Below are 70660 nucleotides of genomic sequence, written 5' to 3'. Positions count from 1 at the left end.
CGCTACGTCGGGACGTGCGTTGGGCGCTACGTCGGGATTTAGCTTACTTTCAGCTCTATGTCGGGACGTGCGTTGGGCTCTCTATGTCGGGACGTGCGGTGGGCTCTACGTTGGGACGTGCGTTGGGCTCTACGTCAGGACGTGCGTTGGGCTCTACGTCGGGACGTGCGTTGGGCTCTACGTCAGGACCTGCGTTGGGCTCTACGTCGGGATTTAGCTTACTTTCAGGTCTACGTCGGGACATGCGTTGGCCTCTACGTCGGGACGTGCGTTGGCCTCTACGTCGGGATTTAGCTTACTTTCAGCTCTACGTCGGGACGTGCGTTGGCCTCTACGTCGGGACGTGCATTGGGCTCTACGTCGGGATTTAGCTTACTTTCAGCTCTACGTCGGGACGAGCGTTGGCCTCTACGTCGGGACGTGCGTTGGCCTCTACGTCGGTATTTAGCTTACTTTCAGCTCTACGTCGGGACGTGCGTTGGCCTCTACGTCGGGACGTGCGTTGGCCTCTACGTCGGGATTTAGCCTACTTTCAGCTCTACGTCGGGACGTGTGTTGGGCTCTACGTCGGGATTTAGCTTACTTTTAGCTCTACGTCGGGACGTGCGTTGGGCTCTACGTCGGGACGTGCGTTGGGCTCTACGTCGGGACGTGCGTTGGGCTCTACGTCTGTAGTTAGCTAACTTTCAGCTCTACGTCGGAACGTGCGTTGGGCTCTACGTCGGGACGTGCGTTGGGCTCTACGTCGGGATTTAGCTTACTTTCAGCTCTATGTTGGGACGTGCGTTGGGCTCTACGTCGGGATTTAGCTTACTTTCAGCTCTACGTCGGGACGTGCGTTGGGCTCTACGTCTGTAGTTAGCTAATTTCAGCTCTACGTCGGGACGTGCGTTGGGCTCTACGTCTGTAATTAGCTAACTTTCAGCTCTACGTCGGGACGTGCGTTGGGCGCTACGTCGGGACGTGCGTTGGGCTCTACGTCGGGACGTGCGTTGGGCTCTACGTCGGGATTTAGCTTACTTCCAGCTCTACGTCGGGACGTGCGTTGGCCTCTACGTCGGGACGTGCGTTGTCCTCTACGTCGGGACATGCGTTGGCCTCTACGTCGGGACGTGCGTTGGTCTCTACGTCGGGATTTAGCTTACTTTCAGCTCTAAGTCGGGACGTGCGTTGGGCGCTACGTCGGGACGTGCGTTGGGCGCTACTTCGGGACGTGCGTTGGGCGCTACGTCGGGATTTAGCTTACTTTCAGCTTTATGTTGGGACGTGCGTTGGGCTCTACGTCGGGATTTAGCTTACTTTCAGCTCTACGTCGGGACGTGCGTTGGGCTCTACGTCAGGACGTGCGTTGGGCTCTACGTCGGGACGTGCGTTGGGCTCTACATCTGTAGTTAGCTAACTTTCAGCTCTACGTCGGGACGTGCGTTGGGCTCTACGTCTGTAGTTAGCTCATTTCAGCTCTACGTCGGGACGTGCGTTGGGCTCTACGTCGGGACGTGCGTTGGGCTCTACGTCGCGACGTGCGTTGGGCTCTACGTCGGGATTTAGCTTACTTTCAGCTCTACGTCGGGACGTGCGTTGGGCGCTACGTCGGGACGTGCGTTGTCCTCTACGTCGGGACGTGCGTTGGCCTCTAAGTCGGGACGTGCGTTGGCCTCTACGTCGGGACGTGCGTTGGCCTCTAAGTCGGGATTTAGCTTACTTTCAGCTCTACGTCGGGACGTGCGTTGGGCGCTACATCGGGACGTGCGTTGGGCGCTACTTCGGGACGTGCGTTGGGCGCTACGTCGGGATTTAGCTTACTTTCAGCTCTACGTCGGGACGTGCGTTGGGCTCTACGTCGGGACGTGCGTTGGGGTCTACGTCGGGACGTGTGTTGGGCTCTACGTCGGGACGTGCGTTGGGCTCTACGTCGGGATTTAGCTTACTTTCAGCTCTACGTCGGGACGTGCGTTGGCCTCTACGTCGGGATTTAGCTTACTTTCAGCTCTACGTCGGGACGTGCGTTGGCCTCTACGTCGGGACGTGCGTTGGCCTCTACGTCGGGATTTATCTTACTTTCAGCTCTACGTCGGGACGTGTGTTGGGCTCTACGTCGGGATTTAGCTTACATTCAGCTCTACGTCAGGACGTGCGTTGGACTCTACGTCGGGACGTGCGTTGGGCTCTACGTCGGGACGTGCGTTGGGCTCTACGTCGGGACGTGCGTTGGGCTCTACGTCTGTAGTTAGCTAACTTTCAGCTCTACGTCGGGACGTGCGTTGGGCTCTATGTCGGGACGTGCGTTGGGCTCTACGTCGGGACGTGCGTTGGGCTCTACGTCGGGATTTAGCTTACTTTCAGCTCTACGTCGGGACGTGCGTTGGGCTCTACGTCGGGACGTGCGTTGGGCTCTACGTCGGGACGTGCGTTGGGCTCTACGTCTGTAGTTAGCTAACTTTCTGCTCTACGTCGGGACGTGCGTTGGGCTCTACGTTTGTAGTTAGCTAACTTTCAGCTCTACGTCGGGACGTGCGTTGGGCGCTACGTCGGGACGTGCGTTGGGCTCTACGTCGGGACGTGCGTTGGGGTCTACGTCGGGATTTAGCTTACTTTCAGCTCTACGTCAGGACGTGCGCTGGCCTCTACGTCGGGACGTGCGTTGGCCTCTACTTCGGGACGTGCGTTGGCCTCTACGTCGGGATTTAGCTTACTTTCAGCTCTAAGTCGGGACGTGCGTTGGGCGCTACGTCGGGACGTGCGTTGGGCGCTACTTCGGGACGTGCGTTGGGCGCTACGTCGGGATTTAGCTTACTTTCAGCTCTACGTCGGGACGTGTGTTGGGCTCTACGTCGGGACGTGCGTTGGGGTCTACGTCGGGATTTAGCTATCTTTCAGCTCTACGTCGGGACGTGCGTTGGGCTCTACGTCGGGACGTGCGTTGGGCTCTAGGTCGGGACGTGCGTTGGGCTCTACGTCGGGATTTAGCTTACTTTCAGCTCTATGTTGGGACGTGCGTTGGGCTCTACGTCGGGATTTAGCTTACTTTCAGCTCTACGTCGGGACGTGCGTTGGGCTCTACGTCGGGACGTGCGTTGGGCTCTACGTCGGGACGTGCGTTGGGCTCTACGTCGGGACGTTCGTTGGGCTCTACATCTGTAGTTAGCTAACTTTCAGCTCTACGTCGGGACGTGCGTTGGGCTCTACGTCTGTAGTTAGCTAACTTTCAGCTCTACGTCGGGACGTGCGTTGGGCTCTACGTCGGGACGTGCGTTGGGCTCTACGTCGGGATTTAGCTTACTTTCAGGTCTACGTCGGGACGTGCGTTGGGCGCTACGTCGGGACGTGCGTTGTCCTCTACGCCGGGACGTGCGTTGGCCTCTAAGTCGGGACGTGCGTTGGCCTCTACGTCGGGACGTGCGTTGGCCTCTACGTCGGGATTTAGCTTACTTTCAGCTCTACGTCGGGACGTGTGTTGGGCTCTACGTCGGGATTTAGCTTACTTTTAGCTCTACGTCGGGACGTGCGTTGGGCTCTACGTTGGGACGTGCGGTGGGCTCTACGTCGGGACGTGCGTTGGGCTCTACGTCGGGATTTAGCTTACTTTCAGCTCTACGTCGGGACGTGCGTTGGCCTCTACTTCGGGACGTGCGTTGGCCTCTACTTCGGGATTTAGCTTACTTTCAGCTCTACGTCGGGACGTGCGTTGGCCTCTACGTCGGGACGTGCGTTGGCCTCTACGTCGGGATTTAGCTTACTTTCAGCTCTACGTCGGGACGTGTGTTGGGCTCTACGTCGGGATTTAGCTTACTTTCAGCTCTACGTCGGGACGTGCGTTGGGCTCTACGTCGGGACGTGCGTTGGGCTCTACGTCGGGACGTGCGTTGGGCTCTACGTCTGTAGTTAGCTAACTTTCAGCTCTACGTCGGGACGTGCGTTGGGCTCTATGTCGGGACGTGCGTTGGGCTCTACGTCGGGACGTGCCTTGGGCTCTACGTCGGGATTTAGCTTACTTTCAGCTCTACGTCGGGACGTGCGTTGGGCTCCACGTCGGGACGTGCGTTGGGCTCTACGTCGGGACGTGCGTTGGGCTCTACGTCTGTAGTTACCTAACTTTCTGCTCTACGTCGGGACGTGCGTTGGGCTCTACGTTTGTAGTTAGCTAACTTTCAGCTCTACGTCGGGACGTGCGTTGGGCTCTACGTCGGGACGTGCGTTGGGCTCTACGTCGGGACGTGCGTTGGGCTCTACGTCGGGATTTAGTTTACTTTCAGCTCTACGTCGGGACGTGCGTTGGCCTCTACGTCGGGACGTGCGTTGGGCTCTACGTCGGGACGTGCGTTGGCCTCTACGTCGGGACGTGCGTTGGCTTCTACGTCGGGATTTAGCTTACCTTCAGCTCTACGTCGGGACGTGCATTGGGCTCTACGTCGGGACGTGCGTTGGGCTCTACGTCGGGACGCGCGTTGGGCTCTACGTCGGGACGCGCGTTGGGCTCTACGTCTGTAGTTAGCTAACTTTCAGCTCTACGTCGGGACGCGCGTTGGGCTCTTCGTCTGTAGTTAGCTAACTTTCAGCTCTACGTCGGTACGTGCGTTGGGCTCTACGTTGGGACGTGCGTTGGGCTCTAGGTCGGGACGTGCGTTGGGCTCTACGTCTGTAGTTAGCTAACTTTCAGCTCTACGTCGGGACGTGCGTTGGGCTCTACGTCGGGACGTGCGTTGGGCTCTACGTCGGGATTTAGCTAACTTTCAGCTCTACGTCGGGACGTGCGTTGGGCTCTACATCTGTAGTTAGCTAACTTTCAGCTCTACGTCAAGACGTGCGTTGGGAGCTACGTCGGAACGTGCGTTGGGCTCTACGTCGGGACGTGCGTTGAGCTCTACGTCGGGACGTGCGTTGGGCTCTACGTCGGGATTTAGCTTACTTTCAGCTCTACGTCGGGACGTGCGTTGGGCTCTAAGTCGGGACGTGCGTTGGCCTCTACGTCGGGATTTAGCTTACTTTCAGCTCTACGTCGGGACGTGCGTTGGGCGCTACGTCGGGACGTGCGTTGGGCGCTACGTCGGGACGTGCGTTGGGCGCTACTTCGGGACATGTGTTGGGCGCTATGTCGGGATTTAGCTTACTTTCAGCTCTACCTCGGGACGTGCGTTGGGCTCTATGTCGGGATGTGCGTTGGGCTCTACGTCAGGACGTGCGTTGGGCTCTACGTCGGGACGTGCGTTGGGCTCTACGTCGGGATTTAGCTTACTTTCAGATCTACGTCGGACGTGCGTTGGCCTCTACGTCGGGACGTGCGTTGGCCTCTACGTCGGGATTTAGCTTACTTTCAGCTCTACATCGGGACGTGCGTTGGCCTCTACGTCGGGACGTGCGTTGGCCTCTACGTCGGGATTTAGCTTACTTTCAGCTCTACGTCGGGACGTCCGTTGGGCTCTACGTCGGGATTTAGCTTACTTTCAGCTCTACGTCGGGACGTGCGTTGGGCTCTAAGTCGGGACGTGCGTTGGGCTCTACGTCGGGATTTAGCTTACTTTAAGCTCTACGTCGGGACGTGCGTTGGGCTCTACGTCGGGACGTGCGTTGGGGTCTACGTCGGGACGTGCGTTGGGCTCTACGTCGGGATTTAGCTTACTTTCAGGTCTACGTCGGGACGTGCGTTGGGCTCTACGTCGGGACGTGCGTTGGGCTCTACGTCGGGACGTGCGTTGGGCTCTACGTCGGGATTTAGCTTACTTTTCAGCTCTACGTCGGGACGTGCGTTGGCCTCTACGTCGGGACGTGCGTTGGCCTCTACGTCAGGACGTGCGTTGGCCTCTACGTCGGGATTTAGCTTACTTTCAGCTCTACGTCGGGACGTGCGTTGGATGCTACGTCGGGACGTGCATTGGGCGCTATGTCGGGACGTGCGTTGGGCGCTACTTCGGGACGTGCGTTGGGCGCTACGTTGGAATTTAGCTTACTTTCAGCTCTACGTCGGGATGTGCGTTGGGCTCTACGTCGGGACGTGCGTTTGGCTCTACGTCGGGACGTGCGTTGGGCTCTACGTCGGGATTTAGCTTACTTTGAGCTCTACGTCGGGACGTGCGTTGGGCTCTACGTCGGGACGTGCGTTGGGCTCTACGTCGGGATTTAGCTTACTTTCAGCTCTACGTCGGGACGTGCGTTGGCCTCTACGTCGGCATTTAGCTTACTTTCAGCTCTACGTCGGTACGTGCGTTGGGCTCTACGTCGGGACGTGCGTTGGGCTCTACGTCGGGACGTGCGTTGGGCTCTACGTCGGGATTTAGCTTACTTTAAGCTCTACGTCGGGACGTGCGTTGGGCTCTACGTCGGGACGTGCGTTGGGCTCTACGTCTGTAGTTAGCTAACTTTCAGCTCTACGTCGGGACGTGCGTTGGGCTCTATGTCGGGACGTGCGTTGGGCTCTACGTCGGGACGTGCGTTGGGCTCTACGTCGGGATTTAGCTTACTTTCAGCTCTACGTCGGGACGTGCGTTGGCCTCTACGTCGGGACGTGCGTTGGGCTCTACGTCGGGACGTGCGTTGGGCTCTACGTCGGCATTTAGCTTACTTTCAGCTCTACGTCGGTACGTGCGTTGGGCTCTACGTCGGGACGTGCGTTGGGCTCTACGTCGGGACGTGCGTTGGGCTCTACGTCGGGATTTAGCTTACTTTAAGCTCTACGTCGGGACGTGCGTTGGGCTCTACGTCGGGACGTGCGTTGGGCTCTACGTCGGGACGTGCGTTGGGCTCTACGTCGGGACGTGCGTTGGGCTCTACGTCTGTAGTTAGCTAACTTTCTGCTCTACGTCGGGACGTGCGTTGGGCTCTACGTTTGTAGTTAGCTAACTTTCAGCTCTATGTCGGGACGTGCGTTGGGCGCTACGTCGGGACTTGCGTTGGGCTCTACGTCGGGACGTGCGTTGGGCTCTACGTCGGGATTTAGTTTACTTTCAGCTCTACGTCGGGACGTGCGTTGGCCTCTACGTCGGGACGTGCGTTGGCCTATACGTCGGGATTTAGTTTCTTTCAGCTCTACGTCGGGACGTGCGTTGGCCTCTACGTCGGGACGTGCGTTGGGCTCTACGTCGGGATTTAGCTTACTTTCAGCTCTACGTCGGGACGTGCGTTGGGCTCTACGTCGGGACATGCGTTGGGCTCTACGTCGGGACGTGCGTTGGTCTCTACGTCTGTAGTTAGCTAACATTCAGCTCTACGTCGGGACGTGCGTTGGGCTCTACGTCGGGACGTGCGTTGGGCTCTACGTCGGGACGTGCGTTGGGCTCTACGTCGGGATTTAGCTTACTTTCAGCTCTACGTCGGGACGTGCGTTGGACTCTACGTCGGGACGTGCGTTGGGCTCTACGTCGGGACGTGCGTTGGGCTCTACGTCGGGATTTAGCTTACTTTCAGGTCTACGTCGGGACGTGCGTTGGGCTCTACGTCGGGACATGTTTTGGGATATACGTCGGGACGTGCGCTCGGCTCTACGTCGGGACGTGCGTTGGGCTCTACGTTGGGACGTGCGTTGGGCTTTACGTCTGTAGTTAGCTAACTTTCAGCTCTATGTCGATACGTGCGTTGGGCTCTATGTTGGGAGTTTCGTTGGGCTCTACGTTGGGACGTGCGTTGGGCTCTACGTCGGGACGTGCGTTGGGCTCTACATCTGTAGTTAGCTAACTTTCAGCTCTACGTCGGGACGTGCGTTGGGCTCTACGTCTGTAGTTAGCTAACTTTCAGCTCTACGTCGGGACGTGCGTTGGGCTCTAGGTCTGGACGTGCGTTGGGCTCTACGTCGAGACGTGCGTTGGGCTCTACGTCGGGATTTAGCTTACTTTCAGCTCTACGTCGGGACGTGCGTTGGGCTCTACGTCGGGACGTGCGTTGGCCTCTACGTCGGGACGTGCTTTGGCCTCTACGTCGGGATTTAGCTTACTTTCAGCTCTACGTCGGGACGTGCGTTGGGCGCTACGTCGGGACGTGCGTTGGGCGCTACTTCGGGACGTGCCTTGGGCGCTACGTCGGGATTTAGCTTACTTTCAGCTCTACGTCGGGACGTACGTTGGGCTCTCTATGTCGGGACGTGCGGTGGGCTCTACGTTGGGACGTGCGTTGGGCTCTACGTCGGGACGTGCGTTGGGCTCTACGTCGGGACCTGCGTTGGGCTCTACGTCGGGATTTAGCTTACTTTCAGGTCTACGTCGGGACGTGCGTTGGGCTCTACGTCGGGACGTGCGTTGGCCTCTACGTCGGGATTTAGCTAACTTTCAGCTCTACGTCGGGACGTGCGTTGGGCTCTATGTCGGGACGTGCGTTGGGCTCTACGTCGGGACGTGCGTTGGGCTCTACGTCGGGATTTAGCTTACTTTCAGCTCTATGTTGGGACGTGCGTTGGCCTCTACGTCGGGATTTAGCTTACTTTCAGCTCTACGTCGGGACGTGCGTTGGGCTCTACGTCTGTAGTTAGCTAATTTCAGCTCTACGTCGGGACGTGCGTTGGGCTCTACGTCTGTAGTTAGCTAACTTTCAGCTCTACGTCGGGACGTGCGTTGGGCGCTACGTCGGGACGTGCGTTGGGCTCTACGTCGGGACGTGCGTTGGGGTCTACGTCGGGATTTAGCTTACTTTCAGCTCTACGTCAGTACGTGCGTTGGCCTCTACGTCGGGACGTGCGTTGGCCTCTACTTCGGGACGTGCGTTGGCCTCTACGTCGGGATTTAGCTTACTTTCAGCTCTAAGTCGGGACGTGCGTTGGGCGCTACGTCGGGACGTGCGTTGGGCGCTACTTCGGGACGTGCGTTGGGCGCTACGTCGGGATTTAGCTTACTTTCAGCTCTACGTCGGGACGTGCGTTGGGCTCTACGTCGGGACGTGCGTTGGGGTCTACGTCGGGATTTAGCTATCTTTCAGCTCTACGTCGGGACGTGCGTTGGGCTCTACGTCGGGACGTGCGTTGGGCTCTAGGTCGGGACGTGCGTTGGGCTCTACGTCGGGATTTAGCTTATTTTCAGCTCTATGTTGGGACGTGCGTTGGGCTCTACGTCGGGATTTAGCTTACTTTCAGCTCTACGTCGGGACGTGCGTTGGGCTCTACGTCGGGACGTGCGTTGGGCTCTACGTCGGGACGTTCGTTGGGCTCTACATCTGTAGTTAGCTAACTTTCAGCTCTACGTCGGGACGTGCGTTGGGCTCTACGTCTGTAGTTAGCTAACTTTCAGCTCTACGTCGGGACGTGCGTTGGGCTCTACGTCGGGACGTGCGTTGGGCTCTACGTCGGGATTTAGCTTACTTTCAGCTCTACGTCGGGACGTGCGTTGGGCGCTACGTCGGGACGTGCGTTGTCCTCTACGCCGGGACGTGCGTTGGCCTCTAAGTCGGGACGTGCGTTGGCCTCTACGTCGGGACGTGCGTTGGCCTCTATGTCGGGATTTAGCTTACTTTCAGCTCTACGTCGGGACGTGCGTTGGGCGCTACGTCGGGACGTGCGTTGGGCGTTGCTTCGGGACGTGCGTTTGGCGCTACGTCGGGATTTAGCTTACTTTCAGCTCTACGTCGGGACGTGCGTTGGGCTCTACGTTGGGACGTGCGGTGGGCTCTACGTCGGGACGTGCGTTGGGCTCTACGTCGGGATTTAGCTTACTTTCAGCTCTACGTCGGGACGTGCGTTGGCCTCTACTTCGGGACGTGCGTTGGCCTCTACTTCGGGATTTAGCTTACTTTCAGCTCTACGTCGGGACGTGCGTTGGCCTCTACGTCGGGACGTGCGTTGGCCTCTACGTCGGGATTTAGCTTACTTTCAGCTCTACGTCGGGACGTGTGTTGGGCTCTACGTCGGGATTTAGCTTACTTTCAGCTCTACGTCGCGACGTGCGTTGGGCTCTACGTCGGGACGTGCGTTGGGCTCTACGTCGGGACGTGCGTTGGGCTCTACGTCTGTAGTTAGCTAACTTTCAGCTCTACGTCGGGACGTGCGTTGGGCTCTATGTCGGGACGTGCGTTGGGCTCTACGTCGGGACGTGCCTTGGGCTCTACGTCGGGATTTAGCTTACTTTCAGCTCTACGTCGGGACGGGCGTTGGGCTCCACGTCGGGACGTGCGTTGGGCTCTACGTCGGGACGTGCGTTGGGCTCTACGTCTGTAGTTACCTAACTTTCTGCTCTACGTCGGGACGTGCGTTGGGGTCTACGTTTGTAGTTAGCTAACTTTCAGCTCTACGTCGGGACGTGCGTTGGGCTCTACGTCGGGACGTGCGTTGGGCTCTACGTCGGGATTTAGTTTACTTTCAGCTCTACGTCGGGACGTGCGTTGGCCTCTACGTCGGGACGTGCGTTGGGCTCTACGTCGGGACGTGCGTTGGCCTCTACGTCGGGACGTGCGTTGGCTTCTACGTCGGGATTTAGCTTACCTTCAGCTCTACGTCGGGATGTGCATTGGGCTCTACGTCGGGACGTGCGTTGGGCTCTACGTCGGGACGCGCGTTGGGCTCTACGTCGGGACGCGCGTTGGGCTCTACGTCTGTAGTTAGCTAACTTTCAGCTCTACGTCGGGACGCGCGTTGGGCTCTTCGTCTGTAGTTAGCTAACTTTCAGCTCTACGTCGGTACGTGCGTTGGGCTCTACGTTGGGACGTGCGTTGGGCTCTAGGTCGGGACGTGCGTTGGGCTCTACGTCTGTAGTTAGCTAACTTTCAGCTCTACGTCGGGACGTGCGTTGGGCTCTACGTCGGGACGTGCGTTGGGCTCTACGTCGGGATTTAGCTAACTTTCAGCTCTACGTCGGGACGTGCGTTGGGCTCTACATCTGTAGTTAGCTAACTTTCAGCTCTACGTCAAGACGTGCGTTGGGAGCTACGTCGGAACGTGCGTTGGGCTCTACGTCGGGACGTGCGTTGAGCTCTACGTCGGGACATGCGTTGGGCTCTACGTCGGGATTTAGCTTACTTTCAGCTCTACGTCGGGACGTGCGTTGGGCTCTACGTCGGGACGTGCGTTGGCCTCTACGTCGGGATTTAGCTTACTTTCAGCTCTACGTCGGGACGTGCGTTGGACGCTACGTCGGGACGTGCGTTGGGCGCTACGTCGGGACGTGCGTTGGGCGCTACGTCGGGACGTGCGTTGGGCGCTACTTCGGGACATGTGTTGGGCGCTATGTCGGGATTTAGCTTACTTTCAGCTCTACCTCGGGACGTGCGTTGGGCTCTATGTCGGGATGTGCGTTGGGCTCTACGTCAGGACGTGCGTTGGGCTCTACGTCGGGACGTGCGTTGGGCTCTACGTCGGGATTTAGCTTACTTTCAGATCTACGTCGGGACGTGCGTTGGCCTCTACGTCGGGACGTGCGTTGGCCTCTACGTCGGGATTTAGCTTACTTTCAGCTCTACATCGGGACGTGCGTTGGCCTCTACGTCGGGACGTGCGTTGGCCTCTACGTCGGGATTTAGCTTACTTTCAGCTCTACGTCGGGACGTCCGTTGGGCTCTATGTCGGGATTTAGCTTACTTTCAGCTCTACGTCGGGACGTGCGTTGGGCTCTAAGTCGGGACGTGCGTTGGGCTCTACGTCGGGATTTAGCTTACTTTAAGCTCTACGTCGGGACGTGCGTTGGGCTCTACGTCGGGACGTGCGTTGGGGTCTACGTCGGGACGTGCGTTGGGCTCTACGTCGGGATTTAGCTTACTTTCAGGTCTACGTCGGGACGTGCGTTGGGCTCTACGTCGGGACGTGCGTTGGGCTCTACGTCGGGACGTGCGTTGGGCTCTACGTCGGGATTTAGCTTACTTTTCAGCTCTACGTCGGGACGTGCGTTGGCCTCTACGTCGGGACGTGCGTTGGCCTCTACGTCAGGACGTGCGTTGGCCTCTACGTCGGGATTTAGCTTACTTTCAGCTCTACGTCGGGACGTGTGTTGGGCTCTACGTCGGGATTTAGCTTACTTTCAGCTCTACGTCGGGACGTGCGTTGGGCTCTACGTCGGGACGTGCGTTGGGGTCTACGTCGGGATTTAGCTATCTTTCAGCTCTACGTCGGGACGTGCGTTGGGCTCTACGTCGGGACGTGCGTTGGGCTCTAGGTCGGGACGTGCGTTGGGCTCTACGTCGGGATTTAGCTTATTTTCAGCTCTATGTTGGGACGTGCGTTGGGCTCTACGTCGGGATTTAGCTTACTTTCAGCTCTACGTCGGGACGTGCGTTGGGCTCTACGTCGGGACGTGCGTTGGGCTCTACGTCGGGACGTTCGTTGGGCTCTACATCTGTAGTTAGCTAACTTTCAGCTCTACGTCGGGACGTGCGTTGGGCTCTACGTCTGTAGTTAGCTAACTTTCAGCTCTACGTCGGGACGTGCGTTGGGCTCTACGTCGGGACGTGCGTTGGGCTCTACGTCGGGATTTAGCTTACTTTCAGCTCTACGTCGGGACGTGCGTTGGGCGCTACGTCGGGACGTGCGTTGTCCTCTACGCCGGGACGTGCGTTGGCCTCTAAGTCGGGACGTGCGTTGGCCTCTACGTCGGGACGTGCGTTGGCCTCTACGTCGGGATTTAGCTTACTTTCAGCTCTACGTCGGGACGTGCGTTGGGCGCTACGTCGGGACGTGCGTTGGGCGTTGCTTCGGGACGTGCGTTTGGCGCTACGTCGGGATTTAGCTTACTTTCAGCTCTACGTCGGGACGTGCGTTGGGCTCTACGTTGGGACGTGCGGTGGGCTCTACGTCGGGACGTGCGTTGGGCTCTACGTCGGGATTTAGCTTACTTTCAGCTCTACGTCGGGACGTGCGTTGGCCTCTACTTCGGGACGTGCGTTGGCCTCTACTTCGGGATTTAGCTTACTTTCAGCTCTACGTCGGGACGTGCGTTGGCCTCTACGTCGGGACGTGCGTTGGCCTCTACGTCGGGATTTAGCTTACTTTCAGCTCTACGTCGGGACGTGTGTTGGGCTCTACGTCGGGATTTAGCTTACTTTCAGCTCTACGTCGCGACGTGCGTTGGGCTCTACGTCGGGACGTGCGTTGGGCTCTACGTCGGGACGTGCGTTGGGCTCTACGTCTGTAGTTAGCTAACTTTCAGCTCTACGTCGGGACGTGCGTTGGGCTCTATGTCGGGACGTGCGTTGGGCTCTACGTCGGGACGTGCCTTGGGCTCTACGTCGGGATTTAGCTTACTTTCAGCTCTACGTCGGGACGGGCGTTGGGCTCCACGTCGGGACGTGCGTTGGGCTCTACGTCGGGACGTGCGTTGGGCTCTACGTCTGTAGTTACCTAACTTTCTGCTCTACGTCGGGACGTGCGTTGGGGTCTACGTTTGTAGTTAGCTAACTTTCAGCTCTACGTCGGGACGTGCGTTGGGCTCTACGTCGGGACGTGCGTTGGGCTCTACGTCGGGATTTAGTTTACTTTCAGCTCTACGTCGGGACGTGCGTTGGCCTCTACGTCGGGACGTGCGTTGGGCTCTACGTCGGGACGTGCGTTGGCCTCTACGTCGGGACGTGCGTTGGCTTCTACGTCGGGATTTAGCTTACCTTCAGCTCTACGTCGGGATGTGCATTGGGCTCTACGTCGGGACGTGCGTTGGGCTCTACGTCGGGACGCGCGTTGGGCTCTACGTCGGGACGCGCGTTGGGCTCTACGTCTGTAGTTAGCTAACTTTCAGCTCTACGTCGGGACGCGCGTTGGGCTCTTCGTCTGTAGTTAGCTAACTTTCAGCTCTACGTCGGTACGTGCGTTGGGCTCTACGTTGGGACGTGCGTTGGGCTCTAGGTCGGGACGTGCGTTGGGCTCTACGTCTGTAGTTAGCTAACTTTCAGCTCTACGTCGGGACGTGCGTTGGGCTCTACGTCGGGACGTGCGTTGGGCTCTACGTCGGGATTTAGCTAACTTTCAGCTCTACGTCGGGACGTGCGTTGGGCTCTACATCTGTAGTTAGCTAACTTTCAGCTCTACGTCAAGACGTGCGTTGGGAGCTACGTCGGAACGTGCGTTGGGCTCTACGTCGGGACGTGCGTTGAGCTCTACGTCGGGACATGCGTTGGGCTCTACGTCGGGATTTAGCTTACTTTCAGCTCTACGTCGGGACGTGCGTTGGGCTCTACGTCGGGACGTGCGTTGGCCTCTACGTCGGGATTTAGCTTACTTTCAGCTCTACGTCGGGACGTGCGTTGGACGCTACGTCGGGACGTGCGTTGGGCGCTACGTCGGGACGTGCGTTGGGCGCTACGTCGGGACGTGCGTTGGGCGCTACTTCGGGACATGTGTTGGGCGCTATGTCGGGATTTAGCTTACTTTCAGCTCTACCTCGGGACGTGCGTTGGGCTCTATGTCGGGATGTGCGTTGGGCTCTACGTCAGGACGTGCGTTGGGCTCTACGTCGGGACGTGCGTTGGGCTCTACGTCGGGATTTAGCTTACTTTCAGATCTACGTCGGGACGTGCGTTGGCCTCTACGTCGGGACGTGCGTTGGCCTCTACGTCGGGATTTAGCTTACTTTCAGCTCTACATCGGGACGTGCGTTGGCCTCTACGTCGGGACGTGCGTTGGCCTCTACGTCGGGATTTAGCTTACTTTCAGCTCTACGTCGGGACGTCCGTTGGGCTCTACGTCGGGATTTAGCTTACTTTCAGCTCTACGTCGGGACGTGCGTTGGGCTCTAAGTCGGGACGTGCGTTGGGCTCTACGTCGGGATTTAGCTTACTTTAAGCTCTACGTCGGGACGTGCGTTGGGCTCTACGTCGGGACGTGCGTTGGGGTCTACGTCGGGACGTGCGTTGGGCTCTACGTCGGGATTTAGCTTACTTTCAGGTCTACGTCGGGACGTGCGTTGGGCTCTACGTCGGGACGTGCGTTGGGCTCTACGTCGGGACGTGCGTTGGGCTCTACGTCGGGATTTAGCTTACTTTTCAGCTCTACGTCGGGACGTGCGTTGGCCTCTACGTCGGGACGTGCGTTGGCCTCTACGTCAGGACGTGCGTTGGCCTCTACGTCGGGATTTAGCTTACTTTCAGCTCTACGTCGGGACGTGCGTTGGATGCTACGTCGGGACGTGCATTGGGCGCTATGTCGGGACGTGCGTTGGGCGCTACTTCGGGACGTGCGTTGGGCGCTACGTTGGAATTTAGCTTACTTTCAGCTCTACGTCGGGATGTGCGTTGGGCTCTACGTCGGGACGTGCGTTGGGCTCTACGTCGGGACGTGCGTTGGGCTCTACGTCGGGATTTAGCTTACTTTGAGCTCTACGTCGGGACGTGCGTTGGGCTCTACGTCGGGACGTGCGTTGGGCTCTACGTCGGGACGTGCGTTGGGCTCTACGTCGGGACGTGCGTTGGGCTCTACGTCGGCATTTAGCTTACTTTCAGCTCTACGTCGGTACGTGCGTTGGGCTCTACGTCGGGACGTGCGTTGGGCTCTACGTCGGGAGGTGCGTTGGGCTCTACGTCGGGATTTAGCTTACTTTAAGCTCTATGTCGGGACGTGCGTTGGGCTCTACGTCGGGACGTGCGTTGGGCTCTACGTCGGGATTTAGCTTACTTTCAGCTCTACGTCGGGACGTGCGTTGGGCTCTACGTCGGGACGTGCGTTGGGCACTACGTCGGGACGTGCGTTGGGCTCTACTTCGGGATTTAGCTTACTTTCAGGTCTACGTCGGGACGTGCGTTGGGCTCTACTTCGGGACGTGCGTTGGGCTCTACGTCGGGACGTGCGTTGGGCTCTACGTTGGGATTTAGCTTACTTTCAGCTCCACATCGGGACGTGCGTTGGGCTCTACGTCGGGACGTGCGTTGGGCTCTACGTCGGGATTTAGCTTGCTTTCAGCTCTACGTCGGGACGTGCGTTGGCCTCTACGTCGGGACGTGCGTTGGGCGCTACGTCGGGACGTGCGTTGGGCTCTACGTCGGGATTTAGCTTACTTTCAGGTCTACGTCGGGACGTGCGTTGGGCTCTACGTCGGGACGTGCGTTGGGCTCTACGTCGGGACGTGCGTTGGGCTCTACGTCGGGATTTAGCTTACTTTCAGCTCTACGTCGGGACGTGCGTTGGGCTCTACTTCGGGACGTGCGTTGGGCTCTACGTCGGGACGTGCGTTGGGCTCTATGTCGGGATTTAGCTTATCTTCAGCTCTACGTCGGGACGTGCGTTGGCCTCTACGTCGGGACGTGCGTTGGCCTCTACGTCGGGATTTAGCTTACTTTCAGCTCTACGTCGGGACGTGCGTTGGCCTCTACGTCGGGACGTGCGTTGGGCGCTACGTCGGGACGTGCGTTGGGCTCTACGTCGGGATTTAGCTTACTTTCAGGTCTACGTCGGGACGTGCGTTGGGCTCTACGTCGGGACGTGCGTTGGGCTCTACGTCGGGACGTGCGTTGGGCTCTACGTCGGGATTTAGCTTACTTTCACCTCTACGTCGGGACGTGCGTTGGGCTCTACGTCGGGACGTGCGTTGGGCACTACGTCGGGACGTGCGTTGGGCTCTACTTCGGGATTTAGCTTACTTTCAGGTCTACGTCGGGACGTGCGTTGGGCTCTACTTCGGGACGTGCGTTGGGCTCTACGTCTGGACGTGCGTTGGGCTCTACGTTGGGATTTAGCTTACTTTCAGCTCTACGTCGGGACGTGCGTTGGGCTCTACGTCGGAACGTGCGTTGGGCTCTACGTCAGGATTTAGCTTACTTTCAGCTCTACGTCGGGACGTGCGTTGGCCTCTACGTCGGGACATGCGTTGGGCGCTACGTCGGGACGTGCGTTGGCCTCTACGTCGGGACGTGCGTTGGCCTCTACGTCGGGATTTAGCTTACTTTCAGCTCTACGTCGGGACGTGCTTTGGCCTCTACGTCGGGATTTAGCTTACTTTCAGCTCTACGTCGGGACGTGTGTTGGGCTCTACGTCGGGATTTAGCTTACTTTCAGCTCTACGTCGGGACGTGCGTTGGGCTCTACGTCGGGACGTGCGTTGGGCTCTACGTCGGGACGTGCGTTGGGCTCTACGTCTGTAGTTAGCTAACTTTCAGCTCTACGTCGGGACGTGCGTTGGGCTCTATGTCGGGACGTGCGTTGGGCTCTACGTCGGGACGTGCGTTGGCCTCTACGTCGGGATTTAGCTTACTTTCAGCTCTACGTCGGGACGTGCGTTGGGCTCCACGTCGGGACGTGCGTTGGGCTCTACGTCGGGACGTGCGTTGGGCTCTACGTTTGTAGTTAGCTAACTTTCAGCTCTACGTCGGGACGTGCGTTGGGCTCTACGTCGGGACGTGCGTTGGGCTCTACGTCGGGACGTGCGTTGGGCTCTACGTCGGGATTTAGTTTACTTTCAGCTCTACGTCGGGACGTGCGTTGGGCTCTACGTCGGGACGTGCGTTGGGCTCTACGTCGGGACGTGCGTTGGCCTCTACGTCTGGACGTGCGTTGGCTTCTACGTCGGGATTTAGCTTACCTTCAGCTCTACGTCGCGACGTGCGTTGGGCTCTACGTCGGGACGTGCGTTGGGCTCTACGTCGGGACACGCGTTGGGCTCTACGTCGGGACGCGCTTTGGGCTCTACGTCTGTAGTTAGCTAACTTTCAGCTCTACGTCGGGACGCGCGTTGGGCTCTTCGTCTGTAGTTAGCTAACTTTCAGCTCTACGTCGGGACGCGCGTTGGGCTCTTCGTCTGTAGTTAGCTAACTTTCAGCTCTACGTCGGGACGTGCGTTGGGCTCTACGTCGGGACGTGCGTTGGGCTCTACGTCGGGACGTGCGTTGGGCTCTGGGTCGGGATTTAGCTTACCTTCAGGTCTACGTCGGGACGTGCGTTGGGGTCTATGTCGGGACGTGCGTTGGGCTCTACGTCGGGACGTGCGTTGGGCTCTACGTCTGTAGTTAGCTTACTTTCAGCTCTATGTCGGGACGTGCGTTGGGCTCTACGTCTGTAGTTAGTTAACTTTCAGCTCTACGTCGGGACGTGCGTTGGGCTCTACATCTGTAGTTAGCTAACATTCAGCTCTACGTCAAGACGTGCGTTGGGCGCTACGTCAGAACGTGCGTTGGGCTCTACGTCGGGATTTAGCTTACTTTAAGCTCTACGTCGGGACGTCCGTTGGGCTCTACGTCGGGATTTAGCTTACTTTCAGCTCTACGTCGGGACGTGCGTTGGGCTCTAAGTCGGGACGTGCGTTGGGCTCTACGTCGGGATTTAGCTTACTTTAAGCTCTACGTCGGGACGTGCGTTGGGCTCTACGTCGGGACGTGCGTTGGGGTCTACGTCGGGACGTGCGTTGGGCTCTACGTCGGGATTTAGCTTACTTTCAGGTCTACGTCGGGACGTGCGTTGGACTCTACGTCGGGACGTGCGTTGGGCTCTACGTCGGGACGTGCGTTGGGCTCTACGTCGGGATTTAGCTTACTTTTCAGCTCTACGTCGGGACGTGCGTTGGCCTCTACGTCGGGACCTGCGTTGGCCTCTACGTCAGGACGTGCGTTGGCCTCTAAGTCGGGATTTAGCTTACTTTCAGCTCTACGTCGGGACGTGTGTTGGATGCTACGTCGGGACGTGCATTGGGCGCTACGTCGGGACGTGCGTTGGGCGCTACTTTGGGACGTGCGTTGGGCGCTACGTTGGAATTTAGCTTACTTTCAGCTCTACGTCGGGATGTGCGTTGGGCTCTATGTCGGGATGTGCGTTGGGCTCTACGTCGGGACGTGTGTTGGGCTCTACGTCGGGACGTGCGTTGGGCTCTACGTCGGGATTTAGCTTACTTTCAGCTCTACGTCGGGATGTGCGTTGGGCTCTACGTCGGGACGTGCGTTGGGCTCTACGTCGGGACGTGCGTTGGGCTCTACTTCGGGATTTAGCTTACTTTCAGGTCTACGTCGGGACGTGCGTTGGGCTCTACTTCGGGACGTGCGTTGGGCTCTACGTCGGGACGTGTGTTGGGCTCTACGTTGGGATTTAGCTTACTTTCAGCTCTACGTCGGGACGTGCGTTGGGCTCTACGTCGGGACGTGCGTTGGGCTCTACGTCAGGATTTAGCTTACTTTCAGCTCTACGTCGGGACGTGCGTTGGCCTCTACGTCGGGACATGCGTTGGGCGCTACGTCGGGACGTGCGTTGGCCTCTACGTCGGGACGTGCGTTGGCCTCTACGTCGGGACGTGCGTTGGCCTCTACGTCGGGATTTAGCTTACTTTCAGCTCTACGTCGGGACGTGCGTTGGCCTCTACGTCGGGACGTGCGTTGGGCTCTACGTCGGGACGTGCGTTGGTTTCTACGTCGGGACGCGCGTTGGGCTCTTCGTCTGTAGTTAGCTAACTTTCAGCTCTACGTCGGGACGCGCGTTGGGCTCTTCGTCTGTAGTTAGCTAAGTTTCAGCTCTACGTCGGGACGTGCGTTGGGCTCTACGTCGGGACGTGCGTTGGGCTCTACGTCGGGACGTGCGTTGGGCTCTACGTCGGGATTTAGCTTACATTCAGCTCTACGTCGGGACGTGCGTTGGGCTCTACGTCGGGACGTGCGTTGGGCACTACGTCGGGACGTGCGTTGGGCTCTACGTCGGGACGTGCGTTGGGCTCTACGTCGGGACGTGCGTTGGGCTCTACGTCGGGATTTAGCTTACTTTCAGCTCTACGTCGGGACGTGCGTTGGGCTCTACGTCGGGACGTGCGTTGGGCACTACGTCGGGACGTGCGTTGGGCTCTACTTCGGGATTTAGCTTACTTTCAGGTCTACGTCGGGACGTGCGTTGGCCTCTACGTCGGGACGTGCGTTGGCCTCTACGTCGGGATTTAGCTTACTTTCAGCTCTACGTCGGGACGTGCGTTGGGCGCTACGTCGGGACGTGCGTTGGGCGCTAGGTCGGGACGTGCGTTGGGCGTTGCTTCGGGACGTGCGTTGGGCGCTACGTCGGGATTTAGCTTACTTTCAGCTCTACGTCGGGACGTGCGTTGGCCTCTACGTCGGGACGTGCGTTGGCCTCTACTTCGGGATTTAGCTTACTTTCAGCTCTACGTCGGGACGTGCGTTGGGCTCTACGTCGGGACTTGCGTTGGGCTCTACGTCGGGATTTAGCTTACTTTCAGCTCTACGTCGGGACGTGCGTTGGGCTCCACGTCGGGACGTGCGTTGGGCTCTACGTCGGGACGTGCGTTGGGCTCTACGTTTGTAGTTAGCTAACTTTCAGCTCTACGTCGGGACGTGCGTTGGGCTCTACGTCGGGACGTGCGTTGGGCTCTACGTCGGGACGTGCGTTGGGCTCTACGTCGGGATTTAGTTTACTTTCAGCTCTACGTCGGGACGTGCGTTGGCCTCTACGTCGGGACGTGCGTTGGGCTCTACGTCGGGACGTGCGTTGGCCTCTACGTCGGGACGTGCGTTGGCTTCTACGTCGGGATTTAGCTTACCTTCAGCTCTACGTCGCGACGTGCGTTGGGCTCTACGTCGGGACGTGCGTTGGGCTCTACGTCGGGACACGCGTTGGGCTCTACGTCGGGACGCGCGTTGGGCTCTACGTCTGTAGTTAGCTAGCTTTCAGCTCTACGTCGGGACGCGCGTTGGGCTCTTCGTCTGTAGTTAGCTAACTTTCAGCTCTACGTCGGGACGCGCGTTGGGCTCTTCGTCTGTAGTTAGCTAACTTTCAGCTCTACGTCGGGACGTGCGTTGGGCTCTACGTCGGGACGTGCGTTGGGCTCTACGTCGGGACGTGCGTTGGGCTCTACATCAGGATTTAGCTTACTTTCAGCTCTACGTCGGGACGTGCGTTGGGCTCTACGTCGGGACGTGCGTTGGGCTCTACGTCGGGACGTGCGTTGGGCTCTACGTCGGGACGTGCGTTGGGCTCTACGTCTGTAGTTTGCTAACTTTCTGCTCTACGTCGGGACGTGCGTTGGGCGCTATGTCGGGACGTGCGTTGGGCTCTACGTCGGGACGTGTGTTGGGCTCTACATCAGGATTTAGCTTACTTTCAGCTCTACGTCGGGACGTGCGTTGGGCTCTACGTCGGGACGTGCGTTGGGCTCTACGTCTGTAGTTAGCTAACTTTCTGCTCTACGTCGGGACGTGCGTTGGGCTCTACGTCTGTAGTTAGGTAACTTTCAGCTCTACGTCGGGACATGCGTTGGGCGCTACGTCGGGACGTGCGTTGGGCTCTACGTCGGGACGTGCGTTGGGCTCTACCTCGGGATTTAGCTTAATTTCAGCTCTACGTCGAGACGTGCGTTGGCCTCTACGTCGGGACGTGCGTTGGCCTCTACATCGGGACGTGCGTTGGGCTCTACGTCGGGACGTGCGTTGGGCTCTACGTCGGGATTTAGCTTACTTTCAGCTCTACGTCGGGACGTGCGTTGGGCTCTACGTCGGGACGTGCGTTGGGCTCTACGTCGGGACGCGCGTTGGGCTCTAAGTCTGTAGTTATCTAACTTTCAGCTCTACGTCGGGACGCGCGTTGGGCTCTTCGTCTGTAGTTAGCTAACTTTCAGCTCTACGTCGGGACGTGCGTTGGGCTCTACGTTGGGACGTGCGTTGGGCTCTACGTCGGGATGTGCGTTGGGTTCTACGTCGGGACGTGCGTTGAGCTCTACGTCGGGATTTAGCTTACTTTCAGCTCTACGTCGGGACGTGCGTTAGGCTCTACGTCGGGACGTGCGTTGGGCTCTATGTCGGGACGTGCGTTGGGCTCTACGTCGGGATTTAGCTTACTTTCAGGTCTACGTCGGGACGTGCGTTGGGCTCTACGTCGGGACGTGCGTTGGGCTATACGTCTGTATTTAGCTAACTTTCAGTTCTACGTCGGGACGGGCGTTGGGCTCTACATCTGTAGTTAGCTAACTTTCAGCTCTACGTCGGGACGTGCGTTGGGCTCTACGTCGGAACTTGCGTTGGGCTCTACGTCGGGACGTGCGTTGGGCTCTACGTCGGGATTTAGCTTACTTTCAGCTCTACGTCGGGACGTGCGTTGGGCTCTACGTCGGAACGTGCGTTGGGCTCCACGTCGGGACGTGCGTTGGGCTCTACGTCTGTAGTTAGCTAACTTTCTGCTCTACGTCGGGACGTGCGTTGGGCTCTACGTCTGTAGTTAGCTAACTTTCAGCTCTACGTCGGGACGTGCGTTGGGCGCTACGTCGGGACGTGCGTTGGGCTCTACGTCGGGACGTCCGTTGGGCTCTACGTCGGGACGTGCGTTGGGCTCTACGTAGGGATTTAGCTTACTTTCAGCTCTACGTCGAGACATGAGTTGGCCTCTACGTCGGGACGTGCGTTGGCCTCTATATCGGGACGTGCGTTGGTCTCTACGTCGGGACGTGCGTTGGCCTCTACGTCGGGATTTAGCTTACTTTCAGCTCTACGTCGGGACGTGCGTTGGGCTCTACGTCAGGACGTGCGTTGGGCTCTACGTCTGTAGTTAGCTAACTTTCAGCTCTACATCGGGACGTGCGTTGGGCTCTACGTCTGTATTTAGCTAACTTTCAGCTCTACGTCGGGACGTGCGTTGGGCGCTACGTCGGGACGTGCGTTGGGCTCTACGTCGGGACATGCGTTGGGCTCTACGTCGGGATTTAGCTTACTTTCAGCTCTACGTCGGGACGTGTGTTGGCCTCTACATTGGGACGTGCGTTGGCCTCTACGTCGGGATTTAGTTTACTTTCAGCTCTACGTCGGGACGTGCGTTGGCCTCTACGTTGGGACGTGCGTTGGCCTCTACGTCGGGATTTAGCTTACTTTCAGCTCTACGTCGGGACGCGCGTTGGGCTCTACGTCGGGATTTAGCTTACTTTCAGCTCTACGTCGGGACGTGCGTTGGGCTCTACGTCGGGACGTGCGTTGGGCTCTACGTCGGGACGTGCGTTGGGCTCTAAGTCTGTAGTTAGCTAACTTTCAGCTCTACGTCCGGACGTGCGTTGGGCTCTACGTCGGGACGTGCGTTGGGCTCTACGTCGGGATTTAGCTTACTTTCAGCTCTACGTCGGGACGTGCGTTGGGCTCTACGTCGGGACGTGAGTTGGGCTCTACGTCGGGACGTGCGTTGGGCTCTACGTCGGGATTTAGCTTACTTTCAGCTCTACGTCGGGACGTGCGTTGGCCTCTAAGTCGGCATTTAGCTTACTTTCAGCTCTACGTCGGGACGTGCGTTGGGCTCTACGTCGGGACGTGCGTTGGGCTCTACGTCGGGACGTGCGTTGGGTTCTACGTCGGGACGTGCGTTGGGCTCTACGTCTGTAGTTAGCTAACTTTCTGCTCTACGTCGGGACGTGCGTTGGGCTCTACGTCTGTAGTTAGCTAACTTTCAGCTCTACGTCGGGACGTGCGTTGGGCGCTACGTCGGGACGTGCGTTGGGCTCTACGTCGGGACGTGCGTTGGGCTCTACGTCGGGACGTGCGTTGGGCTCTACGTCGGGATTTAGCATACTTTCAGCTCTACGTCGGGACGTGCGTTGCGCTCTACGTCGGGACGTGCGTTGGGCACTACGTCGGGACGTGCGTTGGGCTCTACTTCGGGATTTAGCTTACTTTCAGGTCTACGTCGGGACGTGCGTTGGCCTCTACGTCGGGACGTGCGTTGGCCTCTACGTCGGGATTTAGCTTACTTTCAGCTCTACGTCGGGACGTGCATTGGGCGCTACGTCGGGACGTGCGTTGGGCGCTAGGTCGGGACGTGCGTTGGGCGTTGCTTCGGGACGTGCGTTGGGCGCTACGTCGGGATTTAGCTTACTTTCAGCTCTACGTCGGGACGTGCGTTGGCCTCTACGTCGGGACGTGCGTTGGCCTCTACTTCGGGATTTAGCTTACTTTCAGCTCTACGTCGGGACGTGCGTTGGGCTCTACGTCGGGACTTGCGTTGGGCTCTACGTCGGGATTTAGCTTACTTTCAGCTCTACGTCGGGACGTGCGTTGGGCTCCACGTCGGGACGTGCGTTGGGCTCTACGTCGGGACGTGCGTTGGGCTCTACGTTTGTAGTTAGCTAACTTTCAGCTCTACGTCGGGACGTGCGTTGGGCTCTACGTCGGGACGTGCGTTGGGCTCTACGTCGGGACGTGCGTTGGGCTCTACGTCGGGATTTAGCTTACTTTCAGCTCTACGTCGGGACGTGCGTTGGGCTCTACGTCGGGACGTGCGTTGGGCACTACGTCGGGACGTGCGTTGGGCTCTACTTCGGGATTTAGCTTACTTTCAGCTCTACGTCGGGACGTGCGTTGGCCTCTACGTCGGGACGTGCGTTGGCCTCTACGTCGGGATTTAGCTTACTTTCAGCTCTACGTCGGGACGTGCGTTGGGCGCTACGTCGGGACGTGCGTTGGGCGCTAGGTCGGGACGTGCGTTGGGCGTTGCTTCGGGACGTGCGTTGGGCGCTACGTCGGGATTTAGCTTACTTTCAGCTCTACGTCGGGACGTGCGTTGGCCTCTACGTCGGGACGTGCGTTGGCCTCTACTTCGGGATTTAGCTTACTTTCAGCTCTACGTCGGGACGTGCGTTGGGCGCTACGTCGGGACGTGCGTTGGGCTCTACGTCGGGATTTAGCTTACTTTCAGCTCTACGTCGGGACGTGCGATGGGCTCCACGTCGGGACGTGCGTTGGGCTCTACGTCGGGACGTGCGTTGGGCTCTACGTTTGTAGTTAGCTAACTTTCAGCTCTACGTCGGGACGTGCGTTGGGCTCTACGTCGGGACGTGCGTTGGGCTCTACGTCGGGACGTGCGTTGGGCTCTACGTCGGGATTTAGTTTACTTTCAGCTCTACGTCGGGACGTGCGTTGGCCTCTACGTCGGGACGTGCGTTGGGCTCTACGTCGGGACGTGCGTTGGTCTCTACGTCGGGACGTGCGTTGGCTTCTACGTCGGGATTTAGCTTACCTTCAGCTCTACGTCGCCACGTGCGTTGGGCTCTACGTCGGGACGTGCGTTGGGCTCTACGTCGGGACACGCGTTGGGCTCTACGTCGGGACGCGCGTTGGGCTCTACGTCTGTAGTTAGCTAGCTTTCAGCTCTACGTCGGGACGCGCGTTGGGCTCTTCGTCTGTAGTTAGCTAACTTTCAGCTCTACGTCGGGACGCGCGTTGGGCTCTTCGTCTGTAGTTAGCTAACTTTCAGCTCTACGTCGGGACGTGCGTTGGGCTCTACGTCGGGACGTGCGTTGGGCTCTACGTCGGGACGTGCGTTGGGCTCTAGGTCGGGATTTAGCTTACTTTCAGCTCTACGTCGGGACGTGCATTGGCCGCTACGTCGGGATGTGCGTTGGGCTCTACGTCGGGACGTGCGTTGGGTTCTACGTCGGGACGTGCGTTGGGCTCTACGTCGGGACGTGCGTTGGGCTCTACATCAGGATTTAGCTTACTTTCAGCTCTACGTCGGGACGTGCGTTGGGCTCTACGTCGGGACGTGCGTTGGGCTCTACGTCGGGACGTGCGTTGGGCTCTACGTCTGTAGTTAGCTAACTTTCTGCTCTACGTCGGGACGTGCGTTGGGCGCTATGTCGGGACGTGCGTTGGGCTCTACGTCGGGACGTGTGTTGGGCTCTACATCAGGATTTAGATTACTTTCAGCTCTACGTCGGGACGTGCGTTGGGCTCTACGTCGGGACGTGCGTTGGGCTCTACGTCTGTAGTTAGCTAACTTTCTGCTCTACGTCGGGACGTGCGTTGGGCTCTACGTTTGTAGTTAGGTAACTTTCAGCTCTACGTCGGGACGTGCGTTGGGCGCTACGTCGGGACGTGCGTTGGGCTCTACGTCGGGACGTGCGTTGGGCTCTAAGTCGGGACGTGCGTTGGGCTCTACCTCGGGATTTAGCTTAATTTCAGCTCTACGTCGAGACGTGCGTTGGCCTCTACGTCGGGACGTGCGTTGGCCTCTACATCGGGACGTGCGTTGGGCTCTACGTCGGGACGTGCGTTGGGCTCTACGTCGGGATTTAGCTTACTTTCAGCTCTACGTCGGGACGTGCGTTGGGCTCTACGTCGGGACGTGCGTTGGGCTCTACGTCGGGACGCGCGTTGGGCTCTACGTCTGTAGTTAGCTAACTTTCAGCTCTACGTCGGGACGCGCGTTGGGCTCTTCGTCTGTAGTTAGCTAACTTTCAGCTCTACGTCGGGACGTGCGTTGGGCTCTACGTTGGGACGTGCGTTGGGCTCTACGTCGGGATGTGCGTTGGGTTCTACGTCGGGACGTGCGTTGAGCTCTATGTCGGGATTTAGCTTACTTTCAGCTCTACGTCGGGACGTGCGTTAGGCTCTACGTCGGGACGTGCGTTGGGCTCTATGTCGGGACGTGCGTTGGGCTCTACGTCGGGATTTAGCTTACTTTCAGGTCTACGTCGGGACGTGCGTTGGGCTCTACGTCGGGACGTGCGTTGGGCTCTACGTCTGTATTTAGCTAACTTTCAGTTCTACGTCGGGACGGGCGTTGGGCTCTACATCTGTAGTTAGCTAACTTTCAGCTCTACGTCGGGACGTGCGTTGGGCGCTACGTCGGAACTTGCGTTGGGCTCTACGTCGGGACGTGCGTTGGGCTCTACGTCGGGATTTAGCTTACTTTCAGCTCTACGTCGGGACGTGCGTTGGGCTCTACGTCGGAACGTGCGTTGGGCTCCACGTCGGGACGTGCGTTGGGCTCTACGTCTGTAGTTAGCTAACTTTCTGCTCTACGTCGGGACGTGCGTTGGGCTCTACGTCTGTAGTTAGCTAACTTTCAGCTCTACGTCGGGACGTGCGTTGGGCGCTACGTCGGGACGTGCGTTGGGCTCTACGTCGGGACGTCCGTTGGGCTCTACGTCGGGACGTGCGTTGGGCTCTACGTAGGGATTTAGCTTACTTTCAGCTCTACGTCGAGACGTGCGTTGGCCTCTACGTCGGGACGTGCGTTGGCCTCTATATCGGGACGTGCGTTGGTCTCTACGTCGGGACGTGCGTTGGCCTCTACGTCGGGATTTAGCTTACTTTCAGCTCTACGTCGGGACGTGCGTTGGGCTCTACGTCAGGACGTGCGTTGGGCTCTACGTCTGTAGTTAGCTAACTTTCAGCTCTACATCGGGACGTGCGTTGGGCTCTACGTCTGTATTTAGCTAACTTTCAGCTCTACGTCGGGACGTGCGTTGGGCGCTACGTCGGGACGTGCGTTGGGCTCTACGTCGGGACATGCGTTGGGCTCTACGTCGGGATTTAGCTTACTTTCAGCTCTACGTCTGGACGTGCGTTGGCCTCTACGTCGGGACGTGCGTTGGCCTCTACGTCGGGACGTGCGTTGGCCTCTACGTCGGGATTTAGCTTACTTTCAGCTCTACGTCGGGACGTGCATTGGGCGCTACGTCGGGACGTGCGTTGGGCGCTACGTCGGGACGTGCATTGGGCGGTACTTCGGGAAATGCGTTGGGCGCTACGTCGGGATTTAGCTTACTTTCAGCTCTACGTCGGGACGTGCGTTGGGCTCTACGTCGGGACGTGCGTTGGGCTCTACGTCTGTAGTTAGCTAACTTTCAGCTCTACGTCGGGACGTGCGTTGGGCGCTACGTCGGGACGTGCGTTGGGCTCTACGTCGGGACGTGCGTTGGGCTCTACGTCAGGATTTAGGTTACTTTCAGCTCTACGTCAGGACGTGCGTTGGCCTCTACGCCGGGACGTGCGTTGGGCGCTACGTCGGGACGTGCGTTGGCCTCTACGTCGCGACGTGCGTTGGCCTCTAGGTCGGGATTTAGCTTACTTTCAGCTCTACGTCGGGACGTGCGTTGGCCTCTACGTCGGGACGTGCGTTGGGCTCTACGTCGGGACACGCGTTGGGCTCTGCGTCGGGACGTGCGTTGGGCTCTACGTCTGTAGTTAGCTAACTTTCAGCTCTACGTCGGGACGTGAATTGTGCTCTACGTCTGTAGTTAGCTAACTTTCAGCTCTACGTCGGCACGTGCGTTGGGCTCTACGTCGGTACGTGCGTTGGGCTCTACGTCGGGATTTAGCTTACTTTCAGCTCTTCGTCGGGACGTGCGTTGGGCTCTACGTCGGGACGTGCGTTGGGCTCTACGTCGGGACGTGCGTTATGCTCTACGTCAGCACGTGCGTTGGGCTCTACGTCGGGATTTAGGTTACTTTCAGCTCTACGACGGGACGCGCGTTGGGCTCTTCGTCTGTAGTTACCTATCTTTCAGCTCTACGTCGGGACGTGCGTTGGGCTCTACGTCGGGACGTGCGTTGGGCTCTACGTCGGGATTTAGCTTACTTTCAGCTCTACGTCGGGACGTGCATTGGGCGCTACGTCGGGACGTGCGTTGGGCTCTACGTCGGGACGTGCGTTGGGTTCTACGTCGGGACGTGCGTTGGGCTCTACGTCTGTAGTTAGCTAACTTGCAGCTCTACGTCGGGACGTGCGTTGGGCGCTATGTCGGGACGTGCGTTGGGCTCTACGTCGGGACGTGCGTTGGGCTCTACATCAGGATTTAGCTTACTTTCAGCTCTACGTCGGGACGTGCGTTGGGCTCTACGTCGGGACGTGCGTTGGGCTCTACGTCGGGACGTGCGTTGGGCTCTACGTCTGTAGATAGCTAACTTTCTGCTCTACGTCGGGACGTGCGTTGGGCTCTACGTCTGTAGTTAGGTAACTTTCAGCTCTACGTCGATCCGTGCGTTGGGCGCTACGTCGGGACGTGCGTTGGGCTCTACGTCGGGACGTGCGTTGGGCTCTAAGTCGGGACGTGCGTTGGGCTCTACCTCGGGATTTAGCTTAATTTCAGCTCTACGTCGAGACGTGCGTTGGCCTCTACGTCGGGACGTGCGTTGGCCTCTACATCGGGACGTGCGTTGGGCTCTACGTCGGGACGTGCGTTGGGCTCTACGTCGGGATTTAGCTTACTTTCAGCTCTACGTCGGGACGTGCGTTGGGCTCTACGTCGGGACGTGCGTTGGGCTCTACGTCGGGACACGCGTTGGGCTCTACGTCGGGACGCGCGTTGGGCTCTACGTCTGTAGTTAGCTAACTTTCAGCTCTACGTCGGGACGCGTGTTGGGCTCTTCGTCTGTAGTTAGCTAACTTTCAGCTCTACGTCGGGTCGTGCGTTGGGCTCTACGTTGGGACGTGCGTTGGGCTCTACGTCGGGATGTGCGTTGGGTTCTACGTCAGGACGTGCGTTGAGCTCTACGTCGGGATTTAGCTTACTTTCAGCTCTACGTCGGGACGTGCGTTAGGCTCTACGTCGGGACGTGCGTTGGGCTCTACGTCAGGACGTGCGTTGGGCTCTACGTCTGTAGTTAGCTAACTTTCAGCTCTACATCGGGACGTGCGTTGGGCTCTACGTCTGTATTTAGCTAACTTTCAGCTCTACGTCGGGACGTGCGTTGGGCGCTACGTCGGGACGTGCGTTGGGCTCTACGTCGGGACATGCGTTGGGCTCTACGTCGGGATTTAGCTTACTTTCAGCTCTACGTCTGGACGTGCGTTGGCCTCTACGTCGGGACGTGCGTTGGCCTCTACGTCGGGACGTGCGTTGGCCTCTACGTCGGGATTTAGCTTACTTTCAGCTCTACGTCGGGACGTGCATTGGGCGCTACGTCGGGACGTGCGTTGGGCGCTACGTCGGGACGTGCATTGGGCGGTACTTCGGGAAATGCGTTGGGCGCTACGTCGGGATTTAGCTTACTTTCAGCTCTACGTCGGGACGTGCGTTGGGCTCTACGTCGGGACGTGCGTTGGGCTCTACGTCTGTAGTTAGCTAACTTTCAGCTCTACGTCGGGACGTGCGTTGGGCGCTACGTCGGGACGTGCGTTGGGCTCTACGTCGGGACGTGCGTTGGGCTCTACGTCGGGATTTAGGTTACTTTCAGCTCTACGTCAGGACGTGCGTTGGCCTCTACGCCGGGACGTGCGTTGGGCGCTACGTCGGGACGTGCGTTGGCCTCTACGTCGCGACGTGCGTTGGCCTCTAGGTCGGGATTTAGCTTACTTTCAGCTCTACGTCGGGACGTGCGTTGGCCTCTACGTCGGGACGTGCGTTGGGCTCTACGTCGGGACACGCGTTGGGCTCTGCGTCGGGACGTGCGTTGGGCTCTACGTCTGTAGTTAGCTAACTTTCAGCTCTACGTCGGGACGTGAATTGTGCTCTACGTCTGTAGTTAGCTAACTTTCAGCTCTACGTCGGCACGTGCGTTGGGCTCTACGTCGGTACGTGCGTTGGGCTCTACGTCGGGATTTAGCTTACTTTCAGCTCTTCGTCGGGACGTGCGTTGGGCTCTACGTCGGGACGTGCGTTGGGCTCTACGTCGGGACGTGCGTTATGCTCTACGTCAGCACGTGCGTTGGGCTCTACGTCGGGATTTAGGTTACTTTCAGCTCTACGACGGGACGCGCGTTGGGCTCTTCGTCTGTAGTTACCTATCTTTCAGCTCTACGTCGGGACGTGCGTTGGGCTCTACGTCGGGACGTGCGTTGGGCTCTACGTCGGGATTTAGCTTACTTTCAGCTCTACGTCGGGACGTGCATTGGGCGCTACGTCGGGACGTGCGTTGGGCTCTACGTCGGGACGTGCGTTGGGTTCTACGTCGGGACGTGCGTTGGGCTCTACGTCTGTAGTTAGCTAACTTGCAGCTCTACGTCGGGACGTGCGTTGGGCGCTATGTCGGGACGTGCGTTGGGCTCTACGTCGGGACGTGCGTTGGGCTCTACATCAGGATTTAGCTTACTTTCAGCTCTACGTCGGGACGTGCGTTGGGCTCTACGTCGGGACGTGCGTTGGGCTCTACGTCGGGACGTGCGTTGGGCTCTACGTCTGTAGTTAGCTAACTTTCTGCTCTACGTCGGGACGTGCGTTGGGCTCTACGTCTGTAGTTAGGTAACTTTCAGCTCTACGTCGATCCGTGCGTTGGGCGCTACGTCGGGACGTGCGTTGGGCTCTACGTCGGGACGTGCGTTGGGCTCTAAGTCGGGACGTGCGTTGGGCTCTACCTCGGGATTTAGCTTAATTTCAGCTCTACGTCGAGACGTGCGTTGGCCTCTACGTCGGGACGTGCGTTGGCCTCTACATCGGGACGTGCGTTGGGCTCTACGTCGGGACGTGCGTTGGGCTCTACGTCGGGATTTAGCTTACTTTCAGCTCTACGTCGGGACGTGCGTTGGGCTCTACGTCGGGACGTGCGTTGGGCTCTACGTCGGGACACGCGTTGGGCTCTACGTCGGGACGCGCGTTGGGCTCTACGTCTGTAGTTAGCTAACTTTCAGCTCTACGTCGGGACGCGTGTTGGGCTCTTCGTCTGTAGTTAGCTAACTTTCAGCTCTACGTCGGGTCGTGCGTTGGGCTCTACGTTGGGACGTGCGTTGGGCTCTACGTCGGGATGTGCGTTGGGTTCTACGTCAGGACGTGCGTTGAGCTCTACGTCGGGATTTAGCTTACTTTCAGCTCTACGTCGGGACGTGCGTTAGGCTCTACGTCGGGACGTGCGTTGGGCTCTACGTCGGGACGTGCGTTGGGCTCTACGTCGGGATTTAGCTGACTTTCAGGTCTACGTCGGGACGTGCGTTGGGCTCTACGTCGGGACGTGCGTTGGGCTCTACGTCTGTAGTTAGCTAACTTTCAACTCTACGTTGGGACGTGCGTTGGGCTCTACGTCTGTAGTTAGCTAACTTTCAGTTCTACGTCGGGACGTGCGTTGGGCTCTACATCTGTAGTTAGCTAACTTTCAGCTCTACGTCGGGACGTGCGTTGGGCGCTACGTCGGAACGTGCGTTGGGCTCTACGTCGGGACGTGCGTTGGGCTCTACGTCGGGACGTGCGTTGGGCTCTACGTAGGGATTTAGCTTACTTTCAGCTCTACGTCGGGACGTGCGTTGGCCTCTACGTCGGGACGTGCGTTGGCCTCTACGTCGGGACGTGCGTTGGCCTCTACGTCGGGATTTAGCTTACTTTCAGCTCTACGTCGGGACGTGCGTTGGGCTCTACGTCGGAACGTGCGTTGGGCTCCACGTTGGGACGTGCGTTGGGCTCTACGTCTGTAGTTAGCTAACTTTCTGCTCTACGTCGGGACGTGCGTTGGGCTCTACGTCTGTAGTTAGCTAACTTTCAGCTCTACGTCGGGACGTGCGTTGGGCACTACGTCGGGACGTGCGTTGGGCTCTACGTCGGGACGTCCGTTGGGCTCTACGTCGGGACGTGCGTTGGGCTCTACGTCGGGATTTAGCTTACTTTCAGCTCTACGTCGAGACGTGCGTTGGCCTCTACGTCGGGACGTGCGTTGGCCTCTACATCGGGACGTGCGTTGGCCTCTACGTCGGGACGTGCGTTGGCCTCTACGTCGGGATTTAGCTTACTTTCAGCTCTACGTCGGGACGTGCGTTGGGCTCTACGTCGGGACGTGCGTTGGGCTCTACGTCTGTAGTTAGCTAACTTTCAGCTCTACATCGGGACGTGCGTTGGGCTCTACGTCGGTAGTTAGCTAACTTTCAGCTCTACGTCGGGACGTGCGTTGGGCGCTACGTCGGGACGTGCGTTGGGCTCTACGTCGGGACATGCGTTGGGCTCTACGTCGGGATTTAGCTTACTTTCAGCTCTACGTCGGGACGTGCGTTGGCCTCTACGTCGGGACGTGCGTTGGCCTCTACGTCGGGATTTAGCTTACTTTCAGCTCTACGTCGGGACGTGCATTGGGCGCTACGTCGGGACGTGCGTTGGGCACTACGTCGGGACGTGCGTTGGGCGGTACTTCGGGAAATGCGTTGGGCGCTACGTCGGGATTTAGCTTACTTTCAGCTCTACGTCGGGACGTGCGTTGGGCTCTATGTCGGGACGTGCGTTGGGCTCTACGTCGGGACGTGCGTTGGGCTCTACGTCGGGATTTAGCTTACTTTCAGCTCTACGTCGGGACGTGCGTTGGCCTCTACATTGGGACGTGCGTTGGCCTCTACGTCGGGATTTAGCTTACTTTCAGCTCTACGTCGGGACGTGCGTTGGCCTCTACGTCGGGACGTGCGTTGGCCTCTACGTCGGGATTTAGCTTACTTTCAGCTCAACGTCGGGACGCGCGTTGGGCTCTACGTCGGGATTTAGCTTACTTTCAGCTCTACGTCGGGACGTGCGTTGGGCTCTACGTCGGGACGTGCGTTGGGCTCTACGTCTGTAGTTAGCTAACTTTCAGCTCTACGTCGGGTCGTGCGTTGGGCTCTACGTCGGGACGTGCGTTGGGCTCTACGTCGGGATTTAGCTTACTTTCAGCTCTACGTCGGGACGTGCGTTGGGCTCTACGTCGGGACGTGAGTTGGGCTCTACGTCGGGACTTGCGTTGGGCTCTACGTCGGGATTTAGCTTACTTTCAGCTCTACGTCGGGACGTGCGTTGGCCTCTAGTCGGCATTTAGGTTACTTTCAGCTCTACGTCGGGACGTGCGTTGGGCTCTACGACGGGACGTGCGTTGGGCTCTACGTCGGGACGTGCTTTGGGTTCTACGTCGGGACGTGCGTTGGGCTCTACGTCTGTAGTTAGCTAACTTTCTGCTCTACGTCGGGACGTGCGTTGGGCTCTACGTCTGTAGTTAGCTAACTTTCAGCTCTACGTCGGGACGTGCGTTGGGCGCTACGTCGGGACGTGCGTTGGGCTCTACGTCGGGACGTGCGTTGGGCTCTACGTCGGGATTTAGTTTACTTTCAGCTCTACGTCAGGACGTGCGTTGGCCTCTACGCCGGGACGTGCGTTGGGCGCTACGTCGGGACGTGCGTTGGCCTCTACGTCGCGACGTGCGTTGGCCTCTACGTCGGGATTTAGCTTACTTTCAGCTCTACGTCGGGACGTGCGTTGGCCTCTACGTCGGGATGTGCGTTGGGCTCTACGTCGGGACACGCGTTGGGCTCTACGTCGGGACGTGCGTTGGGCTCTACGTCTGTAGTTAGCTAACTTTCAGCTCTACGTCGGGACGTGAATTGTGCTCTACGTCTGTAGTTAGCTAACTTTCAGCTCTACGTCGGCACGTGCGTTGGGCTCTACGTCGGTACGTGCGTTGGGCTCTACGTCGGGATTTAGCTTACTTTCAGCTCTACGTCGGGACGTGCGTTGGGCTCTACGTCGGGACGTGCGTTGGGCTCTACGTCGGGACGTGCGTTGGGCTCTACGTCGGGATTTAACTTAATTTTAGCTCTACGTCGGGACGTGCGTTGGGCTCTACGTCTGTAGTTAGCTAACTTTCAGCTCTACGTCGGGACGTGCGTTGGGCTCTATGTCGGGACGTGCGTTGGGCGCTACGTCGGGACGTGCGTTGGGCGCTACGTCGGGACGTGCGTTGGGCTCTACGTCGGGACGTGCGTTGGGCTCTACGTCGGGATTTAGCTTAATTTTAGCTCTACGTCGGGACGTGCTTTGGGCTCTACGTCTCTAGTTAGCTAACTTTCACCTCTACGTCGGGACGTGCGTTGGGCTCTATGTCGGGACGTGCGTTGGGCGCTACGTCGGGACGTGCGTTGGGCTCTACGTCGGGACGTGCGTTGGGCTCTACGTCGGGATTTAGCTAACTTTCAGCTCTACGTCGGGACGTGCGTTGGGCTCTACGTCGGGACGTGCGTTGGGCTCTACGTCGGTATTTAGCTTACTTTCAGGTCTACGTCGGGACGTGCGTTGGGCTCTACGTCGGGACGTGCGTTGGGCTCTACGTCGGGACGTGCGTTGGGCTCTACGTCGGGATTTAGCTTACTTTCAGCTCTACGTCGGGACGTGCGTTGGGCTCTACGTCGGGACGTGCGTTGGGCACTACGTCGGGACGTGCGTTGGGCTCTACGTCGGGACGTGCGTTGGGCTCTACGTTGGGATTTAGCTTACTTTCAGCTCTACGTCGGGACGTGCATTGGGCTCTACGTCGGGACGTGCGTTGGGCTCTACGTCGGGATTTAGCTTGCTTTCAGCTCTACGTCGGGACGTGCGTTGGCCTCTACGTCGGGACGTGCGTTGGGCGCTACGTCGGGACGTGCGTTGGGCTCTACGTCGGGATTTAGCTTACTTTCAGGTCTACGTCGGGACGTGCGTTGGGCTCTACGTCGGGACGTGCGTTGGGCTCTACGTCGGGACGTGCGTTGGGCTCTACGTCGGGATTTAGCTTACTTTCAGCTCTACGTCGGGACGTGCGTTCGGCTCTACTTCGGGACGTGCGTTGGGCTCTACGTCGGGACGTGCGTTGGGCTCTATGTCGGGATTTAGCTTATCTTCAGCTCTACGTCGCGACGTGCGTTGGCCTCTACGTCGGGACGTGCGTTGGCCTCTACGTCGGGATTTAGCTTACTTTCAGCTCTACGTCGGGACGTGCGTTGGCCTCTACGTCGGGACGTGCGTTGGGCGCTACGTCGGGACGTGCGTTGGGCTCTACGTCGGGATTTAGCTTACTTTCAGGTCTACGTCGGGACGTGCGTTGGGCTCTACGTCGGGACGTGCGTTGGGCTCTACGTCGGGATTTAGCTTACTTTCAGCTCTACGTCGGGACGTGCGTTGGGCTCTACGTCGGGACGTGCGTTGGGCTCTACGTCGGGACGTGCGTTGGGCTCTACTTCGGGATTTAGCTTACTTTCAGGTCTACGTCGGGACGTGCGTTGGGCTCTACTTCGGGACGTGCGTTGGGCTCTACGTCGGGACGTGTGTTGGGCTCTACGTTGGGATTTAGCTTACTTTCAGCTCTACGTCGGGACGTGCGTTGGGCTCTACGTCGGGACGTGCGTTGGGCTCTACGTCAGGATTTAGCTTACTTTCAGCTCTACGTCGGGACGTGCGTTGGCCTCTACGTCGGGACATGCGTTGGGCGCTACGTCGGGACGTGCGTTGGCCTCTACGTCGGGACGTGCGTTGGCCTCTACGTCGGGACGTGCGTTGGCCTCTACGTCGGGATTTAGCTTACTTTCAGCTCTACGTCGGGACGTGCGTTGGCCTCTACGTCGGGACGTGCGTTGGGCTCTACGTCGGGACGTGCGTTGGTTTCTACGTCGGGACGCGCGTTGGGCTCTTCGTCTGTAGTTAGCTAAGTTTCAGCTCTACGTCGGGACGTGCGTTGGGCTCTACGTCGGGACGTGCGTTGGGCTCTACGTCGGGACGTGCGTTGGGCTCTACGTCGGGATTTAGCTTACATTCAGCTCTACGTCGGGACGTGCGTTGGGCTCTACGTCGGGACGTGCGTTGGGCACTACGTCGGGACGTGCGTTGGGCTCTACGTCGGGACGTGCGTTGGGCTCTACGTCGGGACGTGCGTTGGGCTCTACGTCGGGATTTAGCTTACTTTCAGCTCTACGTCGGGACGTGCGTTGGGCTCTACGTCGGGACGTGCGTTGGGCACTACGTCGGGACGTGCGTTGGGCTCTACTTCGGGATTTAGCTTACTTTCAGGTCTACGTCGGGACGTGCGTTGGCCTCTACGTCGGGACGTGCGTTGGCCTCTACGTCGGGATTTAGCTTACTTTCAGCTCTACGTCGGGACGTGCGTTGGGCGCTACGTCGGGACGTGCGTTGGGCGCTAGGTCGGGACGTGCGTTGGGCGTTGCTTCGGGACGTGCGTTGGGCGCTACGTCGGGATTTAGCTTACTTTCAGCTCTACGTCGGGACGTGCGTTGGCCTCTACGTCGGGACGTGCGTTGGCCTCTACTTCGGGATTTAGCTTACTTTCAGCTCTACGTCGGGACGTGCGTTGGGCTCTACGTCGGGACTTGCGTTGGGCTCTACGTCGGGATTTAGCTTACTTTCAGCTCTACATCGGGACGTGCGTTGGGCTCCACGTCGGGACGTGCGTTGGGCTCTACGTCGGGACGTGCGTTGGGCTCTACGTTTGTAGTTAGCTAACTTTCAGCTCTACGTCGGGACGTGCGTTGGGCTCTACGTCGGGACGTGCGTTGGGCTCTACGTCGGGACGTGCGTTGGGCTCTACGTCGGGATTTAGTTTACTTTCAGCTCTACGTCGGGACGTGCGTTGGCCTCTACGTCGGGACGTGCGTTGGGCTCTACGTCGGGACGTGCGTTGGCCTCTACGTCGGGACGTGCGTTGGCTTCTACGTCGGGATTTAGCTTACCTTCAGCTCTACGTCGCGACGTGCGTTGGGCTCTACGTCGGGACGTGCGTTGGGCTCTACGTCGGGACACGCGTTGGGCTCTACGTCGGGACGCGCGTTGGGCTCTACGTCTGTAGTTAGCTAGCTTTCAGCTCTACGTCGGGACGCGCGTTGGGCTCTTCGTCTGTAGTTAGCTAACTTTCAGCTCTACGTCGGGACGCGCGTTGGGCTCTTCGTCTGTAGTTAGCTAACTTTCAGCTCTACGTCGGGACGTGCGTTGGGCTCTACGTCGGGACGTGCGTTGGGCTCTACGTCGGGACGTGCGTTGGGCTCTAGGTCGGGATTTAGCTTACTTTCAGCTCTACGTCGGGACGTGCATTGGGCGCTACGTCGGGATGTGCGTTGGGCTCTACGTCGGGACGTGCGTTGGGTTCTACGTCGGGACGTGCGTTGGGCTCTACGTCGGGACGTGCGTTGGGCTCTACATCAGGATTTAGCTTACTTTCAGCTCTACGTCGGGACGTGCGTTGGGCTCTACGTCGGGACGTGCGTTGGGCTCTACGTCGGGACGTGCGTTGGGCTCTACGTCGGGACGTGCGTTGGGCTCTACGTCTGTAGTTAGCTAACTTTCTGCTCTACGTCGGGACGTGCGTTGGGCGCTATGTCGGGACGTGCGTTGGGCTCTACGTCGGGACGTGTGTTGGGCTCTACATCAGGATTTAGCTTACTTTCAGCTCTACGTCGGGACGTGCGTTGGGCTCTACGTCGGGACGTGCGTTGGGCTCTACGTCTGTAGTTAGCTAACTTTCTGCTCTACGTCGGGACGTGCGTTGGGCTCTACGTCTGTAGTTAGGTAACTTTCAGCTCTACGTCGGGACGTGCGTTGGGCGCTACGTCGGGACGTGCGTTGGGCTCTACGTCGGGACGTGCGTTGGGCTCTACCTCGGGATTTAGCTTAATTTCAGCTCTACGTCGAGACGTGCGTTGGCCTCTACGTCGGGACGTGCGTTGGCCTCTACATCGGGACGTGCGTTGGGCTCTACGTCGGGACGTGCGTTGGGCTCTACGTCGGGATTTAGCTTACTTTCAGCTCTACGTCGGGACGTGCGTTGGGCTCTACGTCGGGACGTGCGTTGGGCTCTACGTCGGGATGCGCGTTGGGCTCTACGTCTGTAGTTAGCTAAATTTCAGCTCTACGTCGGGACGCGCGTTGGGCTCTTCGTCTGTAGTTAGCTAACTTTCAGCTCTACGTCGGGACGTGCGTTGGGCTCTACGTTGGGACGTGCGTTGGGCTCTACGTCGGGATGTGCGTTGGGTTCTACGTCGGGACGTGCGTTGAGCTCTACGTCGGGATTTAGCTTACTTTCAGCTCTACGTCGGGACGTGCGTTAGGCTCTACGTCGGGACGTGCGTTGGGCTCTATGTCGGGACGTGCGTTGGGCTCTACGTCGGGATTTAGCTTACTTTCAGGTCTACGTCGGGACGTGCGTTGGGCTCTACGTCGGGACGTGCGTTGGGCTCTACGTCTGTATTTAGCTAACTTTCAGTTCTACGTCGGGACGGGCGTTGGGCTCTACATCTGTAGTTAGCTAACTTTCAGCTCTACGTCGGGACGTGCGTTGGGCGCTACGTCGGAACTTGCGTTGGGCTCTACGTCGGGACGTGCGTTGGGCTCTACGTCGGGATTTAGCTTACTTTCAGCTCTACGTCGGGACGTGCGTTGGGCTCTACGTCGGAACGTGCGTTGGGCTCCACGTCGGGACGTGCGTTGGGCTCTACGTCTGTAGTTAGCTAACTTTCTGCTCTACGTCGGGACGTGCGTTGGGCTCTACGTCTGTAGTTAGCTAACTTTCAGCTCTACGTCGGGACGTGCGTTGGGCGCTACGTCGGGACGTGCGTTGGGCTCTACGTCGGGACGTCCGTTGGGCTCTACGTCGGGACGTGCGTTGGGCTCTACGTAGGGATTTAGCTTACTTTCAGCTCTACGTCGAGACGTGCGTTGGCCTCTACGTCGGGACGTGCGTTGGCCTCTATATCGGGACGTGCGTTGGTCTCTACGTCGGGACGTGCGTTGGCCTCTACGTCGGGATTTAGCTTAATTTCAGCTCTACGTCGGGACGTGCGTTGGGCTCTACGTCAGGACGTGCGTTGGGCTCTACGTCTGTAGTTAGCTAACTTTCAGCTCTACATCGGGACGTGCGTTGGGCTCTACGTCTGTATTTAGCTAACTTTCAGCTCTACGTCGGGACGTGCGTTGGGCGCTACGTCGGGACGTGCGTTGGGCTCTACGTCGGGACATGCGTTGGGCTCTACGTCGGGATTTAGCTTACTTTCAGCTCTACGTCGGGACGTGTGTTGGCCTCTACATTGGGACGTGCGTTGGCCTCTACGTCGGGATTTAGTTTACTTTCAGCTCTACGTCGGGACGTGCGTTGGCCTCTACGTTGGGACGTGCGTTGGCCTCTACGTCGGGATTTAGCTTACTTTCAGCTCTACGTCGGGACGCGCGTTGGGCTCTACGTCGGGATTTAGCTTACTTTCAGCTCTACGTCGGGACGTGCGTTGGGCTCTACGTCGGGACGTGCGTTGGGCTCTACGTCGGGACGTGCGTTGGGCTCTAAGTCTGTAGTTAGCTAACTTTCAGCTCTACGTCCGGACGTGCGTTGGGCTCTACGTCGGGACGTGCGTTGGGCTCTACGTCGGGATTTAGCTTACTTTCAGCTCTACGTCGGGACGTGCGTTGGGCTCTACGTCGGGACGTGAGTTGGGCTCTACGTCGGGACGTGCGTTGGGCTCTACGTCGGGATTTAGCTTACTTTCAGCTCTACGTCGGGACGTGCGTTGGCCTCTAAGTCGGCATTTAGCTTACTTTCAGCTCTACGTCGGGACGTGCGTTGGGCTCTACGTCGGGACGTGCGTTGGGCTCTACGTCGGGACGTGCGTTGGGTTCTACGTCGGGACGTGCGTTGGGCTCTACGTCTGTAGTTAGCTAACTTTCTGCTCTACGTCGGGACGTGCGTTGGGCTCTACGTCTGTAGTTAGCTAACTTTCAGCTCTACGTCGGGACGTGCGTTGGGCGCTACGTCGGGACGTGCGTTGGGCTCTACGTCGGGACGTGCGTTGGGCTCTACGTCGGGACGTGCGTTGGGCTCTACGTCGGGATTTAGCTTACTTTCAGCTCTACGTCGGGACGTGCGTTGGGCTCTACGTCGGGACGTGCGTTGGGCACTACGTCGGGACGTGCGTTGGGCTCTACTTCGGGATTTAGCTTACTTTCAGGTCTACGTCGGGACGTGCGTTGGCCTCTACGTCGGGACGTGCGTTGGCCTCTACGTCGGGATTTAGCTTACTTTCAGCTCTACGTCGGGACGTGCGTTGGGCGCTACGTCGGGACGTGCGTTGGGCGCTAGGTCGGGACGTGCGTTGGGCGTTGCTTCGGGACGTGCGTTGGGCGCTACGTCGGGATTTAGCTTACTTTCAGCTCTACGTCGGGACGTGCGTTGGCCTCTACGTCGGGACGTGCGTTGGCCTCTAGTTCGGGATTTAGCTTACTTTCAGCTCTACGTCGGGACGTGCGTTGGGCTCTACGTCGGGACTTGCGTTGGGCTCTACGTCGGGATTTAGCTTACTTTCAGCTCTACGTCGGGACGTGCGTTGGGCTCCACGTCGGGACGTGCGTTGGGCTCTACGTCGGGACGTGCGTTGGGCTCTACGTTTGTAGTTAGCTAACTTTCAGCTCTACGTCGGGACGTGCGTTGGGCTCTACGTCGGGACGTGCGTTGGGCTCTACGTCGGGACGTGCGTTGGGCTCTACGTCGGGATTTAGCTTACTTTCAGCTCTACGTCGGGACGTGCGTTGGGCTCTACGTCGGGACGTGCGTTGGGCACTACGTCGGGACGTGCGTTGGGCTCTACTTCGGGATTTAGCTTACTTTCAGCTCTACGTCGGGACGTGCGTTGGCCTCTACGTCGGGACGTGCGTTGGCCTCTACGTCGGGATTTAGCTTACTTTCAGCTCTACGTCGGGACGTGCGTTGGGCGCTACGTCGGGACGTGCGTTGGGCGCTAGGTCGGGACGTGCGTTGGGCGTTGCTTCGGGACGTGCGTTGGGCGCTACGTCGGGATTTAGCTTACTTTCAGCTCTACGTCGGGACGTGCGTTGGCCTCTACGTCGGGACGTGCGTTGGCCTCTACTTCGGGATTTAGCTTACTTTCAGCTCTACGTCGGGACGTGCGTTGGGCTCTACGTCGGGACTTGCGTTGGGCTCTACGTCGGGATTTAGCTTACTTTCAGCTCTACGTCGGGACGTGCGTTGGGCTCTACGTCGGGACGTGCGTTGGGCTCTACGTTTGTAGTTAGCTAACTTTCAGCTCTACGTCGGGACGTGCGTTGGGCTCTACGTCGGGACGTGCGTTGGGCTCTACGTCGGGACGTGCGTTGGGCTCTACGTCGGGATTTAGTTTACTTTCAGCTCTACGTCGGGACGTGCGTTGGCCTCTACGTCGGGACGTGCGTTGGGCTCTACGTCGGGACGTGCGTTGGTCTCTACGTCGGGACGTGCGTTGGCTTCTACGTCGGGATTTAGCTTACCTTCAGCTCTACGTCGCGACGTGCGTTGGGCTCTACGTCGGGACGTGCGTTGGGCTCTACGTCGGGACACGCGTTGGGCTCTACGTCGGGACGCGCGTTGGGCTCTACGTCTGTAGTTAGCTAGCTTTCAGCTCTACGTCGGGACGCGCGTTGGGCTCTTCGTCTGTAGTTAGCTAACTTTCAGCTCTACGTCGGGACGCGCGTTGGGCTCTTCGTCTGTAGTTAGCTAACTTTCAGCTCTACGTCGGGACGTGCGTTGGGCTCTACGTCGGGACGTGCGTTGGGCTCTACGTCGGGACGTGCGTTGGGCTCTAGGTCGGGATTTAGCTTACTTTCAGCTCTACGTCGGGACGTGCATTGGGCGCTACGTCGGGATGTGCGTTGGGCTCTACGTCGGGACGTGCGTTGGGTTCTACGTCGGGACGTGCGTTGGGCTCTACGTCGGGACGTGCGTTGGGCTCTACATCAGGATTTAGCTAACTTTCAGCTCTACGTCGGGACGTGCGTTGGGCTCTACGTCGGGACGTGCGTTGGGCTCTACGTCGGGACGTGCGTTGGGCTCTACGTCTGTAGTTAGCTAACTTTCTGCTCTACGTCGGGACGTGCGTTGGGCGCTATGTCGGGACGTGCGTTGGGCTCTACGTCGGGACGTGTGTTGGGCTCTACATCAGGATTTAGATTACTTTCAGCTCTACGTCGGGACGTGCGTTGGGCTCTACGTCGGGACGTGCGTTGGGCTCTACGTCTGTAGTTAGCTAACTTTCTGCTCTACGTCGGGACGTGCGTTGGGCTCTACGTCTGTAGTTAGGTAACATTCAGCTCTACGTCGGGACGTGCGTTGGGCGCTAGGTCGGGACGTGCGTTGGGCGTTGCTTCGGGACGTGCGTTGGGCGCTACGTCGGGATTTAGCTTACTTTCAGCTCTACGTCGGGACGTGCGTTGGCCTCTACGTCGGGACGTGCGTTGGCCTCTACTTCGGGATTTAGCTTACTTTCAGCTCTACGTCGGGACGTGCGTTGGGCTCTACGTCGGGACTTGCGTTGGGCTCTACGTCGGGATTTAGCTTACTTTCAGCTCTACGTCGGGACGTGCGTTGGGCTCTACGTCGGGACGTGCGTTGGGCTCTACGTTTGTAGTTAGCTAACTTTCAGCTCTACGTCGGGACGTGCGTTGGGCTCTACGTCGGGACGTGCGTTGGGCTCTACGTCGGGACGTGCGTTGGGCTCTACGTCGGGATTTAGTTTACTTTCAGCTCTACGTCGGGACGTGCGTTGGCCTCTACGTCGGGACGTGCGTTGGGCTCTACGTCGGGACGTGCGTTGGTCTCTACGTCGGGACGTGCGTTGGCTTCTACGTCGGGATTTAGCTTACCTTCAGCTCTACGTCGCGACGTGCGTTGGGCTCTACGTCGGGACGTGCGTTGGGCTCTACGTCGGGACACGCGTTGGGCTCTACGTCGGGACGCGCGTTGGGCTCTACGTCTGTAGTTAGCTAGCTTTCAGCTCTACGTCGGGACGCGCGTTGGGCTCTTCGTCTGTAGTTAGCTAACTTTCAGCTCTACGTCGGGACGCGCGTTGGGCTCTTCGTCTGTAGTTAGCTAACTTTCAGCTCTACGTCGGGACGTGCGTTGGGCTCTACGTCGGGACGTGCGTTGGGCTCTACGTCGGGACGTGCGTTGGGCTCTAGGTCGGGATTTAGCTTACTTTCAGCTCTACGTCGGGACGTGCATTGGGCGCTACGTCGGGATGTGCGTTGGGCTCTACGTCGGGACGTGCGTTGGGTTCTACGTCGGGACGTGCGTTGGGCTCTACGTCGGGACGTGCGTTGGGCTCTACATCAGGATTTAGCTTACTTTCAGCTCTACGTCGGGACGTGCGTTGGGCTCTACGTCGGGACGTGCGTTGGGCTCTACGTCGGGACGTGCGTTGGGCTCTACGTCTGTAGTTAGCTAACTTTCTGCTCTACGTCGGGACGTGCGTTGGGCGCTATGTCGGGACGTGCGTTGGGCTCTACGTCGGGACGTGTGTTGGGCTCTACATCAGGATTTAGATTACTTTCAGCTCTACGTCGGGACGTGCGTTGGGCTCTACGTCGGGACGTGCGTTGGGCTCTACGTCTGTAGTTAGCTAACTTTCTGCTCTACGTCGGGACGTGCGTTGGGCTCTACGTCTGTAGTTAGGTAACATTCAGCTCTACGTCGGGACGTGCGTTGGGCGCTACGTCGGGACGTGCGTTGGGCTCTACGTCGGGACGTGCGTTGGGCTCTAAGTCGGGACGTGCGTTGGGCTCTACCTCGGGATTTAGCTTAATTTCAGCTCTACGTCGAGACGTGCGTTGGCCTCTACGTCGGGACGTGCGTTGGCCTCTACATCGGGACGTGCGTTGGGCTCTACGTCGGGACGTGCGTTGGGCTCTACGTCGGGATTTAGCTTACTTTCAGCTCTACGTCGGGACGTGCGTTGGGCTCTACGTCGGGACGTGCGTTGGGCTCTACGTCGGGACGCGCGTTGGGCTCTACGTCTGTAGTTAGCTAACTTTCAGCTCTACGTCGGGACGCGCGTTGGGCTCTTCGTCTGTAGTTAGCTAACTTTCAGCTCTACGTCGGGACGTGCGTTGGGCTCTACGTTGGGACGTGCGTTGGGCTCTACGTCGGGATGTGCGTTGGGTTCTACGTCGGGACGTGCGTTGAGCTCTATGTCGGGATTTAGCTTACTTTCAGCTCTACGTCGGGACGTGCGTTAGGCTCTACGTCGGGACGTGCGTTGGGCTCTATGTCGGGACGTGCGTTGGGCTCTACGTCGGGATTTAGCTTACTTTCAGGTCTACGTCGGGACGTGCGTTGGGCTCTACGTCGGGACGTGCGTTGGGCTCTACGTCTGTATTTAGCTAACTTTCAGTTCTACGTCGGGACGGGCGTTGGGCTCTACATCTGTAGTTAGCTAACTTTCAGCTCTACGTCGGGACGTGCGTTGGGCGCTACGTCGGAACTTGCGTTGGGCTCTACGTCGGGACGTGCGTTGGGCTCTACGTCGGGATTTAGCTTACTTTCAGCTCTACGTCGGGACGTGCGTTGGGCTCTACGTCGGAACGTGCGTTGGGCTCCACGTCGGGACGTGCGTTGGGCTCTACGTCTGTAGTTAGCTAACTTTCTGCTCTACGTCGGGACGTGCGTTGGGCTCTACGTCTGTAGTTAGCTAACTTTCAGCTCTACGTCGGGACGTGCGTTGGGCGCTACGTCGGGACGTGCGTTGGGCTCTACGTCGGGACGTCCGTTGGGCTCTACGTCGGGACGTGCGTTGGGCTCTACGTAGGGATTTAGCTTACTTTCAGCTCTACGTTGAGACGTGCGTTGGCCTCTACGTCGGGACGTGCGTTGGCCTCTATATCGGGACGTGCGTTGGTCTCTACGTCGGGACGTGCGTTGGCCTCTACGTCGGGATTTAGCTTACTTTCAGCTCTACGTCGGGACGTGCGTTGGGCTCTACGTCAGGACGTGCGTTGGGCTCTACGTCTGTAGTTAGCTAACTTTCAGCTCTACATCGGGACGTGCGTTGGGCTCTACGTCTGTATTTAGCTAACTTTCAGCTCTACGTCGGGACGTGCGTTGGGCGCTACGTCGGGACGTGCGTTGGGCTCTACGTCGGGACATGCGTTGGGCTCTACGTCGGGATTTAGCTTACTTTCAGCTCTACGTCTGGACGTGCGTTGGCCTCTACGTCGGGACGTGCGTTGGCCTCTACGTCGGGACGTGCGTTGGCCTCTACGTCGGGATTTAGCTTACTTTCAGCTCTACGTCGGGACGTGCATTGGGCGCTACGTCGGGACGTGCGTTGGGCGCTACGTCGGGACGTGCATTGGGCGGTACTTCGGGAAATGCGTTGGGCGCTACGTCGGGATTTAGCTTACTTTCAGCTCTACGTCGGGACGTGCGTTGGGCTCTACGTCGGGACGTGCGTTGGGCTCTACGTCTGTAGTTAGCTAACTTTCAGCTCTACGTCGGGACGTGCGTTGGGCGCTACGTCGGGACGTGCGTTGGGCTCTACGTCGGGACGTGCGTTGGGCTCTACGTCGGGATTTAGGTTACTTTCAGCTCTACGTCAGGACGTGCGTTGGCCTCTACGCCGGGACGTGCGTTGGGCGCTACGTCGGGACGTGCGTTGGCCTCTACGTCGCGACGTGCGTTGGCCTCTAGGTCGGGATTTAGCTTACTTTCAGCTCTACGTCGGGACGTGCGTTGGCCTCTACGTCGGGACGTGCGTTGGGCTCTACGTCGGGACGTGCGTTGGGCTCTACGTCTGTAGTTAGCTAACTTTCAGCTCTACGTCGGGACGTGAATTGTGCTCTACGTCTGTAGTTAGCTAACTTTCAGCTCTACGTCGGCACGTGCGTTGGGCTCTACGTCGGTACGTGCGTTGGGCTCTACGTCGGGATTTAGCTTACTTTCAGCTCTTCGTCGGGACGTGCGTTGGGCTCTACGTCGGGACGTGCGTTGGGCTCTACGTCGGGACGTGCGTTATGCTCTACGTCAGCACGTGCGTTGGGCTCTACGTCGGGATTTAGGTTACTTTCAGCTCTACGACGGGACGCGCGTTGGGCTCTTCGTCTGTAGTTACCTATCTTTCAGCTCTACGTCGGGACGTGCGTTGGGCTCTACGTCGGGACGTGCATTGGGCTCTACGTCGGGATTTAGCTTACTTTCAGCTCTACGTCGGGACGTGCATTGGGCGCTACGTCGGGACGTGCGTTGGGCTCTACGTCGGGACGTGCGTTGGGTTCTACGTCGGGACGTGCGTTGGGCTCTACGTCTGTAGTTAGCTAACTTGCAGCTCTACGTCGGGACGTGCGTTGGGCGCTATGTCGGGACGTGCGTTGGGCTCTACGTCGGGACGTGCGTTGGGCTCTACATCAGGATTTAGCTTACTTTCAGCTCTACGTCGGGACGTGCGTTGGGCTCTACGTCGGGACGTGCGTTGGGCTCTACGTCGGGACGTGCGTTGGGCTCTACGTCTGTAGTTAGCTAACTTTCTGCTCTACGTCGGGACGTGCGTTGGGCTCTACGTCTGTAGTTAGGTAACTTTCAGCTCTACGTCGATCCGTGCGTTGGGCGCTACGTCGGGACGTGCGTTGGGCTCTACGTCGGGACGTGCGTTGGGCTCTAAGTCGGGACGTGCGTTGGGCTCTACCTCGGGATTTAGCTTAATTTCAGCTCTACGTCGAGACGTGCGTTGGCCTCTACGTCGGGACGTGCGTTGGCCTCTACATCGGGACGTGCGTTGGGCTCTACGTCGGGACGTGCGTTGGGCTCTACGTCGGGATTTAGCTTACTTTCAGCTCTACGTCGGGACGTGCGTTGGGCTCTACGTCGGGACGTGCGTTGGGCTCTACGTCGGGACACGCGTTGGGCTCTACGTCGGTACGCGCGTTGGGCTCTACGTCTGTAGTTAGCTAACTTTCAGCTCTACGTCGGGACGCGTGTTGGGCTCTTCGTCTGTAGTTAGCTAACTTTCAGCTCTACGTCGGGTCGTGCGTTGGGCTCTACGTTGGGACGTGCGTTGGGCTCTACGTCGGGATGTGCGTTGGGTTCTACGTCAGGACGTGCGTTGAGCTCTACGTCGGGATTTAGCTTACTTTCAGCTCTACGTCGGGACGTGCGTTAGGCTCTACGTCGGGACGTGCGTTGGGCTCTACGTCGGGACGTGCGTTGGGCTCTACGTCGGGATTTAGCTGACTTTCAGGTCTACGTCGGGACGTGCGTTGGGCTCTACGTCGGGACGTGCGTTGGGCTCTACGTCTGTAGTTAGCTAACTTTCAACTCTACGTTGGGACGTGCGTTGGGCTCTACGTCTGTAGTTAGCTAACTTTCAGTTCTACGTCGGGACGTGCGTTGGGCTCTACATCTGTAGTTAGCTAACTTTCAGCTCTACGTCGGGACGTGCGTTGGGCGCTACGTCGGAACGTGCGTTGGGCTCTACGTCGGGACGTGCGTTGGGCTCTACGTCGGGACGTGCGTTGGGCTCTACGTAGGGATTTAGCTTACTTTCAGCTCTACGTCGGGACGTGCGTTGGCCTCTACGTCGGGACGTGCGTTGGCCTCTACGTCGGGACGTGCGTTGGCCTCTACGTCGGGATTTAGCTTACTTTCAGCTCTACGTCGGGACGTGCGTTGGGCTCTACGTCGGAACGTGCGTTGGGCTCCACGTTGGGACGTGCGTTGGGCTCTACGTCTGTAGTTAGCTAACTTTCTGCTCTACGTCGGGACGTGCGTTGGGCTCTACGTCTGTAGTTAGCTAACTTTCAGCTCTACGTCGGGACGTGCGTTGGGCACTACGTCGGGACGTGCGTTGGGCTCTACGTCGGGACGTCCGTTGGGCTCTACGTCGGGACGTGCGTTGGGCTCTACGTCGGGATTTAGCTTACTTTCAGCTCTACGTCGAGACGTGCGTTGGCCTCTACGTCGGGACGTGCGTTGGCCTCTACATCGGGACGTGCGTTGGCATCTACGTCGGGACGTGCGTTGGCCTCTACGTCGGGATTTAGCTTACTTTCAGCTCTACGTCGGGACGTGCGTTGGGCTCTACGTCGGGACGTGCGTTGGGCTCTACGTCTGTAGTTAGCTAACTTTCAGCTCTACATCGGGACGTGCGTTGGGCTCTACGTCGGTAGTTAGCTAACTTTCAGCTCTACGTCGGGACGTGCGTTGGGCGCTACGTCGGGACGTGCGTTGGGCTCTACGTCGGGACATGCGTTGGGCTCTACGTCGGGATTTAGCTTACTTTCAGCTCTACGTCGGGACGTGCGTTGGCCTCTACGTCGGGACGTGCGTTGGCCTCTACGTCGGGATTTAGCTTACTTTCAGCTCTACGTCGGGACGTGCATTGGGCGCTACGTCGGGACGTGCGTTGGGCACTACGTCGGGACGTGCGTTGGGCGGTACTTCGGGAAATGCGTTGGGCGCTACGTCGGGATTTAGCTTACTTTCAGCTCTACGTCGGGACGTGCGTTGGGCTCTATGTCGGGACGTGCGTTGGGCTCTACGTCGGGACGTGCGTTGGGCTCTACGTCGGGATTTAGCTTACTTTCAGCTCTACGTCGGGACGTGCGTTGGCCTCTACATTGGGACGTGCGTTGGCCTCTACGTCGGGATTTAGCTTACTTTCAGCTCTACGTCGGGACGTGCGTTGGCCTCTACGTCGGGACGTGCGTTGGCCTCTACGTCGGGATTTAGCTTACTTTCAGCTCAACGTCGGGACGCGCGTTGGGCTCTACGTCGGGATTTAGCTTACTTTCAGCTCTACGTCGGGACGTGCGTTGGGCTCTACGTCGGGACGTGCGTTGGGCTCTACGTCTGTAGTTAGCTAACTTTCAGCTCTACGTCGGGTCGTGCGTTGGGCTCTACGTCGGGACGTGCGTTGGGCTGTACGTCGGGATTTAGCTTACTTTCAGCTCTACGTCGGGACGTGCGTTGGGCTCTACGTCGGGACGTGAGTTGGGCTCTACGTCGGGACTTGCGTTGGGCTCTACGTCGGGATTTAGCTTACTTTCAGCTCTACGTCGGGACGTGCGTTGGCCTCTAGTCGGCATTTAGGTTACTTTCAGCTCTACGTCGGGACGTGCGTTGGGCTCTACGACGGGACGTGCGTTGGGCTCTACGTCGGGACGTGCTTTGGGTTCTACGTCGGGACGTGCGTTGGGCTCTACGTCTGTAGTTAGCTAACTTTCTGCTCTACGTCGGGACGTGCGTTGGGCTCTACGTCTGTAGTTAGCTAACTTTCAGCTCTACGTCGGGACGTGCGTTGGGCGCTACGTCGGGACGTGCGTTGGGCTCTACGTCGGGACGTGCGTTGGGCTCTACGTCGGGATTTAGGTTACTTTCAGCTCTACGTCAGGACGTGCGTTGGCCTCTACGCCGGGACGTGCGTTGGGCGCTACGTCGGGACGTGCGTTGGCCTCTACGTCGCGACGTGCGTTGGCCTCTACGTCGGGATTTAGCTTACTTTCAGCTCTACGTCGGGACGTGCGTTGGCCTCTACGTCGGGATGTGCGTTGGGCTCTACGTCGGGACACGCGTTGGGCTCTACGTCGGGACGTGCGTTGGGCTCTACGTCTGTAGTTAGCTAACTTTCAGCTCTACGTCGGGACGTGAATTGTGCTCTACGTCTGTAGTTAGCTAACTTTCAGCTCTACGTCGGCACGTGCGTTGGGCTCTACGTCGGTACGTGCGTTGGGCTCTACGTCGGGATTTAGCTTACTTTCAGCTCTACGTCGGGACGTGCGTTGGGCTCTACGTCGGGACGTGCGTTGGGCTCTACGTCGGGACGTGCGTTGGGCTCTACGTCGGGATTTAACTTAATTTTAGCTCTACGTCGGGACGTGCGTTGGGCTCTACGTCTGTAGTTAGCTAACTTTCAGCTCTACGTCGGGACGTGCGTTGGGCTCTATGTCGGGACGTGCGTTGGGCGCTACGTCGGGACGTGCGTTGGGCGCTACGTCGGGACGTGCGTTGGGCTCTACGTCGGGACGTGCGTTGGGCTCTACGTCGGGATTTAGCTTAATTTTAGCTCTACGTCGGGACGTGCTTTGGGCTCTACGTCTCTAGTTAGCTAACTTTCACCTCTACGTCGGGACGTGCGTTGGGCTCTATGTCGGGACGTGCGTTGGGCGCTACGTCGGGACGTGCGTTGGGCTCTACGTCGGGACGTGCGTTGGGCTCTACGTCGGGATTTAGCTTACTTTCAGCTCTACGTCGGGACGTGCGTTGGGCTCTACGTCGGGACGTGCGTTGGGCTCTATGTCGGGACGTGCGTTGGGTTCTACTTCGGGACGTGCGTTGGGCTCCACGTCTGTAGTTAGCTAACTTTCAGCTCTACGTCGGGACGCGCGTTGGGCTCTTCGTCTGTAGTTAGCTAACTTTCAGCTCTACGTCGGGACGTGCGTTGGCCTCTACGTCGGGACGTGCGTTGGGCGCAACGTCGGAACGTGCGTTGGCCTCTACGTCGGGACGGGCGTTGGCCTCTACGTCGGGACGTGCGTTGGGCTCTACGTCGGGATTTAGCTTACTTTCAGCTCTACGTCGGGACCTGCGTTGTGCTCTACGTCAGGACGTGCGTTGGGCTCTACGTCGGGACACGCGTTGGGATCTACGTCGGGATTTAGGTTACTTTCACCTCTACGTCGGGACGTGCGTTAGGCTCTATGTCGGGACGTGCGTTGGGCTCTACGTCGGGACGTGCGTTGGGCTCTACGTCGGGATTTAGCTTACTTTCAGCTCTACGTCGGGACGTGCGTTGGGCTCTACGTCGGGACGAGCGTTGGGCTCTACGTCTGTAGTTAGCTAACTTTCTGCTCTACGTCGGGACGTGCGTTGGGCTCTACGTCGGGACGTGCGTTGGGCTCTACGTCGGGACGTGCTTTGGGCTCTACGTCGGGATTTAGCTTACTTTCAGCTCTACGTCGGGATGTGCGTTGGCCTCTACGTCGGCATTTAGCTTTCAGCTCTACGTCGGGACGTGCGTTGGGCTCTACGTCGGGACGTGCGTTGGGCTCTACGTCGGGACGTGCGTTGGGCTCTACGTCGGGATTTAGCTTACTTTCAGCTCTACGTCGGGACGTGCGTTGCCCTCTACGTCGGGACGTGCGTTGGCCTCTACGTCGGGACGTGCGTTGGCCTCTACGTCGGGATTTAGCTTACTTTCAGCTCTACGTCGGGACGTGCGTTGGGCTCTACGTCGGGACGCGCGTTGGGCTCTACGTCGGGACACGCGTTGGGCTCTACGTCGGGACGCGCGTTGGGCTCTACGTCTGTAGTTAGCTAACTTTCAGCTCTACGTCGGGACGCGCGTTGGGCTCTTCGTCTGTAGTTAGCTAACTTTCAGCTCTACGTCGGGACGTGCGTTGGGCTCTACGTTGGGACGTGCGTTGGGCTCTACGTCGGGATGTGCGTTGGGTTCTACGTCGGGACGTGCGTTGAGCTCTACGTCGGGATTTAGCTTACTTTCAGCTCTACGTCGGGACGTGCGTTGGGCTCTACGTCGGGATTTAGCTTACTTTCAGCTCTACGTCGGGACGTGCGTTGGCCTCTACGTCGGGACGTGCGTTGGCCTCTACGTCGGGACGTGCGTTGGCCTCTACGTCGGGACGTGCGTTGGGCTCTACGTCGGGATTTAGCTTACTTTCAGCTCTACGTCGGGACGTGCGTTGGGCTCTACGTCGGGACGTGCGTTGGGCTCTACGTCGGGACACGCGTTGGGTTCTACGTCGGGACGCGCGTTGGGCTCTACGTCTGTAGTTAGCTAACTTTCAGCTCTACGTCGGGACGCGCGTTGGGCTCTTCGTCTGTAGTTAGCTAACTTTCAGCTCTACGTCGGGACGTGCGTTGGGCTCTACGTTGGGACGTGCTTTGGGCTCTACGTCGGGATGTGCGTTGGGTTCTACGTCGGGACGTGCGTTGAGCTCTACGTCGGGATTTAGCTTACTTTCAGCTCTACGTCGGGACGTGCGTTGGGCTCTACGTCGGGACGTGCGTTGGGCTCTACGTCGGGACACGCGTTGGGCTCTACGTCGGGACGCGCGTTGGGCTCTACGTCTGTAGTTAGCTAACTTTCAGCTCTACGTCGGGACGCGCGTTGGGCTCTTCGTCTGTAGTTAGCTAACTTTCAGCTCTACGTCGGGACGTGCGTTGGCCTCTACGTCGGGACGTGCGTTGGGCGCAACGTCGGGACGTGCGTTGGCCTCTACGTCGGGACGTGCGTTGGCCTCTACGTCGGGACGTGCGTTGGGCTCTACGTCGGGATTTAGCTTACTTTCAGCTCTACGTCGGGACCTGCGTTGTGCTCTACGTCAGGACGTGCGTTGGGCTCTACGTCGGGACACGCGTTGGGATCTACGTCGGGATTTAGGTTACTTTCAGCTCTACGTCGGGACGTGCGTTAGGCTCTATGTCGGGACGTGCGTTGGGCTCTACGTCGGGACGTGCGTTGGGCTCTACGTCGGGACGTGCGTTGGGCTCTACGTCGGGATTTAGCTTACTTTCAGCTCTACGTCGGGACGTGCGTTGGGCTCTACGTCGGGACGTGCGTTGGGCTCTACGTCTGTAGTTAGCTAACTTTCTGCTCTACGTCGGGACGTGCGTTGGGCTCTACGTCGGGACGTGCGTTGGGCTCTACGTCGGGACGTGCTTTGGGCTCTACGTCGGGATTTAGCTTACTTTCAGCTCTACGTCGGGACGTGCGTTGGCCTCTACGTCGGCATTTAGCTTTCAGCTCTACGTCGGGACGTGCGTTGGGCTCTACGTCGGGACGTGCGTTGGGCTCTACGTCGGGACGTGCGTTGGGCTCTACGTCGGGATTTAGCTTACTTTCAGCTCTACGTCGGGACGTGCGTTGGCCTCTACGTCGGCATTTAGCTTTCAGCTCTACGTCGGGACGTGCGTTGGGCTCTACGTCGGGACGTGCGTTGGGCTCTACGTCGGGACGTGCGTTGGGCTCTACGTCGGGATTTAGCTTACTTTCAGCTCTACGTCGGGACGTGCGTTGGCCTCTACGTCGGGACGTGCGTTGGCCTCTACGTCGGGACGTGCGTTGGGCTCTACGTCGGGATTTAGCTTACTTTCAGCTCTACGTCGGGACGTGCGTTGGGCTCTACGTCGGGACGTGCGTTGGGCTCTACGTCGGGACACGCGTTGGGCTCTACGTCGGGACGCGCGTTGGGCTCTACGTCTGTAGTTAGCTAACTTTCAGCTCTACGTCGGGACGCGCGTTGGGCTCTTCGTCTGTAGTTAGCTAACTTTCAGCTCTACGTCGGGACGTGCGTTGGGCTCTACGTTGGGACGTGCGTTGGGCTCTACGTCGGGATGTGCGTTGGGTTCTACGTCGGGACGTGCGTTGAGCTCTACGTCGGGATTTAGCTTACTTTCAGCTCTACGTCGGGACGTGCGTTGGGCTCTACGTCGGGACGTGCGTTGGGCTCTACGTCGGGACACGCGTTGGGCTCTACGTCGGGACGCGCGTTGGGCTCTACGTCTGTAGTTAGCTAACTTTCAGCTCTACGTCGGGACGCGCGTTGGGCTCTTCGTCTGTAGTTAGCTAACTTTCAGCTCTACGTCGGGACGTGCGTTGGGCTCTACGTTGGGACGTGCGTTGGGCTCTACGTCGGGATGTGCGTTGGGTTCTACGTCGGGACGTGCGTTGAGCTCTACGTCGGGATTTAGCTTACTTTCAGCTCTACGTCGGGACGTGCGTTAGGCTCTACGTCGGGACGTGCGTTGGGCTCTACGTCGGGATTTAGCTGACTTTCAGGTCTACGTCGGGACGTGCGTTGGGCTCTACGTCGGGACGTGCGTTGGGCTCTACGTCTGTAGTTAGCTAACTTTCAACTCTACGTTGGGACGTGCGTTGGGCTCTACGTCTGTAGTTAGCTAACTTTCAGTTCTACGTCGGGACGTGCGTTGGGCTCTACATCTGTAGTTAGCTAACTTTCAGCTCTACGTCGGGACGTGCGTTGGGCGCTACGTCGGAACGTGCGTTGGGCTCTACGTCGGGACGTGCGTTGGGCTCTACGTCGGGACGTGCGTTGGGCTCTACGTCGGGATTTAGCTTACTTTCAGCTCTACGTCGGGACGTGCGTTGGCCTCTACGTCGGGACGTGCGTTGGCCTCTACGTCGGGACACGCGTTGGGCTCTACGTCGGGACGCGCGTTGGGCTCTACGTCTGTAGTTAGCTAACTTTCAGCTCTACGTCGGGACGCGCGTTGGGCTCTTCGTCTGTAGTTAGCTAACTTTCAGCTCTACGTCGGGACGTGCGTTGGGCTCTACGTTGGGACGTGCTTTGGGCTCTACGTCGGGATGTGCGTTGGGTTCTACGTCGGGACGTGCGTTGAGCTCTACGTCGGGATTTAGCTTACTTTCAGCTCTACGTCGGGACGTGCGTTGGGCTCTACGTCGGGACGTCCGTTGGGCTCTACGTCGGGACACGCGTTGGGCTCTACGTCGGGACGCGCGTTGGGCTCTACGTCTGTAGTTAGCTAACTTTCAGCTCTACGTCGGGACGCGCGTTGGGCTCTTCGTCTGTAGTTAGCTAACTTTCAGCTCTACGTCGGGACGTGCGTTGGGCTCTACGTTGGGACGTGCGTTGGGCTCTACGTCGGGATGTGCGTTGGGTTCTACGTCGGGACGTGCGTTGAGCTCTACGTCGGGATTTAGCTTACTTTCAGCTCTACGTCGGGACGTGCGTTAGGCTCTACGTCGGGACGTGCGTTGGGCTCTACGTCGGGATTTAGCTGACTTTCAGGTCTACGTCGGGACGTGCGTTGGGCTCTACGTCGGGACGTGCGTTGGGCTCTACGTCTGTAGTTAGCTAACTTTCAACTCTACGTTGGGACGTGCGTTGGGCTCTACGTCTGTAGTTAGCTAACTTTCAGTTCTACGTCGGGACGTGCGTTGGCCTCTACGTCGGGACGTGCGTTGGGCGCAACGTCGGGACGTGCGTTGGCCTCTACGTCGGGACGTGCGTTGGCCTCTACGTCGGGACGTGCGTTGGGCTCTACGTCGGGATTTAGCTTACTTTCAGCTCTACGTCGGGACCTGCGTTGTGCTCTACGTCAGGACGTGCGTTGGGCTCTACGTCGGGACACGCGTTGGGATCTACGTCGGGATTTAGGTTACTTTCAGCTCTACGTCGGGACGTGCGTTAGGCTCTATGTCGGGACGTGCGTTGGGCTCTACGTCGGGACGTGCGTTGGGCTCTACGTCGGGATTTAGCTTACTTTCAGCTCTACGTCGGGACGTGCGTTGGGCTCTACGTCGGGACGTGCGTTGGGCTCTACGTCTGTAGTTAGCTAACTTTCTGCTCTACGTCGGGACGTGCGTTGGGCTCTACGTCGGGACGTGCGTTGGGCTCTACGTCGGGACGTGCTTTGGGCTCTACGTCGGGATTTAGCTTACTTTCAGCTCTACGTCGGGACGTGCGTTGGCCTCTACGTCGGCATTTAGCTTTCAGCTCTACGTCGGGACGTGCGTTGGGCTCTACGTCGGGACGTGCGTTGGGCTCTACGTCGGGACGTGCGTTGGGCTCTACGTCGGGATTTAGCTTACTTTCAGCTCTACGTCGGGACGTGCGTTGGCCTCTACGTCGGGACGTGCGTTGGCCTCTACGTCGGGACGTGCGTTGGGCTCTACGTCGGGATTTAGCTTACTTTCAGCTCTACGTCGGGACGTGCGTTGGGCTCTACGTCGGGTCGTGCGTTGGGCTCTACGTCGGGACACGCGTTGGGCTCTACGTCGGGACGCGCGTTGGGCTCTACGTCTGTAGTTAGCTAACTTTCAGCTCTACGTCGGGACGCGCGTTGGGCTCTTCGTCTGTAGTTAGCTAACTTTCAGCTCTACGTCGGGACGTGCGTTGGGCTCTACGTTGGGACGTGCGTTGGGCTCTACGTCGGGATGTGCGTTGGGTTCTACGTCGGGACGTGCGTTGAGCTCTACGTCGGGATTTAGCTTACTTTCAGCTCTACGTCGGGATGTGCGTTGGGCTCTACGTCGGGATTTAGCTTACTTTCAGCTCTACGTCGGGACGTGCGTTGGCCTCTACGTCGGGACGTGCGTTGGCCTCTACGTCGGGACGTGCGTTGGCCTCTACGTCGGGACGTGCGTTGGGCTCTACGTCGGGATTTAGCTTACTTTCAGCTCTACGTCGGGACGTGCGTTGGGCTCTACGTCGGGACGTGCGTTGGGCTCTACGTCGGGACACGCGTTGGGCTCTACGTCGGGACGCGCGTTGGGCTCTACGTCTGTAGTTAGCTAACTTTCAGCTCTACGTCGGGACGCGCGTTGGGCTCTTCGTCTGTAGTTAGCTAACTTTCAGCTCTACGTCGGGACGTGCGTTGGGCTCTACGTTGGGACGTGCTTTGGGCTCTACGTCGGGATGTGCGTTGGGTTCTACGTCGGGACGTGCGTTGAGCTCTACGTCGGGATTTAGCTTACTTTCAGCTCTACGTCGGGACGTGCGTTGGGCTCTACGTCGGGACGTGCGTTGGGCTCTACGTCGGGACACGCGTTGGGCTCTACGTCGGGACGCGCGTTGGGCTCTACGTCTGTAGTTAGCTAACTTTCAGCTCTACGTCGGGACGCGCGTTGGGCTCTTCGTCTGTAGTTAGCTAACTTTCAGCTCTACGTCGGGACGTGCGTTGGGCTCTACGTTGGGACGTGCGTTGGGCTCTACGTCGGGATGTGCGTTGGGTTCTACGTCGGGACGTGCGTTGAGCTCTACGTCGGGATTTAGCTTACTTTCAGCTCTACGTCGGGACGTGCGTTAGGCTCTACGTCGGGACGTGCGTTGGGCTCTACGTCGGGATTTAGCTGACTTTCAGGTCTACGTCGGGACGTGCGTTGGGCTCTACGTCGGGACGTGCGTTGGGCTCTACGTCTGTAGTTAGCTAACTTTCAACTCTACGTTGGGACGTGCGTTGGGCTCTACGTCTGTAGTTAGCTATCTTTCAGTTCTACGTCGGGACGTGCGTTGGGCTCTACATCTGTAGTTAGCTAACTTTCAGCTCTACGTCGGGACGTGCGTTGGGCGCTACGTCGGGACGTGCGTTGGGCTCTACGTCGGGACGTGCGTTGGGCTCTACGTCGGGACGTGCGTTGGACTCTACGTCGGGATTTAGCTTACTTTCAGCTCTACGTCGGGACGTGCGTTGGCCTCTACGTCGGGACGTGCGTTGGCCTCTACGTCGGGACGTGCTTTGGCCTCTACGTCGGGATTTAGCTTACTTTCAGCTCTACGTCGGGACGTGCGTTGGGCTCTACGTCGGAACGTGCGTTGGGCTCCACGTCGGGACGTGCGTTGGGCTCTACGTCTGTAGTTAGCTAACTTTCTGCTCTACGTCGGGACGTGCGTTGGGCTCTACGTCTGTAGTTAGCTAACTTTCAGCTCTACGTCGGGACGTGCGTTGGGCTCTACATCTGTAGTTAGCTAACTTTCAGCTCTACGTCGGGACGTGCGTTGGGCTCTACGTCGGGACGTGCGTTGGGCTCTACGTCGGGACGTCCGTTGGGCTCTACGTCGGGATTTAGCTTACTTTCAGCTCTACGTCGGGACGTGCGTTGGCCTCTACGTCGGGACGTGCGTTGGCCTCTACGTCGGGACGTGCGTTGGCCTCTACGTCGGGATTTAGCTTACTTTCAGCTCTACGTCGGGACGTGCGTTGGGCTCTACGTCAGAACGTGCGTTGGGCTCCACGTCGGGACGTGCGTTGGGCTCTACGTCTGTAGTTAGCTAACTTTCTGCTCTACGTCGGGACGTGCGTTGGGCTCTACGTCTGTAGTTAGCTAACTTTCAGCTCTACGTCGGGACGTGCGTTGGGCACTACGTCGGGACGTGCGTTGGGCTCTACGTCGGGACGTCCGTTGGGCTCTACGTCGGGACGTGCGTTGGGCTCTACGTCGGGACGTGCTTTGGGCTCTACGTCGGGATTTAGCTTACTTTCAGCTCTACGTCGGGACGTGCGTTGGCCTCTACGTCGGCATTTAGCTTTCAGCTCTACGTCGGGACGTGCGTTGGGCTCTACGTCGGGACGTGCGTTGGGCTCTACGTCGGGACGTGCGTTGGGCTCTACGTCGGGATTTAGCTTACTTTCAGCTCTACGTCGGGACGTGCGTTGGCCTCTACGTCGGGACGTGCGTTGGCCTCTACGTCGGGACGTGCGTTGGCCTCTACGTCGGGACGTGCGTTGGGCTCTACGTCGGGATTTAGCTTACTTTCAGCTCTACGTCGGGACGTGCGTTGGGCTCTACGTCGGGACGTGCGTTGGGCTCTACGTCGGGACACGCGTTGGGCTCTACGTCGGGACGCGCGTTGGGCTCTACGTCTGTAGTTAGCTAACTTTCAGCTCTACGTCAGGACGCGCGTTGGGCTCTTCGTCTGTAGTTAGCTAACTTTCAGCTCTACGTCGGGACGTGCGTTGGGCTCTACGTTGGGACGTGCGTTGGGCTCTACGTCTGTAGTTAGCTAACTTTCAGCTCTACGTCGGGACGCGCGTTGGGCTCTTCGTCTGTAGTTAGCTAACTTTCAGCTCTACGTCGGGACGTGCGTTGGGCTCTACGTTGGGACGTGCTTTGGGCTCTACGTCGGGATGTGCGTTGGGTTCTACGTCGGGACGTGCGTTGAGCTCTACGTCGGGATTTAGCTTACTTTCAGCTCTACGTCGGGACGTGCGTTGGGCTCTACGTCGGGACGTGCGTTGGGCTCTACGTCGGGACACGCGTTGGGCTCTACGTCGGGACGCGCGTTGGGCTCTACGTCTGTAGTTAGCTAACTTTCAGCTCTACGTCGGGACGCGCGTTGGGCTCTTCGTCTGTAGTTAGCTAACTTTCAGCTCTACGTCGGGACGTGCGTTGGGCTCTACGTTGGGACGTGCGTTGGGCTCTACGTCGGGATGTGCGTTGGGTTCTACGTCGGGACGTGCGTTGAGCTCTACGTCGGGATTTAGCTTACTTTCAGCTCTACGTCGGGACGTGCGTTAGGCTCTACGTCGGGACGTGCGTTGGGCTCTACGTCGGGATTTAGCTGACTTTCAGGTCTACGTCGGGACGTGCGTTGGGCTCTACGTCGGGACGTGCGTTGGGCTCTACGTCTGTAGTTAGCTAACTTTCAACTCTACGTTGGGACGTGCGTTGGGCTCTACGTCTGTAGTTAGCTAACTTTCAGTTCTACGTCGGGACGTGCGTTGGCCTCTACATCGGGACGTGCGTTGGGCGCAACGTCGGGACGTGCGTTGGCCTCTACGTCGGGACGTGCGTTGGCCTCTACGTCGGGACGTGCGTTGGGCTCTACGTCGGGATTTAGCTTACTTTCAGCTCTACGTCGGGACCTGCGTTGTGCTCTACGTCAGGACGTGCGTTGGGCTCTACGTCGGGACACGCGTTGGGATCTACGTCGGGATTTAGGTTACTTTCAGCTCTACGTCGGGACGTGCGTTAGGCTCTATGTCGGGACGTGCGTTGGGCTCTACGTCGGGACGTGCGTTGGGCTCTACGTCGGGATTTAGCTTACTTTCAGCTCTACGTCGGGACGTGCGTTGGGCTCTACGTCGGGACGTGCGTTGGGCTCTACGTCTGTAGTTAGCTAACTTTCTGCTCTACGTCGGGACGTGCGTTGGGCTCTACGTCGGGACGTGCGTTGGGCTCTACGTCGGGACGTGCTTTGGGCTCTACGTCGGGATTTAGCTTACTTTCAGCTCTACGTCGGGACGTGCGTTGGCCTCTACGTCGGCATTTAGCTTTCAGCTCTACGTCGGGACGTGCGTTGGGCTCTACGTCGGGACGTGCGTTGGGCTCTACGTCGGGACGTGCGTTGGGCTCTACGTCGGGATTTAGCTTACTTTCAGCTCTACGTCGGGACGTGCGTTGGCCTCTACGTCGGGACGTGCGTTGGCCTCTACGTCGGGACGTGCGTTGGGCTCTACGTCGGGATTTAGCTTACTTTCAGCTCTACGTCGGGACGTGCGTTGGGCTCTACGTCGGGTCGTGCGTTGGGCTCTACGTCGGGACACGCGTTGGGCTCTACGTCGGGACGCGCGTTGGGCTCTACGTCTGTAGTTAGCTAACTTTCAGCTCTACGTCGGGACGCGCGTTGGGCTCTTCGTCTGTAGTTAGCTAACTTTCAGCTCTACGTCGGGACGTGCGTTGGGCTCTACGTTGGGACGTGCGTTGGGCTCTACGTCGGGATGTGCGTTGGGTTCTACGTCGGGACGTGCGTTGAGCTCTACGTCGGGATTTAGCTTACTTTCAGCTCTACGTCGGGATGTGCGTTGGGCTCTACGTCGGGATTTAGCTTACTTTCAGCTCTACGTCGGGACGTGCGTTGGCCTCTACGTCGGGACGTGCGTTGGCCTCTACGTCGGGACGTGCGTTGGCCTCTACGTCGGGACGTGCGTTGGGCTCTACGTCGGGATTTAGCTTACTTTCAGCTCTACGTCGGGACGTGCGTTGGGCTCTACGTCGGGACGTGCGTTGGGCTCTACGTCGGGACACGCGTTGGGCTCTACGTCGGGACGCGCGTTGGGCTCTACGTCTGTAGTTAGCTAACTTTCAGCTCTACGTCGGGACGCGCGTTGGGCTCTTCGTCTGTAGTTAGCTAACTTTCAGCTCTACGTCGGGACGTGCGTTGGGCTCTACGTTGGGACGTGCTTTGGGCTCTACGTCGGGATGTGCGTTGGGTTCTACGTCGGGACGTGCGTTGAGCTCTACGTCGGGATTTAGCTTACTTTCAGCTCTACGTCGGGACGTGCGTTGGGCTCTACGTCGGGACGTGCGTTGGGCTCTACGTCGGGACACGCGTTGGGCTCTACGTCGGGACGCGCGTTGGGCTCTACGTCTGTAGTTAGCTAACTTTCAGCTCTACGTCGGGACGCGCGTTGGGCTCTTCGTCTGTAGTTAGCTAACTTTCAGCTCTACGTCGGGACGTGCGTTGGGCTCTACGTTGGGACGTGCGTTGGGCTCTACGTCGGGATGTGCGTTGGGTTCTACGTCGGGACGTGCGTTGAGCTCTACGTCGGGATTTAGCTTACTTTCAGCTCTACGTCGGGACGTGCGTTAGGCTCTACGTCGGGACGTGCGTTGGGCTCTACGTCGGGATTTAGCTGACTTTCAGGTCTACGTCGGGACGTGCGTTGGGCTCTACGTCGGGACGTGCGTTGGGCTCTACGTCTGTAGTTAGCTAACTTTCAACTCTACGTTGGGACGTGCGTTGGGCTCTACGTCTGTAGTTAGCTATCTTTCAGTTCTACGTCGGGACGTGCGTTGGGCTCTACATCTGTAGTTAGCTAACTTTCAGCTCTACGTCGGGACGTGCGTTGGGCGCTACGTCGGGACGTGCGTTGGGCTCTACGTCGGGACGTGCGTTGGGCTCTACGTCGGGACGTGCGTTGGACTCTACGTCGGGATTTAGCTTACTTTCAGCTCTACGTCGGGACGTGCGTTGGCCTCTACGTCGGGACGTGCGTTGGCCTCTACGTCGGGACGTGCTTTGGCCTCTACGTCGGGATTTAGCTTACTTTCAGCTCTACGTCGGGACGTGCGTTGGGCTCTACGTCGGAACGTGCGTTGGGCTCCACGTCGGGACGTGCGTTGGGCTCTACGTCTGTAGTTAGCTAACTTTCTGCTCTACGTCGGGACGTGCGTTGGGCTCTACGTCTGTAGTTAGCTAACTTTCAGCTCTACGTCGGGACGTGCGTTGGGCTCTACATCTGTAGTTAGCTAACTTTCAGCTCTACGTCGGGACGTGCGTTGGGCTCTACGTCGGGACGTGCGTTGGGCTCTACGTCGGGACGTGCGTTGGGCTCTACGTCGGGATTTAGCTTACTTTCAGCTCTACGTCGGGACGTGCGTTGGCCTCTACGTCGGGACGTGCGTTGGCCTCTACATCGGGACGTGCGTTGGCCTCTACGTCGGGATTTAGCTTACTTTCAGCTCTACGTCGGGACGTGCGTTGGGCTCTACGTCGGAACGTGCGTTGGGCTCCACGTCGGGACGTGCGTTGGGCTCTACGTCTGTAGTTAGCTAACTTTCTGCTCTACGTCGGGACGTGCGTTGGGCTCTACGTCTGTAGTTAGCTAACTTTCAGCTCTACGTCGGGACGTGCGTTGGGCACTACGTCGGGACGTGCGTTGGGCTCTACGTCGGGACGTCCGTTGGGCTCTACGTCGGGACGTGCGTTGGGCTCTACGTCGGGACGTGCTTTGGGCTCTACGTCGGGATTTAGCTTACTTTCAGCTCTACGTCGGGACGTGCGTTGGCCTCTACGTCGGCATTTAGCTTTCAGCTCTACGTCGGGACGTGCGTTGGGCTCTACGTCGGGACGTGCGTTGGGCTCTACGTCGGGACGTGCGTTGGGCTCTACGTCGGGATTTAGCTTACTTTCAGCTCTACGTCGGGACGTGCGTTGGCCTCTACGTCGGGACGTGCGTTGGCCTCTACGTCGGGACGTGCGTTGGCCTCTACGTCGGGACGTGCGTTGGGCTCTACGTCGGGATTTAGCTTACTTTCAGCTCTACGTCGGGACGTGCGTTGGGCTCTACGTCGGGACGTGCGTTGGGCTCTACGTCGGGACACGCGTTGGGCTCTACGTCGGGACGCGCGTTGGGCTCTACGTCTGTAGTTAGCTAACTTTCAGCTCTACGTCAGGACGCGCGTTGGGCTCTTCGTCTGTAGTTAGCTAACTTTCAGCTCTACGTCGGGACGTGCGTTGGGCTCTACGTTGGGACGTGCGTTGGGCTCTACGTCGGGATGTGCGTTGGGTTCTACGTCGGGACGTGCGTTGAGCTCTACGTCGGGATTTAGCTTACTTTCAGCTCTACGTCGGGACGTGCGTTGGGCTCTACGTCGGGACGTGCGTTGGGCGCTACGTTGGAATTTAGCTTACTTTCAGCTCTACGTCGGGACGTGCGTTGGGCTCTACGTCGGGACGTGCGTTGGGATCTACGTCGGGATTTAGGTTACTTTCAGCTCTACGTCGGGACGTGCGTTAGGCTCTATGTCGGGACGTGCGTTGGGCTCTACGTCGGGACGTGCGTTGGGCTCTACGTCGGGACGTGCGTTGGGCTCTACGTCGGGATTTAGCTTACTTTCAGCTCTACGTCGGGACGTGCGTTGGGCTCTACGTCGGGACGTGCCTTGGGCTCTACGTCTGTAGTTAGCTAACTTTCTGCTCTACGTCGGGACGTGCGTTGGGCTCTACGTCGGGACGTGCGTTGGGCTCTACGTCGGGACGTGCTTTGGGCTCTACATCAGGATTTAGCTTACTTTCAGCTCTACGTCGGGACGTGCGTTGGCCTCTACGTCGGCATTTAGCTTTCAGCTCTAAGTCGGGACGTGCATTGGGCTCTACGTCGGGACGTGCGTTGGGCTCTACGTCGGGACGTGCGTTGGGCTCTACGTCGGGATTTAGCTTACTTTCAGCTCTACGTCGGGACGTGCGTTGGCCTCTACGTCGGGACGTGCGTTGGCCTCTACGTCGGGACGTGCGTTGGCCTCTACGTCGGGACGTGCGTTGGGCTCTACGTCGGGATTTAGCTTACTTTCAGCTCTACGTCGGGACGTGCGTTGGGCTCTACGTCGGGACACGCGTTGGGCTCTACGTCGGGACACGCGTTGGGCTCTACGTCGGGACGCGCGTTGGGCTCTACGTCTGTAGTTAGCTAACTTTCAGCTCTACGTCGGGACGCGCGTTGGGCTCTTCGTCTGTAGTTAGCTAACTTTCAGCTCTACGTCGGGACGTGCGTTGGGCTCTACGTTGGGACGTGCGTTGGGCTCTACGTCGGGATGTGCGTTGGGTTCTACGTCGGGACGTGCGTTGAGCTCTACGTCGGGATTTAGCTTACTTTCAGCTCTACGTCGGGACGTGCGTTGGGCTCTACGTCGGGACACGCGTTGGGCTCTACGTCGGGACGCGCGTTGGGCACTACGTCTGTAGTTAGCTAACTTTCAGCTCTACGTCGGGACGCGCGTTGGGCTCTTCGTCTGTAGTTAGCTAACTTTCAGCTCTACGTCGGGACGTGCGTTGGGCTCTACGTCGGGACGTGCGTTGGGCTCTACGTCGGGACGTCCGTTGGGCTCTACGTCGGGACGTGCGTTGGGCTCTACGTCGGGATTTAGCTTACTTTCAGCTCTACGTCGAGACGTGCGTTGGGCTCTACGTCGGGACGTGCGTTGGGCTCTACGTCTGTAGTTAGCTAACTTTCAGCTCTACATCGGGACGTGCGTTGGGCTCTACGTCTGTAGTTAGCTAACTTTCAGCTCTACGTCGGGACGTGCGTTGGGCGCTACGTCGGGACGTGCGTTGGGCTCTACGTCGGGACATGCGTTGGGCTCTACGTCGGGATTTAGCTTACTTTCAGCTCTACGTCGGGATGTGCGTTGGCCTCTACGTCGGGATTTAGCTTACTTTCAGCTCTACGTCGGGACGTGCATTGGGCGCTACGTCGGGACGTGCGTTGGGCGGTACTTCGGGAAATGCGTTGGGCGCTACGTCGGGATTTAGCTTACTTTCAGCTCTACGTCGGGACGTGCGTTGGGCTCTATGTCGGGACGTGCGTTGGGCTCTACGTCGGGACGTGCGTTGGGCGCTACGTCGGGACATGCGTTGGGCTCTACGTCGGGACGTGCGTTGGGCTCTACGTCGGGATTTAGGTTACTTTCAGCTCTACGTCAGGACGTGCGTTGGCCTCTACGCCGGGACGTGCGTTTGGCGCTACGTCGGGACGTGCGTTGGCCTCTACGTCGCGACGTGCGTTGGCCTCTACGTCGGGATTTAGCTTACTTTCAGCTCTACGTCGGGACGTGCGTTGGCCTCTACGTCGGGATGTGCGTTGGGCTCTACGTCGGGACACGCGTTGGGCTCTACGTCGGGACGTGCGTTGGGCTCTATGTCTGTAGTTAGCTAACTTTCAGCTCTACGTCGGGACGTGAATTGTGCTCTACGTCTGTAGTTAGCTAACTTTCAGCTCTACGTCGGCACGTGCGTTGGGCTCTACGTCGGTACGTGCGTTGGGCTCTACGTCGGGATTTAGCTTACTTTCAGCTCTACGTCGGGACGTGCGTTGGGCTCTACGTCGGGACGTGCGTTGGGCTCTACGTCGGGATTTAACTTAATTTTAGCTCTACGTCGGGACGTGCGTTGGGCTCTACGTCTGTAGTTAGCTAACTTTCAGCTCTACGTCGGGACGTGCTTTGGGCTCTATGTCGGGACGTGCGTTGGGCGCTACGTCGGGACGTGCGTTGGGCGCTACGTCGGGACGTGCGTTGGGCTCTACGTCGGGACGTGCGTTGGGCTCTACGTCGGGATTTAGCTTAATTTTAGCTCTACGTCGGGACGTGCGTTGGGCTCTACGTCTGTAGTTAGCTAACTTTCACCTCTACGTCGGGACGTGCGTTGGGCTCTATGTCGGGACGTGCGTTGGGCGCTACGTCGGGACGTGCGTTGGGCTCTACGTCGGGACGTGCGTTGGGCTCTACGTCGGGATTTAGCTTACTTTCAGCTCTACGTCGGGACGTGCGTTGGGCTCTACGTCGGGACGTGCGTTGGGCTCCACGTCTGTAGTTAGCTAACTTTCAGCTCTACGTCGGGACGCGCGTTGGGCTCTTCGTCTGTAGTTAGCTAACTTTCAGCTCTACGTCGGGACGTGCGTTGGCCTCTACGTCGGGACGTGCGTTGGGCGCTACGTCGGGACGTGCGTTGGCCTCTACGTCGGGACGTGCGTTGGCCTCTACGTCGGGACGTGCGTTGGGCTCTACGTCGGGATTTAGCTTACTTTCAGCTCTACGTCGGGACCTGCGTTGGGCTCTACGTCAGGACGTGCGTTGGGCTCTACGTCGGGACGTGCGTTGGGATCTACGTCAGGATTTAGGTTACTTTCAGCTCTACGTCGGGACGTGCGTTAGGCTCTATGTCGGGACGTGCGTTGGGCTCTACGTCGGGACGTGCGTTGGGCTCTACGTCGGGACGTGCGTTGGGCTCTACGTCGGGATTTAGCTTACTTTCAGCTCTACGTCGGGACGTGCGTTGGGCTCTACATCGGGACGTGCGTTGGGCTCTACGTCTGTAGTTAGCTAACTTTCTGCTCTACGTCGGGACGTGCGTTGGGCTCTACGTCGGGACGTGCGTTGGGCTCTACGTCGGGACGTGCTTTGGGCTCTACGTCGGGATTTAGCTTACTTTCAGCTCTACGTCGGGACGTGCGTTGGCCTCTACGTCGGCATTTAGCTTTCAGCTCTACGTCGGGACGTGCGTTGGGCTCTACGTCGGGACGTGCGTTGGGCTCTACGTCGGGACGTGCGTTGGGCTCTACGTCGGGACGTGCGTTGGGCTCTACGTCGGGATTTAGCTTACTTTCAGCTCTACGTCGGGACGTGCGTTGGCCTCTACGTCGGGACGTGCGTTGGCCTCTACGTCGGGACGTGCGTTGGCCTCTACGTCGGGACGTGCGTTGGGCTCTACGTCGGGATTTAGCTTACTTTCAGCTCTACGTCGGGACGTGCGTTGGGCTCTACGTCGGGACGTGCGTTGGGCTCTACGTCGGGACACGCGTTGGGCTCTACGTCGGGACGCGCGTTGGGCTCTACGTCTGTAGTTAGCTAACTTTCAGCTCTACGTCGGGACGCGCGTTGGGCTCTTCGTCTGTAGTTAGCTAACTTTCAGCTCTACGTCGGGACGTGCGTTGGGCTCTACGTTGGGACGTGCGTTGGGCTCTACGTCGGGATGTGCGTTGGGTTCTACGTCGGGACGTGCGTTGAGCTCTACGTCGGGATTTAGCTTACTTTCAGCTCTACGTCGGGACGTGGGTTGGGCTCTACGTCGGGACACGCGTTGGGCTCTACGTCGGGACGCGCGTTGGGCTCTACGTCTGTAGTTAGCTAACTTTCAGCTCTACGTCGGGACGCGCGTTGGGCTCTTCGTCTGTAGTTAGCTAACTTTCAGCTCTACGTCGGGACGTGCGTTGGGCTCTACGTTGGGACGTGCGTTGGGCTCTACGTCGGGATGTGCGTTGGGTTCTACGTCGGGACGTGCGTTGAGCTCTACGTCGGGATTTAGCTTACTTTCAGCTCTACGTCGGGACGTGCGTTAGGCTCTACGTCGGGACGTGCGTTGGGCTCTACGTCGGGACGTGCGTTGGGCTCTACGTCGGGACGTGCGTTGGGCTCTACGTCGGGATTTAGCTGACTTTCAGGTCTACGTCGGGACGTGCGTTGGGCTCTACGTCGGGACGTGCGTTGGGCTCTACGTCTGTAGTTAGCTAACTTTCAACTCTACGTCGGGACGTGCGTTGGGCTCTACGTCTGTAGTTAGCTAACTTTCAGTTCTACGTCGGGACGTGCGTTGGGCTCTACATCTGTAGTTAGCTAACTTTCAGCTCTACGTCGGGACGTGCGTTGGGCGCTACGTCGGAACGTGCGTTGGGCTCTACGTCGGGACGTGCGTTGGGCTCTACGTCGGGACGTGCGTTGGGCTCTACGTCGGGATTTAGCTTACTTTCAGCTCTACGTCGGGACGTGCGTTGGGCTCTACGTCGGGACGTGCGTTGGCCTCTACGTCGGGACGTGCTTTGGCCTCTACGTCGGGATTTAGCTTACTTTCAGCTCTACGTCGGGACGTGCGTTGGGCTCTACGTCGGAACGTGCGTTGGGCTCCACGTCGGGACGTGCGTTGGGCTCTACGTCTGTAGTTAGCAAACTTTCTGCTCTACGTCGGGACGTGCGTTGGGCTCTACGTCTGTAGTTAGCTAACTTTCAGCTCTACGTCGGGACGTGCGTTGGGCTCTACATCTGTAGTTAGCTAACTTTCAGCTCTACGTCGGGACGTGCGTTGGGCGCTACGTCGGAACGTGCGTTGGGCTCTACGTCGGGACGTGCGTTGGCCTCTACGTCGGGACGTGCGTTGGCCTCTACGTCGGGATTTAGCTTACTTTCAGCTCTACGTCGGGACGTGCGTTGGGCTCCACGTCGGGACGTGCGTTGGGCTCTACGTCTGTAGTTAGCTAACTTTCTGCTCTACGTCGGGACGTGCGTTGGGCTCTACGTCTGTAGTTAGCTAACTTTCAGCTCTACGTCGGGACGTGCGTTGGGCACTACGTCGGGACGTGCGTTGGGCTCTACGTCGGGACGTCCGTTGGGCTCTACGTCGGGACGTGCGTTGGGCTCTACGTCGGGATTTAGCTTACTTTCAGCTCTACGTCGAGACGTGCGTTGGCCTCTACGTCGGGACGTGCGTTGGCCTCTGCATCGGGACGTGCGTTGGCCTCTACGTCGGGACGTGCGTTGGCCTCTACGTCGGGATTTAGCTTACTTTCAGCTCTACGTCGGGACGTGCGTTGGGCTCTACGTCGGGACGTGCGTTGGGCTCTACGTCTGTAGTTAGCTAACTTTCAGCTCTACATCGGGACGTGCGTTGGGCTCTACGTCTGTAGTTAGCTAACTTTCAGCTCTACGTCGGGACGTGCGTTGGGCGCTACGTCGGGACGTGCGTTGGGCTCTACGTCGGGACATGCGTTGGGCTCTACGTCGGGATTTAGCTTACTTTCAGCTCTACGTCGGGACGTGTGTTGGCCTCTACGTCGGGACGTGCGTTGGCCTCTACGTCGGGACGTGCGTTGGGCTCTACGTCGGGATTTAGCTTACTTTCAGCTCTACGTCGGGACGTGCGTTGGCCTCTACATTGGGACGTGCGTTGGCCTCTACGTCGGGATTTAGCTTACTTTCAGTTCTACGTCGGGACGTGCGTTGGCCTCTACGTCGGGACGTGCGTTGGCCTCTACGTCGGGATTTAGCTTACTTTCAGCTCTACGTCGGGACGCGCGTTGGGCTCTACGTCGGGATTTAGCTTACTTTCAGCTCTACGTCGGGACGTGCGTTGGGCTCTACGTCGGGACGTGCGTTGGGCTCTACGTCGGGACGTGCGTTGGGCTCTACGTCTGTAGTTAGCTAACTTTCAGCTCTACGTCGAGTCGTGCGTTGGGCTCTACGTCGGGACGTGCGTTGGGCTCTACGTCGGGATTTAGCTTACTTTCAGCTCTACGTCGGGACGTTCGTTGGGCTCTACGTCGAGACGTGAGTTGGGCTCTACGTCGGGACTTGCGTTGGGCTCTACGTCGGGATTTTGCTTACTTTCAGCTCTACGTCGGGACGTGCGTTGGCCTCTAAGTCGGCATTTAGCTTACTTTCAGCTCTACGTCGGGACGTGCGTTGGGCTCTACAACGGGACGTGCGTTGGGCTCTACGTCGGGACGTGCGTTGGGTTCTACGTCGGGACGTGCGTTGGGCTCTACGTCTGTAGTTAGCTAACTTTCTGCTCTACGTCGGGACGTGCGTTGGGCTCTACGTCTGTAGTTAGCTAACTTTCAGCTCTACGTCGGGACGTGCGTTGGGCGCTACGTCGGGACGTGCGTTGGGCTCTACGTCGGGACGTGCGTTGGTCTCTACGTCGGGATTTAGGTTACTTTCAGCTCTACGTCAGGACGTGCGTTGGCCTCTACGCCGGGACGTGCGTTGGGCGCTACGTCGGGACGTGCGTTGGCCTCTACGTCGCGACGTGCGTTGGCCTCTACGTCGGGATTTAGCTTAATTTCAGCTCTACGTCGGGACGTGCGTTGGCCTCTACGTCGGGATGTGCGTTGGGCTCTACGTCGGGACACGCGTTGGGCTCTACGTCGGGACGTGCGTTGGGCTCTACGTCTGTAGTTAGCTAACTTTCAGCTCTACGTCGGGACGTGAATTGTGCTCTACGTCTGTAGTTAGCTAACTTTCAGCTCTACGTCGGCACGTGCGTTGGGCTCTACGTCGGTACGTGCGTTGGGCTCTACGTCGGGATTTAGCTTACTTTCAGCTCTACGTCGGGACGTGCGTTGGGCTCTACGTCGGGACGTGCGTTGGGCTCTACGTCGGGACGTGCGTTGGGCTCTACGTCGGGATTTAACTTAATTTTAGCTCTACGTCGGGACGTGCGTTGGGCTCTACGTCTGTAGTTAGCTAACTTTCAGCTCTACGTCGGGACGTGCGTTGGGCTCTATGTCGGGACGTGCGTTGGGCGCTACGTCGGGACGTGCGTTGTCCTCTACGTCGGGACGTGCGTTGGGCTCTACGTCGGGATTTAGCTTAATTTTAGCTCTACGTCGGGACGTGCGTTGGGCTCTACGTCTGTAGTTAGCTAACTTTCACCTCTACGTCGGGACGTGCGTTGGGCTCTATGTCGGGACGTGCGTTGGGCGCTACGTCGGGACGTGCGTTGGGCTCTACGTCGGGACGTGCTTTGGGCTCTACGTCGGGATTTAGCTTACTTTCAGCTCTACGTCGGGACGTGCGTTGGGCTCTACGTCGGGACGTGCGTTGGGCTCTATGTCGGGACGTGCGTTGGGTTCTACGTCGGGACGTGCGTTGGGCTCCACGTCTGTAGTTAGCTAACTTTCAGCTCTACGTCGGGACGCGCGTTGGGCTCTTCGTCTGTAGTTAGCTAACTTTCAGCTCTACGTCGGGACGTGCGTTGGCCTCTACGTCGGGACGTGCGTTGGGCGCTACGTCGGGACGTGCGTTGGCCTCTACGTCGGGACGTGCGTTGGCCTCTACGTCGGGACGTGCGTTGGGCTCTACGTCGGGATTTAGCTTACTTTCAGCTCTACGTCGGGACCTGCGTTGGGC

The sequence above is a fragment of the Leptosomus discolor genome, chromosome 22, assembly GCF_034619465.1.
Source record: "Leptosomus discolor isolate bLepDis1 chromosome 22, bLepDis1.hap2, whole genome shotgun sequence".
NCBI lineage: Eukaryota > Metazoa > Chordata > Aves > Leptosomiformes > Leptosomidae > Leptosomus > Leptosomus discolor.
The sequence above is the reverse complement of the archived record's forward strand: the minus strand, read 5'-3'. Positions refer to the sequence as shown.